Consider the following 70,987-nt stretch of genomic DNA (forward strand, 5'->3'; position numbering starts at 1 on the left):
CCGGCGTAGCGGGCGCCGGGGCTGCAGTTGCAGTCGGTCGGGCGCAGTGCGCGGTTTCGCTGCCGGCTAAGGAGCCGGCGGCGTCCGCGGCGACGGAGCGGGATCCAGCAGGCGCCTTTTGGCTCGGGCTGGGGCCGGCGGAAGCGCGAACGTGCGACGGCGGCAACCGCGGGCCTGTGGACGGCGGCCTCAGCGGCCAGCAGGTAAGGTCCGCGCGGGGCGAGCGTGGGTCGTGCAGGCCCGTGAGGGGGTGCGGGTTGCGAGCGGGCCAGGGGTGCGGCGGCCTGGCCGGGGGCGCAGGTGAGTGCGGCTTGCGCGGCGCCCGGCGGAGCATTGTTTTTCCAGCGGCGCCCGCACCGCGCCCACTGCCGGCCGGGCCGCGGCGGGGACCCGGGCGGGGCGGGCCTGGGTCTCGGGGCGGGCGCGCGCTCCTTTTTCGCCGGCCCATACTCCTCCATCCCCCCATCTCCGCCGCCCCCCGCCAACGTAGCCGCCACCCTCCTGTCCCCACTTTCCTGGCCGCTTTCGGCCCGTTAGCTCGCGCTTTGTTTGAAGCAGAGCTGGGAGGCCCGCGGGCTGGGGGCGGCGGCGCTGTGCAGTCGGGCGCGGGGACGGGGAGCGTTGCAGAATCCCGGGGCGGGGGGAGGGGCGGGTAGGGTCACCCTGGGGACTCGGGCCTGCCCTCGGGCCACCCTTCCTAGGCCCGGGGGATGGCCGTGGTCCTTGCAAGCTGTAGGTTGCCGGAACGCCCACCGGCCAGTCCTCGCGCCGGCGCAGCCCCCTTCCGGATGCGCGGGGCGAAACTTGCATGCTCTAGAGAGCCAGGCACTTTTCTTCTTCTTAGTGAGTGACCTTGGATGTATTCGTCTAGGAATGAATGTGTTGACATTTGCAATGCGGGACTGCGCGGCCCCTCTGGTTTGGCTTTCTCCAGCATCTTATTGCTTTGATTGTGCGTTCTCGATTTTACAGAGGTTTCTTTTGAGTAATGGCTTCAGTAATGTCAACCCATAGGCATTTCCAAGTTTGTTTATGCAATTGTTTTTACATTTCTCTTTTTTTTTTTTAAATTGCATTTTAGGTTTTGGGGTACATGTGAAAATCATGCAAGGCTGTTGCACAGGTGCATACGTGGCAGTGTGATTTGCTGCCTTCCTCCCCTTCACCTATATCTGGCATTTCTCCCCATGCTATCACTCCCCAACTCCCCACCCCTCCACTGTCCCCCCCCCACTCCCCCGCAACAGACCCCAGTGTATAGTGCTCCCCTCCCTGTGTCCATGTGTTCCCTTTGTTCAACACCCGTCTGTGAGTGAGAACATGCGATGTTTGATTTTGTGTTCTTGTGTCAGTTTGCTGAGAATGATGGTTTCCAGGTTCATCCATGTCCCTACAAAGGACGCGAACTCATCGTTTTTGATGGCTGCGTAATATTCCATGGTGCATATGTGCCACATTTTTCCTGTCCATTCTATCATCGATGGGCATTTGGGTTGGTTCCAGGTCTTTGCTATTGTAAACTGTGCTGCAGTGAACATTCGTGTGCATGTGTCCTTATAGTAGAACGATTTATAATCCTTTGGATAGATGCCCAGTAATGGGATTGCTGGGTCAAATGGAATTTCTATTTCTAGGTCCTTGAGGAATCGCCACACTGTCTTCCACAACGGTTGAACTAATTTACACTCCCACCAACGGTGTAAAAGTGTTCCTATTTCTCCACATCCTCTCCAGCATCTGTTTTCTCCAGATTTTTTAATGATCGCCATTCTAACTGGCGTGAGATGGTATCTCAATGTAGTTTTGATTTGCATTTCTCTAATGACCAGTGATGATGAGCATTTTTCATATGCTTGTTGGCCTCATGTATGTCTTCTTTTGTAAAGTATCTGTTCGTATCCTTCGCCCATTTTTGAATGGGCTTGTTTGTTTTTTTCTTGTAAATCTGTTTCAGCTCATTGTAAATTCTGAATATCAGCCCTTTGTCAGACGGGTAGGCTGCAAAAATTTTTTCCCATTCTGTTGGTTGCCGATTCACTCTATTGACTGTTTCTTTCGCCGTGCAGAAGCTGTGGAGTTTGATTAGGTCCCGTTTGTCTATTTTGGCTTCTGTTGCCAATGCTTTTGGTGTTTTGGTCATAAAGTCCTTGCCTACGCCTATGTCCTGAATGGTTTTGCCTAGGTTTCCTTCTAGGGTTTTTATGGTGTTAGGTCTTATGCTTAACTCTTTAATCCATCTGGAGTCAATTTTAGTGTAAGGTGTCAGGAAGGGGTCGAGTTTCTGCTTTCTGCATATGGCTAGCCAGTTTTCCCAACACCACTTCTTGAACAGGGAATCCTTTCCCCATTGCTTGTTTTTATCAGGTTTGTCAAAGATCAGATGGTTGTAGATATGTTGTGTTGCCTCTGACGCCTCTGTTCTGTTCCATTGGTCTATATCTCTGTTTCGGTACCAGTACCATGCTGTTTCGATTACTGTAGCCTTGCAGTAGAGTTTGATGTCCGGTAGTGTGATGCCTCCCGCTTTGTCCTTTTTGCTTAGAATTGACTTGGCTATGCGGGCTCTCTTTTGGTTCCATATGAAGTTTAAGGTGGTTTTTTCCAGTTCTGCGAAGAAGGTCATTGGTAGCTTGATGGGGATAGCGTTGAATCTGTAAATTACTTTGGGCAGTATGGCCATTTTCACGATAGTGATTCTTCCTAAGCATGAACATGGAATGTTTCTCCATCTGTTTGTGTCCTCTCTTATTTCGTTGAGCAGTGGTTTGTAGTTCTCCTTGAAGAGGTCCTTTACATTCCTTGTTAGTTGTATTCCTAGGTATTTTATTCTCTTTGTAGCAATTGTGAATGGCAGTTCGTTCTTGATTTGGCTCTCTTTAAGTCTGTTATTGGTGTATAGGAATGCCTGTGATTTTTGCACATTGATTTTGTATCCTGAGACTTTGCTGAAGTTGCTTATCAGTTTCAGGAGATTTTGGGCTGAGATGACGGGGTCTTCTAGGTATACAATCACGTCGTCTGCAAATAGAGACAATTTGACTTCCTCCTTTCCTAATTGAATACCCTTTATTTCTTTTTCTTGCCTGATTGCTCTGGCTAGAACTTCCTGTACTATATTGAATAGGAGTGGTGAGAGAGGGCATCCTTTTCCAGTGCCAGACTTCAAGGGGAATGCTTCCAGTTTTTGCCCATTCAGTATGATATTGGCTGTTGGTTTGTCGTAAATAGCTTTTATTATTTTGAGATACGTTCCGTCGATACCTAGTTAATTGAGAGTTTTTAGCATGAAGGGCTGTTGAATTTTGTCGAAGGCCTTCTCTGCCTCAATTGAGATAATCATGTGGTTTTTGTCTTTGGTTCTGTTTATGTGGTGAATTACATTTATAGACTTGCGTATATTAAACCAGCCTTGCATCCCCGGGATGAAGCCTGCTTGATCATGGTGGATAAGCTTTTTGATGTGCTGTTGCAATCGGCTTGCCAGTATTTTATTGAAGATTTTTGCATCTATGTTCATCATGGATATTGGCCTGTAGTTTCCTTTTCTTGTTGAGTCTCTGCCGGGTTTTGGTATCAGGATGATGTTGGTCTCATAAAATGATTTGGGAAGGATTCCCTCTTTTTGGATTATTTGGAATCGTTTCAGTAGGAATGGTACCAGTTCCTCTTTGTATGTCTGGTAGAATTCGGCTGTGAACCCATCTGGACCTGGGCGTTTTTTGGGTGGTAGGCTCTTAATTGCTGCCTCGACTTCAGACGACCTTGTTATTGGTCTATTCAGGGTTTCGACTTCTTCCTGGTTTAGGCTTGGGAGGAGGCAAGTGTCCAGGAATTTATCCATTTCTTCCAGGTTTTCTAGTTTATGTGCATAGAGTTGTTTGTGATAATCTCTGATGACGGTTTGAATTTCTGTGGCATCTGTGGTGATATCCCCTTTATCATTTTTTATTGCATCTATTTGGTTATTCTCTCTTTTCTTTTTTATTAGTCTGGCTAGTGGTCTGTCTATTTTGTTGATCTTTTCAAAAAACCAGCTCCTGGATTTATTGATTTTTTTTGTAGGGTTTTTCGTGTCTCTATCTCCATCAGTTCTGCTCTGATCTTATTTATTTCTTGTCTTCTGCTAGGTTTTGAGTTTTTTTGATCTTGCTCCTCTAGCTCTTTCAATTTTGACGATAGGGTGTCAATTTTAGATCTCTCCTTTCTTCTCATGTGGGCACTTATTGCTATATATTTTCCTCTAGAGACGGCTTTAAATGTGTCCCAGAGATTCTGGTATGTGGTGTCTTCGTTCTCGTTGGTTTCGAAGAGCATCTTTATTTCCGCCTTCATTTCATTGTTTATCCAGTCAACATTCAGGAGAAAGTTGTTGATTTTCCATGAGGCTGTGCGGTTCTGGGTTGGTTTCTGAATTCTGAGTTCTAACTTGATTGCACTGTGGTCCGAGAGACTGTTTGTTATGGTTTCCGTTCTTTTGTATTTGCTGAGGAGTGATTTACTTCCAATTATGTGGTCAGTTTTTGAGTAGGTGTGATGTGGTGCTGAGAAGAATGTATATTCTGTGGATTTGGGGTGGAGAGTTCTGTAAATGTCTATTAGGTTTGCTTGTTCCAGTCTGAGTTCAAGCCCTGGATGTCCTTGTTAATTTTCAGTCTCGTCGATCTGTCTAATATTGACAATTGTGTGTTGAAGTCTCCCACTATTATTGTGTGGGAGTCTAGATCTCTTTGTAAGTCTTGAAGAACTTGCCTTATGTATCTGGGTGCTCCTGTATTAGGTGCATATATATTTAGGATCGTTAGCTCTTCTTGTTGCATTGATCCTTTTACCATTATGTAATGTCCTTCTTTGTCTCTTTTGATCTTTGTTGCTTTCAAGTCTATTTTGTCAGAGGTGAGAATTGCAACTCCGGCTTTTTTTTTGCTCTCCATTTGCTTGGTGAATCTTCCTCCATCCCTTTATTTTGAGCCTTTGTGTATCCTTGCATGTGAGGTGGGTTTCCTGGATACAGCACACTGATGGGTTTTGGCTTTTTATGCAATTTGCCAGTCTGTGTCTTTTGATTGGGGCATTTAGTCCGTTTACATTTAGGGTTAATATTGTTAGGTGTGAATTTGATCCTGTCATTTTGATGCTAGCTGGCTGTTTTGCCCATTGGTTGATGCTCTTTACCATTTTGTGTGTTTTTGGAGTGGCTGGTACTGGTTGTTCTTTTCTATGTGTAGTGCCTCCTTGAGGAGCTCTTGTAAAGCTAGTCTGGTGGTGATGAAATCTCTGAGTACTTGCTTGTTCACAAAGGATTTTATTTTTCCTTCACTTAGGAAGCTTAGTTTGGCTGGATATGAAATTCTGGGTTGGAAGCTCTTTTCTTTAAGGATGTTGAATATCGGCCCCCACTCTCTTCTGGCCTGTAGGGTTTCTGCTGAGAGATGTGCTGTGAGTCTGATGGGCTTCCCTTTGTGGGTAACCCGACCTTTCTCTCTGGCTGCCCTTAGTATTGTCTCCTTCATTTCAACCCTGGTGAATCTGACGATTATGTGCCTTGGGGTTGCTCTTCTAGAAGAGTATGTATCTTTGTGGTGTTCTCTGTATTTCCTGGACTTGAATATTGGCCTGCCTTGCTAGGTTGGGGAAGTTTTCCTGGATAATATCCTGAAGAGTATTTTCCAGCTTGGATACATTCTCTTCGTCACATTCAGGTACACCTATCAAACGTAGATTAGGTCTTTTCACATAGTCCCATATTTCTTGTTGACTTTGTTCATTCCTTTTTACGCTGTTTTCTCTAATCTTGCCTTCTTGTTTTATTTCATCGAGTTGATCTTCGACCTCTGATATCCTTTCTTCTGCTTGGTCAATTCGCCTGTTGAAACTTGTGCATGCTTCGCGAAGTTCTCGTGTTGTGTTTTTCAGCTCCCATCAGTTCACTCCTATTCCTCTCTAAGTTGTCCATTCTCGTTAGCATTTCGTCAAGTCTTTTTTCAAGGTTCTTAGTTTCTTTGCATTGGGTTCGAACATGTTCTTTTAGCTCGCGGAAGTTTCTTATTATCCACTTTCTGAAAGCTGATTCTGTCATTTCATCACACTCATTCTCCATCCGGTCTTGTTCCCTTGCTGGTGAGGAGTTGTGCTCCCTTGGAGGAGGAGAGGTGTTCTGGTTTCTGGTGTTTTCATCCTTTTTGCACTGGTTTCTTCCCATCTTTGTGGATTTATCCACCTATCGACTTTGTAGTTGCTGTCTTTCTGATTTTGGTAATTTTAAGTCTGCGGCAGCAGAACTCATAAACCCCTTTTTTCTTTCCCCAGGTGTTCTGTCCCGGGGAGTTAGGGCTGTATGATTTTCCGCTGTCTTGCTGCCGTTTTTCCTGCCCACAAGGTGGCAGCCTAGTCACACTCAGCCTGCAGAGGCTTCGCTGAGCTGCTGTGGGCTCCGCCCAGCTTCCGTGTGAACTTCCCTGCAGTCCTGTTTATATGGGTGTAGTTAGAACTGCTTCCGCTATGTTGGCCCGCCCCTGTAGTGACGGAGTCTCTGTAGTGGCGGGTTGCCTTGGTTGCTGCAAATTGCCCTGGGAAGTGCAGGGTGTTTCCGTAATGGAGGACGCCCCTCCTCCACAGAGCTGGACCATCCCGGGTTCAGTTGTGTTTCCCGTGGCGCGTTTTTGCCCGGGAATCTCCTGGCTTGACTCCCCGTTTCAGCTCCCCTTGCTGGCTTAGAGGGGACTCAGTCTCACTCACTCTGCACATGGAGCCGCTGCCCCGGGGAGCAGGTCAAGCGGCCGCGCCGGTCAAACCAGCGGCGCTGGCGACCCGTGGGGCTCCTCCGCCTGTGAATCCCCTGGTCTGTGGGCAGTAAAAATCCATCTGGAAATGCGGCATCCACTCACCCTCTGCACTTTCTCTTGGAGCTGCAATCCTGAGTTCCTCCTAACCGGCCATCTTGGATCGATCCCTCTCTTTTTAGTTATAAATTTTGAATTAGATTCTGTGTTTTTGGAGAGATTTTCCATACGTGGTGGAAGTGTTTTTAATCTTGGTAAATATGGATTATTTGTCTATTTTATCACGTTCGTCGGAAAGCTATACCGAGAACATTTCAATGTTTTAAAGGCTTTCACTCTCCGATGACTTGTGTGAAAGACGACGTACATACTAAAACGGGAATACCTGTCTTTTTTTCTATTGGAATTTTCAGGAGGGAATTCTGTGCAATCTGAAAAGATTGACGGAGGTTACAGTAATTGCTTTCTACATCGCTTTTGTTAAGCAGTGAAAATTAGACCCACTTGGAGATTTATACCTGGACACACTGAGTTTTTGAACACTCTCAAAAGGTGCAATTTGGGAAAGGGCAGGTGAAATGAGGCTTCTTCCAACCTCCCCCTTCCCTCCTCAGCTTGGTTAACAGGCAAACACCAAAATATGGTTATAGCTGGTAATTTACAGAACGTTGGTTATCACATTTGATAATTATATGTTAAGGTTGCACAATATGTGTATGTCAGAGTTAGGGGTAGTAGGTCATAGAGTCTCATGAAAAATACAACTTCTATATAATCTTCTGAGTAGCGAGATGGTAACTGTTACGACGGTTATGAATTGTCCAGGCAGTAGGGCCGGTATATGTCTTCAGTCATGTTTTTACGCCTGCAATCCAGGAAACAGTGTAAATGGATGTTTCCTGAAACAGCCATAGTCGCCTGCCAACATGCCCAGCTAATTTTTGTATTTTTAGTGGAGACCGGGTTTCACCATCTTGGCCAGGCTGATCTTGAACTCCTGACCTCGTGATCCACCTGCCTCAGTTTCCCAAAGTGCTGGGATTACAGGCGTGAGCTACCGTGCCTGGCCGAGATTTATCATCTCTGTGTGCTGGTAACAATTCTAGCCTTCTCTTTTAGCTACTTTGAAATATACAATACGTATTTGCTAACATATTGCAAATACGTCGCACCATTGCACTCCAAGCCTGAGCTAACTATGGTGACCGTACTCTGCTATAGAATGTTAGAACTTACTGTTTCTTACTGTATGTTTGTACCCGTTAACCAACCTCTCTTCCTCACCCCCATCCCTTCCCAGCCTCTGATACCTGTCATTGTATTCTTTGTTTCCATGAGGTCAACTTTTTTTTTGTTGTCGTTGTTGTTTTTAGCTCCCACATGTTTGTGAGAATGTGTGATGGTTTTCTTCCTATGGCTGGCCTGGCTTATTTCACTTAACATAATGACCTGCAGCTTCATCCATGTTGCTGCAAACAACGTGATTTCATGTTTTTTTCTGGCTGAATAGCATTCCATCGTGTATATATGCCACGCTTTCCTTGTCTGCTCATTGTTGGATACTTGGGTTGATTCCATATCTTTGCTGTTGTCAATAGCGCTGTGATAAACATGTGAGTGTATACTGATTTGATATACCGATTTCTTTTATGTTGGTTAAATAGCCAGTAGTGGGATGGCTGGATCAAGTAGTGGTTTTGTTTTTAGTATTTTGAGAAATCTCCATACTGGTTTTCATAACGACGTTACTAATTTCCAGTCCCGCCTCAGTGTGTAAGAGTTCCCTTTCCTCCGCATCATGTCAGCATCCGCTGTTTGTATTTTTAAGAATAGTTATCCTAGCTGTGGTGAGGTGGTAGGTATCTCGTTGTAGTTTTGATTGGCACTTACCTGGTGATTACTGATGTGATCATTTTTTCATATATCAGTTGGCCATTTGTATGTTTTTTGATGTCCTTTGCCCGTTTTTTAGTGGGATTATTTGTTGTTTTTCATCGTTGGTTATTTGAGCTCGTTATGTATTCTGGATTTTAGTCCTTTGTCGTGAACAGTTTGCACACGTCGTTTCCCATTCAGCAGGTTGTCTCTTTGCTCTGTCGTTTGTTTCCTTTGCTGTGGAGAAGCTTATTGAAAGAGATGGATGGAGCATGGTGGCTCACGCCTGTAATCCCAGCACTTTGGGAGGCTGAAGCGGGTGGATTACCCGAGATCGGGAGTTTGAGACCAGCCCGGCCAACGTAGTGAAACCCCATGTTTACAAATAATAGCGAAAAATTAGCTGGGTGGGATGGTGGGCGTCTCCCGGGTTCAAGCAATTCTCCTGCCTCAGCCTCCCAAGTAGCTGGGACTACAGGAGCATGCCACTATGCCTGGATAATTATTTTTTTTCTTTTTGTTTTTTTGGTAGGAGCTTTGCTCTTGCCGCCCAGGCTGGAGTGCAATGGCGCCATCTGGGCTCACTGCAACCTCTGCCTCCCAGGTTCAAGTGATTATCCTGCCTCAGGCTCTCGAGCAGCTGGGATTAGCCCAGCTAATTTATTTTTATTTTTATTTTTGAGGTGGAGTTTTGCCGTTGTTGCCCAGGCTTGAGTACAATGGTGCTATCCCGGCTCACTGCAACATCCACCTCTTGGGTTCAAATCTGTGTCTGCATCAATTCTACACAAGAGTTCCATCATCATATGGGAAGGGAATCATAGGTGTGGGGACCTCCATGCAGGACCCCGCGTGCCCCGAGGCCAGTCCCTGTGACAGCCACAGCAAGGAGCGTCTGCTTCCGCCAGTTGGACAAGATTCTTTCCTGACCAGAAACCAGCAGAAGGACTTCCCCTGCTCCCCACACACCGTCGTATCCCAAACACACCTGTGTGGATGGATGCCTCGACATCTCCCCTCAGCCCAGGGCCTGAGCTCTTCCTGATGAGGGTTAAGCAGGAGTGACCGCCTCTCCTCGTGTCCATGTTGCGGGCAGCTGCCTTCTCCTCAGCTCCCACGGGGCAGAACAAGAGCCAGCCAGCTCTCAACATCCCAGGATTTTCCAGGGATGCTGATAACTAAAGCAGTCGGGGCCTTGTGAGTGGTTGGTGGGAGGGATCAGGGTCTCCTCAGCATCCGTCAGTTCCTGGAGCATCTGAAGGGGCAGCCTATGCCTGGAGGAACGTGTGGGGCTGGCCCCGTGGGTACCCAGTGCCTGGCATCTCCCAGGCCCTCTGTACTCCCTCACAGACCCCCTCCACTGAGCAGCACAGCCCTGAGGACAGAGGCAGCAGCCCGGAGAGCATTTCCAACACAACTGTGTTTATTCAGATTTACACATGAGACCTCCAAGGTATTGCTCCCCACCCCCTACTCCTAGACCCTCCCTTCCGGTTCAGCCACCCTCTCCCTCCCCTCCCTCCTGCCCCTTCCTTCCCCCACCCTCCCCCGTCAAGCTAAGGCCCAGCAAGATCAGCACTGGGGGAGAAGTCTTTGCTTTGAGGCACCTGATGGCCTGAGGGTCCGAGAGTTGAGAGCCCCACCCTTGGGGATTGGCACCAGAGAGCCTGCCCTGTCCCTCTACTAGCTACAATGCTGCATTCTCTTCCTCTTAGAGAGCAAGGGGTCACCCTTTCTCTTTTTAGACTGCAAGGGGCCACCCAGCCCCCAAGCCAGGGACTGCGCCCCAGAGATGCTGAGTCCAGGCCTTAAATGGGGCATCTGAACAGGGGATGGGCCTCTTGAAGAGAGCTCGCTTCTTGGACTTGGTGGCAGGAGCGGATGCTGGGCTGAGGTCTCTTCTCTTCGCAGATTGGGACTGAAGAGCTCCCTGGGGTTCCCGCCCTTCTAGGCTGAGAAGGCCCGAGGCAGGTACAGGGCTCTGGGACAGCTTCCAGGCCCGCAGCCTGTAGTTGGTACCCACGGCAGAAACTATGCCAGGGATTTCCCTCTCCTCGTCACTTGACCCCTCAGACAGCCTGCGTGATTCCTTGACAGGAGAGGCTCCAGGGAGACCCCAGGTGCCCTTGGTCCCCACGCCTGGGCAGGTGGGTCTATGGTCCTGGGGAGGAGAGTCTGGCCGGGCAGCCCTCAGCCAGCGGGAGTCCAGTCTCTCCAAAACCACAACAGGGTTTATGGACCTGACCATCCCAGTGCGCACCCTGCCTCATCCCTGAGGGTCCCGGGAAGCCCTCTGGGGGTTGGGTCTGTGATCCTGGGAAGGAGAGTTTGGCCGGGCAGCCCTCGGCCTGTGAGAATCCAGCCTCTCCAAAAGCACAACAGGGTTTTTGGACCAGGCCATCCCAGTGCACACGCTGCCTTGTCTCTGAGCATCCCGGGCAGCCGTCTGGGGTGGGCAGGTTTCCATGCTGACCCCTTGCTGGGGGCCAGGCACATCTCTCTCTGCTCCTTGGCCCGCTGCAGACTTAGAAGAGATTGAGTCCAGCTGGGTGGTGCCATGACTAGGGACTGCCCTCTCACACGGTTCCTCCTTCAAGGATAGGAGGCGCTTCTCTGCTACCTGCGGGAGTAAAGGGGGCACTTACTGGCTCTGCCTCAAGTGTGAACAGGGCCCAGGGTGATGAAGACCAAGGCGCTTGGGTGGCAGGCAGGGAAGCCTGAGGCAGCTGGGCTTTCTGTCAAAGACAGAGGGTGTGGCTCCGCTGGGCATCCCGCTGGGCCTCACTGCAGTTTGCATCCTGACTCCCCTCCCTGGCTCCTCTCCATCCCGTCCCATCTGAACCTGCACCTCCCCGCCTCGGAGTGGCTCCCCAAGAAGCCGAGCATCCCCCGCAGGGTGGGGTGGACAATCAGGTGGGGCTTCTGTGCCGGGTCCCTCCTGCCCCCAGGGTACCTGGGTTCCCCTCCCTCCCTGCTCTACCTGGGCAAGGGTGAGTCCTTCCTCCTGCTCCAGCTCCTGGCTTAGGGCCAAGAAATCCATGTGTGGATCTGGGGAAAGCAATTCTTCCGGGAATCGGGGGTGAATGACGGCCTCCACCTGGAAACAGAAGGAAGACGGTGTGAGCTTCCTGGGCAGGGAGTAACCTGGAGCCAAGGACACCTGGAGGAGATGCAGAAAGCAGTGAGCGCCCCGTCCCCACCCTTCTGGAGCTGTCTCATATCATGGCGACCACAGCTACACACACAGACCACAGACCTGGTAGCGTACACACATGCAGACAGAGACACACAAACCACACACAGACACACAAAGAGACCCACATATGACACAGGAAAATGGACACAAGTAATTTCCACACTCCACACTCACACCCACACAGACACAGAGTAACCGATCACAGACACAAAGACACAGACACAATCACATGCACAGACAGTCAAATCGATGGCAACACACACACCCCTTCACTGCGGAGGAGCTAAGGAACAGAGCTTAATTCCAAGGACCTGCGAGTGCCACCCCCTGGAATTCTGCAGACCCCAGCACTTGAGGCTAGCCCACCTTGGTGACAAAGTCTTTCTGGGAACCCAGATTGTCAGCGTAGCTCAGGACGCCTGGGTCTAGAAGCATCCCGTCCCCTTCCTGCTCCACTTCGCCCTCTTCCCATTGTCCCTCGATCTCCCTCATGGCCCCAGCGGGAGGCCCCAGCAGCTCCTCCATGATGTCCATATACTCCTGTACCACTTCAGGGGGAATCTCCTCGGGGGCCTTGGTCTCCGCTGGCCGCTGGGGCCTGGGTGGTGGCAGGCAGGCAGGTGGGGCCTTGGGGCCAGCCTTGCTGGGAAGGTACACTGAGGCAGGGAGGGAGGAGGATGGGTATGGTGAGGGCTGCTCCTCCTGCCTGCATCACACAGGGGAGGGCAGGACTCAGGGACCTGAAGTGGGTCCCAGCTGGGTCAGACCACCTGAACCACAGCGCCCCTGGAAGAGACGCCGCAGGAGGGGCACATGCGGGACAGCATCCTTTTGGAGGAAGCTTGGAGTCACTGATATATGCTGAGTACTCCACCCGCTCATCCCTGCTTCCTGGGCAGATTGTTGAGTTTTGGAATGGCGAGGGGAGAGAGTAGCTAGGAAACCTGACCAGGTGAATACCCACTTCGTGACCACGAGCCGCCCAGCCCCCCAGCTCCCCTGAGCTGTCTGTTGGAAGGAACAAATCCCTCTCTTGAAGGGAGGCATGGGGTGTGGGGACAGTGGCCTCCCTCGGCCTCTCTGGGCTTTGCCGTGGCTCCTGTGGGAATGTGGGAAGCCATACCTGGCTGCTTGACCACCTCAGGGGCCGACGGTCCCTGAGGTTCAAGCCTCGGCAGGGCTGGAGGAGGCAGGCACTGGGGCCCCTTCATCCACTGTGACTTCTGAATCTGCATCTCCTCCTCAGCCTCAGACTGTAGGAACCTAGGGTGAAGAAGGTGTAGACCGTGCTGAGAGGGTCCAGGCCCTCTGCCCCCAGGACCAGGCAGCAGCCGATGGCAGGGAATGGGAAGGCATGCCTCAGGCAGGCTGTCCAGGCCCTCCGTGGGGCCCGTCCCCCAGTCCCAGAGGGAACTACTCCCAGAGTTCTGGGCTCTCCCTCCCTCACCCGGCCCCTGCAGAGCCCATGGCATCAACAGGGCTTTCTGACTTAAGTCAGGGCCACGAGGCCCAGGAGGGCATCAGGGGTGGGGTTTATGGCAGAAGGCGTCCATGATGTTGCCCAGTTGCATGAGTCCTGAGGTTGGGACTGTGGGTCCCTGAAGGATAACCCAGGAAGATGAAGCATGGGAGACCCCGGTCGGGAGGAAGCAAAAGCTGGGTGCAAAAGACAGGACCCCTTTCCCCTGAGGCTGCCGTCTTTCTGTCTTAAAGGAAGGGACTACGAGGAGCAAAGGCAGGCAGGCCAGAGATGGGTCTCATGGTGTCCTGGACGCAGGTCTCCCCTGACCCAGCGCAGGTTTCTCCAATCCTGGCCAGGCTGGGATGGGCGAAAACCGACTTCTGGCCACTGCTGTGAAGAGAGTGCACCCCGCTCTGTCTATAGTCCCCAGCGCCCCTTCTCCCCATCCTCACAACTGGCGGTGATCTCCTTTGGGCTGTGATGCTGGCTGCTCGCTCCCTGACCCTTAGTGTCAGGCAGGGGTTGGCCCGAGGCCAAGCAGGGCGTGGCTTCCCACCAGGGCAGGATAGAGACCCCAGAGCACTCTAGGAGGGAGGAGCAGCTTCCTGAGGGAGCCAGGGGCCCGGGAGGGCCTGCGTTTGTCCACACCCTCCTCATGCTCCACACTGAGAAGCCACCATGGCCATCCGGCTTCTGTCACCCTCTGTCACCCTGCCATGTGGGCTCTGCCCCTGCACCCCAGACTCACTTACCCGCCATCTCGTAGTAGATCATCCGGTCAAAGTTGCTCGTGTGCTGCCATTCCCGCACGGCCCACCACAGTCCCCCCTCCAGGGTCATGGTGGGCTTCTGCCGGGCCAGGGATCTGAGAACTGGGCTGTAAGGCGGTGCAGTCAGTCCCAGTCCATAAGCCCACCCTCCATCCTAAGCCCACCAGTCCCAACACCCGGCCCCTGTCACCCCCACACATGTCCTGTCATCTGTCCCTGTCCTGTTCTCCCCCACGTGGGCAGGATATGTCCCCAAGATCAGTCATCAACACAAGCCACCGGCTGGCCTCTCCAACTGCCCCTCGAGTCCTCAGTGTTACAGTGTTGACAAATGAACTCAGTACTATGGGTGGAATGTGAGTGTCCCCAGCATTCCTGTGCTGAAGCCCTCAGCCCCGGTGTGTCAGTTCTTGGAGTTAATCAGGGTTAGAGCAGGTCATGAGGGTGGGTTCCCATCATGGCATCCGAGCCCCGATAAGGGCAGGAGGAGACACCAGGGCTCTCCCTCTCAGCCGCAAGAGGACACAGCCAGAGGCAGCCCTCTCCAGCCAGGACACCAGTCGGCCGTCACCTTGATCTGGGACTTCCGACCTCTGGAAGTGGGAGACGTGAATGTGTCCTGATAAAGCACCCAGTCTATAGGATTTGTTATGGCAGAGCCCGAGCTGACTGAGACAGCGCACACACAGAATGCCCGGGGAGCGAGGGTTAACGTGCAGGTTCCAGGGCCCCAGGACTGAGCATTTAATCAGCTTCCTGGGGACACTGGAGCAAGGCGGCCCCTGGGGACACAGCCTCGGGGTCCTGGAGATGAGTAGAAACCAGAACCAAAGCAGAGCGGTGTCGAAGCCCACTCCACGCCAAGCCTGTGAGCCTGGGGCGACTCCACTCCAAGAATCAGGGTCCCCAGTGCACCGGGACTCAGCTCCAAGGGAGAATGCAACCAGTTCCAAGATGCAGGGGCAGCAAGATTTTTTGGGACAAAGATGGGGCCTCCTTACACCTACACCCTGGGCAGGGGACTTGCCTACGGGAGTGGCCAGTGTGTTGCCGGGTGGATGTGCTCAAGCTCCCGTGGAGTACGGGTTTGCTCATCAGCGGGGGACACAGGGTCACAGAGGCACTGCAGGATGGAGAGAGGCACGACTGGGACTGAATCGACAAACTCTCAGATGCTGGCATTGCTGCCTCAGTCACCACAGTCCGTGGCCCTGGGCTGCTGGGCTCGTGGTGCACTCAGAGCCATCACTGGAGCCCGTGGCTTTGGGGAACACTGTCCTAGATAGCCTAGTTCTGATAACGATAGCAGTAGGGACAGTAATCATAACAGTTATCATGTAATGTGTCCCAGCATGTGCCGGGCACTGTGCTGTGTGCCTCATGTGTGAGCTCAAGTCACCTCTTCACCATCCTCTGAATGAAGCAACGTCGTCCCTTTTTCTAGAAGGGATCGAGGGCAAAGCTGCAAACACCTGCCCAGTAAGGATTGGCTGGACTCACGGGACAGTGAGGGGCAGGTGAGATGAGGCCCCTGAGAGTCTGTCCTGAGCGGCAGCCAGATGAATGTTCCTGAAAATGTGCCCTTCCATAGCTCGACCCGTCGCCTTCAAGACCACCCTGCAAGCTCCCCCGAACAGCGTGACCTCCCGTCCATCCAGCAGCCTCTTTATGGGTGAGCTTCAGGGTGAGCTCCGGTGCCCCGAGGACACTCACGTGAAGAAACAGGAAAGCGCTTCCATGTCCGGACTCTGGGGAAGGTGCCTCCGGGCCAGGGGCTTGTAGTGCTGCCAGAGTCGGAAGTTCTCATACACGCTCTGGGGGTTGCAGGAGTCGTCCGGGGGAGTCTTGGCCTGGGAGGGAGCCAGGCTGCCCTCTCCATGAGCCCCTTGTGACAATGGACAAGCATTCCTTGGGGCCACGATGGGGCCCGGCTGGGGAGCAGGTGGTGGTGCTGGAGGAGGAAGGCCCTGGAACCAGCCTCCGTCACAGGCCTGGGTGACCCCAATGATGTGGGCAGCCATAGCGGGCACCACAGGGGCAGCTGCCAGGGGTCGGGGAGGTGGACATGCGACTCCCTCACAGAGGGCACCTGGAGCCCGCCAGACGAGGGGGTCCTGAGGTAGGGCCAAGGTCTGTGCCTGAGGAGCCTTCACAGGCCCCACTTCTGTCTTCATCTGGACAAGGACGTTGGAAGCCCCGGCCCAATTCAGGCCTTGGCCATCGTGTCCTGCCACCAGAGGGGTCCTGGGGAAGGCAGACAGCACCGGAGGGCCGCCTGGGGGAACCACTGCAGTCACGAGGGGCGGCCCATCTGCTGGGCCAGGAGCAGGTGTGGCGAAGGACAGAGCCGTGAACACTGGCATGGAGGCGCCAGGGTTCTCGGTCACACCCGTTTCCAGCTCTGGGCATGCTGTGGAGACAAAGGAAAGAGGTGAATGAGCTGGGGTCTCCAGGTCCACCCTGGTCACTGGGGAATCAGGGGTGTCCTACAGCTGAGGGCATGTGACAGGGAAACTGCAGCTTGCAAATGTCCCTGATTGTGCATCGCATGCTCTGTTCCTCCATAGGAGGGTCCCTTCACTAGAGAGCCTGGCAGTTAACCCAGATTGCACCACTGCGTTCTAGCCTGGGTGACAGAGCAAGACTCCATCTTGAAAAAGAAACAATGGAAGACAAGCACCGGATGGAAATCTCTCCCAAGCCAGCACCCCGTGAACCCTGAAGAGAACCCATATGCATCACACCCAGTGTGCAAGTGATTGTTCTGGCACCATGCCCAGCAAGTGCTAAACATGGGTCAGAGTCAGGCGACACTTTCCTCAGTGCTCGGTGGTCCTGGCTGCCACTCAGGAAGCTCTGTTCCCAGGGAGCAGGTCTGAGAAGCAGTGGTGGAGTTCCCTGAGATACTGTCATTGCGCAGCCAGCAAGAGCGGCACACGATTAGAGCACAGCCAGCAAGCGGTGAGCAGTGGGGCTGTCGGAGGGGGGGCGGGGGAGAGCTGTCTGGGGATTTTCACAGCTGCTGGTCATGTTACAGTAGGTCGTGGGACAACAAGCCCATCTCTGGTCCTTTTCCTTTGAGCTCCCAATAACTGAATAGAGTGACCAACCAAGAACCAGAGGTTCTTGGGCCACAGGCCAGGTGTGGCAAAGTTGTCTGGAGCTCATCCCTGTTCGCTAGGACTTCATGCAGTCTCCAGTCAAGGGGAACAGGGATACAGCACATGCACCTCATCAGTCAGGACACACATCCTAACTTGAATAATAATAATAATAAGAGGACCATCTTCCTCTTTGTGTGCTACTCTCCTTCCTCTACTGAAAAGGAAAGCAGTCTTTCCAGACCTTTCCACTGAGAACCAGCAAGAGTCCACACCTGTCCCCTGTTCATGAGGTAGTAGACATGGAATAGAGGCAAATTGTTCATCTCCACAGAAACACAAAGTGCAGAGGACAGGCCGTGAGCTAGCAGACAAGAGGAAGTGGGTCTGAAGACCTGCGCTTCCATAAAAGGACGAACAATTCAGAACAACCTGGGAAGCCCAGGCCGTGTTGCCTGAACTTCCCCACTGCCCCCACCCGTGTTAAAGCCAACAGCTACCTGAACTGACTGAGAAGCCACCTCTGGGGAGCGAGCTGAGAGGCTGCGGCAGTTACAGTAGCCCCAGGCTCGCCCACCCAGAGGCTGTCACTGCATGCTCTGTCCCAGCCATCACACCCAACAGTCGTCTCTGGCTGAGACGACTTCTCCTCACTCCTCCCTAAGATCTAGAAAAGTCCAGTCCAAATCCCTCTGAACACTATGGAAGGGCACCGTCCAGCTGCCCGAAGACATAACACAGGGCTCAGGCTTGCCCGCCATCTTCATTGGGCCACCGGCACAACACGATCCCACCACTCCCTACAAACACACGGTGACGTGACCCGTCCCCCTCTAGAAAGAATCAGTACATCCACTCCATCCTTTCCCCTACACGGTGTATTCCCCCAGGCATCTTGGTCCACCTCCAAGGAGCCGTCCTCCCTAACCACAGACTCAGGGTGCCATGGCCCTCTCCAGGTGTGATGTCTTTGGGGACATCCAGTGCTCCCTCCCTCCTCGACACTAGCCCTATCAACTGTCCCTGGGGCGGTGTCAAATTTGAATTCCCAAGGATTTGAAACGCGACAGAGACTTGCATAATGCCCCTGTCCCTACAGACTCACCTCCATTTGAAGCCATCCCCTCAGGCTGGGTGCTGATCACCGCTGTCTGACAGTTTCCACAGTGAGAAAAGTCAAGAGCAGGACCCAGAGAGTGACCTGCCTCAACAGATTCTCCTGAGTTCAGGTAGGTCCGGTAAAATTTGAAAGTAAAGCAGTTTAGAACATAGGACCCCAGACATTCTGCAGAGGGGGAGGGGCAGTGCAGCAGGTACTGGAAGGGGTGGGGGACATTCTGTGAAGGGCTCCAGCCAATAGGAAAGAACTGAGGTTCCCTTCCAGCTGGAGGGCAGCAGGGCAGACTGTGTGCACCTCTTTAGGCAACTTTTTTTTTTTTTTTTTTTTTTTTTTTTTGAGATGGAGTTTCGCTCTTGTTACCCAGGCTGGAGTGCAATGGCATGATCTCGGCTCAGCGCAACCTCCGCCTCCTGGGTTCAGGCAATTCTCCTGCCTCAGCCTCCTGAGTAGCTGGGATTACAGGCACGTGCCACCATGCCCAGCTAATTTTCTTTTTGTATTTTTAGTAGAGACGGGGTTTCACCATGTTGACCAGGATGGTCTCGATCTCTTGACCTCGTGATCCACCCACCTCGGCCTCCCAAAGTGCTGGGATTACAGGCCTGAGCCATCACACCCAGCCCCTCTTTCACCTTTTTATGTTAATAATTTTGCCACTCCTAGCCATGCATGGAGGTTCATGTCTGTAATCCCAGCATTTTGGGAGGCCGAGGCAGGTGGATCACCTGAGGTCAGAATTTCGAGACCAGCCTGACCAACACGGTGAAACCCCGTCTCTATTAAAAATAGAAAAATTAGCCAGGCATGGTGGCAGGTGCCTGTAAGCCCAGCTACTCAGGAGGGTGAGGCAGGAGAATCGCTTGAACCTGGAGGGTGGAGGCTGCAGGGAGCCGAGATCATGCCACTGCAATCCAGCCTGGATGAGAGAACGAGACTCCATCTGAAGAAAATAAAAGAAACCAGCCTGTGCAATATGAGCTTTGAAGCCACGGCAACCAGCAGGGAGACGTGACAGCCCCTCTGCCCGCAGGTGCTGGACATCACGGAGCAGCTGGATGCCGGCGTGCGGTACTTACACCTGCAGATTGCCCTCATGCTGGACGGCTCTTGAGAAGAACCTGCACTTTGTTCACATGGTATACACCATGGCACTGGTGGAGGTACGACCAGGCTGGGGGGATGCCCGGGGAGCGCTCAGGAGGCGGCCGGCCTCCCATGGGGAACCAGACTGCCATGGGGACAGGAGGTTCCTGACCTTTAGTGGGATGACGATGTCAGCTTCAGGGCCAGACAAGAGACCAGGAGTTGCTGACCTCTGCTGATCTGTTAGGAGCACTTACATTTTTTTCTTTTGGAGATGGAGTGTCGCTCTGTCACCCAACCTGGAGTGCAGTGGCTCAATCTCGGCTCACTACAACCTCCGCCCACCAGGTTCAAACGATTCTCCTGCTTCACCCTCCCAAGTACCCGGGATTACAGGCACCCACCACCACACCCGGCTAATTTTCATATTTTTAATAGAGACGGGGTTTCACCAGGTTGGCCAGGCTGGTCTCGAACTCTTGACCTCAGGTGATCCGCCCGCCTCAGCCTATCAAAATGCTGGGATTACAGGCGTGAGCCACCATACCTGGCATTCGGGGGGTTCTTGACCGATGTGAATTTCTTCGTTTCTTTTTTTCTTTCTGTTTTCTTTCTATTTTTTTGAGACAGAGTCTTGCTCTGTCACCCAGGCTGGAGTGCAGTGGCGCAATCTCAGCTCACTGCAACGTCTTCCTTCCTGTTCAAGCGATTCTCCTGCCTCAGCCTCTGGAGTAGCCGGGATTATAAGCATGCACCACCATGCCCGGCTAATTTTTGTATTTTCAGTGGAGACAGGGTTTCACCATGTTGGCCAGGCTGGTCTCGAACTCCTGACCTCAGGTGATTGGCCTGCCTCGGCCTCCCAAAGTGCTGGGATGACAGGCGTGAGCCACTGAGCCGGGCTGAGTTGGCTCACTGCAGCCTCCTGTCTGCCGGAGGATCCACCTGTCTAAGCTTACCAACTACCTCTAGCTTGGACTAGAGGTGTGAACCACCACACCTAATTCTTTAATTCTTCTCTTTTGTAGCCATGTTGCCCAGGCTCTTTTCAAACTCTTGGACTGAAGCCAATTCTCTGGGATCAGCCTCAGCCTCCTCGCAAAGCACTGGGACTGCCACTGTTCTGGCCTCATCTTTTCTCTTTTTTTGAGACAGAGTTTTGCTCTTTTGCCCAGGCTGGAGTGCAGTGGCTTGATCTCGGCTCACTGCAACCTCCGCCTCGTGGGTTCAAGCGATTCTCCTGCCTCGGCCTGCTGAGTAGCTGGGATTACAGGTGCATACCACCATGCCTGGCTAATTTTTGTATTTTTAGTAGAGACAGAGGTTTTGCCGTGTTGGCCAGGATGGTCTTGAACTCCTGACCTTAGGTGATCTGTCCCCGCTCGGCCTCCTGAAGTGCTGGGATTACAGCTATGAGCCAACGTGCCTGGCCGACATGGCTGGCTGCAGCCTCCACCTCCCAGGTTCAAGCAATTCTCTTGACTCAGCCTCCCAAGTAGCTGGGATTACAGGCGCCCACCACCACACCCAGCTAATTTTTTTGCATGTTTTTAGCATAGACGGGGTTTCGCCATGTTGGCCAGGCTGGTCTTGAACTCCTGACCTCAGGGGATCTGCCCGCCTTGGCCTCCCAAAGCGCTGGAATGACAGGTGTGACCCACGGAGCCCAGCCTTCCCCGAGCTGTGGGACTCATGAAGGACTCTGCCCCGCCCCCTCCCTCCCCCCAGGACACGCTCCCGGAGATCTCAGAGTGGCTGGAGCGGCACCCTCGTGAGGTGGTCATCCTGGCCTGCAGGAACTTCGAGGGGCTGAGTGAGGACCTGCACGACTACCTGATCTCCTGCATCAAGACCATCTTTGGGGAGATGCTGTGTCCCCGCGGGGTGAGTGACGAGGGAGAAGGATGGCCACAGGTCTCTCCCAGGGCTGGGGGATCCTCACCCTCACCCTGCATTTGCTTACCTGGTACCCCCGGGTGTGGCTGCTGTCGTGATCCCTGCAGCAGGTGGAGTTTGGAACAACAGCAGCTCCCGGCTCTCCTGCAGGCCGACCTGGAGCTGGGAGTGGCTCCTAGTGAGAACTGCTTCCTGTGATGGGTTTAGAAATCTGCATAGCAGAGCCGGACGTGGGGGCTCACACCTGTAATCCCAGCACTTTGGGAGGCCGAGGCGGGCGGATCACAAGGTCAGGAGTTCGAGACCAGCCTGGTCAATACGGTGAAACCCTGTCTCTAAAAATACAAAAATTAGCCGGGCATGGTGGCGGGCGCCTGTAATCCCAGCTACTTGGGAGGCTGAGGCAGGAGAATTGCTTGAACCCGGGAGGCAGAGGTTGCAGTGAGCTGAGATTGTGCCACTGCACTCCAGCCTGGGCGACAGAGTGAGACTCCGTCTCAAGAAAAATCAACAAAAAATTAGGCTGGGCGCAGTGGGTCACGCCTGTCATCCCAGCACTTTGGGAGGCTGAGGCAGGTGGATCACCTGAAGTCTGGAGTTCGAGACCAGCCTGGCCAATGTGGTGAAACTCTGCCTCTTCTAAAAATACAACAATTAGTCTGGCGTGGTGGCGAGTGCCTGTAGTCCCAGCTACTTGGGAGGCTGAGGCAGGAGAATGGCTTGAACCCGGGAGGCAGAGGTTGCAGTGAGCTGAGATTGTGCCACTGCGCTCCAGCTTGGGTGACAGAGCGAGACTCCATCTCAAAATACAACAAAACAGGGGGTTAGGGGAGGGATAACAGGGGGTGGGGGGATTGGGGAGGGATAGCATTAGGAGGTACCACGCCATGTGTATACCTATGTAACAATCCTGCAAGTTGTGCACATGTATCCCAGAACTTAAAATAAAATTAAAAACAAAAAGGAACAATGGCCGGGTGCGGCGAAAAAGGATATGTGAGCAGCATCTTCCTGGCTCCATGGGCACCCCCATCAGGGTCTGTGTTATTTTACCGGGGTTGCAGGCACGCGGGAGCCCAGACAGCAGCCTCAGAAGGGCTGAGACGTGAGCTGACCAGCCCCCCGCTCTGCAGGCTGCAGGCCACGGTCAAGGCATCCTGAAGGCACCCAGAGAGGGTGCCCCGGCCTCCCCACAGGTCTGTTCCTGGCTACATGTGTTCCCCCAACCCCCTTGTAAAAAGGTTTTAAATTTTTTATTTATTTATTTATTTATTTAATTATATATATATATATTTTTGAGACGGTGTTTCCCTCTGTCACCCAGGCTGGAGTGCAGTGGCGCAATCTCGGCTCACCGCAACCTCTGCCTCCCAGATTCAAGCGATTCTCCTGCCTCAGCCTCCACAGTAACTGGGATTACGGGCACCTGACGCTGGGCCTGACTAGTTTTTTGTATTTTTAGTAGAGACGAGCTTTCATCATTTTGGCCACGCTGGTCTTGACCTCCTGACCTTGTGACCCACCTGCCTCAGCCTCCTAAAGTGCTGGGATTACAGGTGTGAGCCACTGCACCCGGCCATAAATTGACTTTTTGAGACCGAGTCTTCCTCTGTCACCCAGGGTGGAGTGCAGTGGTGTGATCTGGGCTCACTGCACCCTCCGCCTCCCAGGTGCAAGCTATTCTCCTTCCTCAGCCTCCTGAGTAGCTGGGACCACAGGCACCTAACACCAATGCCGGGCTAGTTTTTTTTTTTTTTTTTTTCATTTTTAGTAGAGACGAGGTTTTCATCGCGTTCGTCAGGTGGGTGTGGAACTCTTGAAGTGGGGCCTGTCCTCCCACTGTGTCATGCTGTGAGATTCACACCTGGACCCAGGGCCTGTCCTCCCATTGTGTCCTGGTGTGATGTGGGACCCTGGACACAGGTCCTGTCCTTCCTCTGAGTCTTGGTGTGACATTCACACCTGGAAACAGGGCCTGTCCTCCCTCTGTGTCCCGATGTGATGTAGACGTGTGCACACAGGGCCCAGACTTCCTCCCTCTATATCCTGGTGTGTCGTGAAACCCTGGACATGGGGCCTGCCCTCCCTCTGTCTTGGTGTAATGTGGACCCCTGGACATGGGGCCTGTCCTCCCTCTTTGTCCTGGTGTGATGTGGGCGTGTGGACACATGGCCCAGCCTTCCTCCCTCTATGTCCTGGTGTGACGTGAACCCGTGGACATGGGGCCTGTCCTCCCTCTGTGTCCTCGTGTGACGTGGATCCCTGGACATGGGGCCTGTCCTCCCTGTGTGACCTGGTGTGATGTGGACATGTAGAAACAGGGCCCAGCCTTCCCCTTCTATGTCCTGGTGTGATGTGGACCTCTCGACATGGGGCTTGTCCTCCCTCTGTGTCCTGTTTTGATGTCGACCCCTGGTGTGATGTCAACCCCTGGATACGGGGCCTGTCCTCCGTCTATATCCTGGTGTGATGTGGACCCCTGGACATGGGGCCTCTCCCCCCACTGTGTCCTGGTGTGATGTGAAACCGTGGACACAGGTCCTGTCCTCCCTCTATGTCCTGGTGGGACGTGGAACCCTGGACACGGGTCCTGTCCTTTCTCTGTGTCCTGGTGTGACATCACACCAGGACACAGGGCCTGTCCTCACTCTGTGTCCCAGTGTGATGTCGACGTGTGGACACAGGGCCCAGCGTTCCTTCCTCTATGTCCTGGTGTCACGTGAACCTGTGGACATGGGACCTGTCCTCCCTCTGCGTCCTCGTGTGATGTCGATCCCTGGTCATGGGGCCTCTCATCCCTCTGTGTCCTGGTGTGATGTGGACATGTGGAAACAGGGCCCAGCCTTCCCTTTCTATGTCCTGGTGTGATGTGGACCTCTCGACGTGGGGCTTGTCCTCCCTCTCTGTCCTAGTGTGACGTGGACCCCTCGATATGGGGCTTGTCCTCCCTCTATGTCCTGGTGTGACGTGGACCCCTGGATACAAGGCCTGTCTGCCCTCTATATCCTGGTGTGACGTGGACCCCTGGACATGGGGCCTATCCTCCCTGTGTGTCCTGGTGTGATGTGGACATGTGGACATAGGGCCCACCCTTTCTCCCTCTATGTCCTGGTGTGATGTGGACCCCTGAACACCTGGCCTGTCCTCCGTCTGTGTCCTGGTGTGAGGTGGACCCCTGGACACGGGGCCTGTACTTCCTCTGTGTACTGGTGTGACATTCACAACTGGACACAGGGCCTGTCCTCCCTCTGTGTCCCCATGTGATATGGACATTTGAACAGAGGGCTCAGCCTTCCTCCCTCTATGTCCTGGTGTGACGTCAACCCGTGGACATGGGGCCTGTCCTCCCTCTGTGTCCTGGTGTGATGTGAACCAGTGGACACAGGGCCCAGCCTTCCTCCCTCTATGTCTTCGTGTCACGAGGACCGCTGGACATGGGGTCTGTCCTCCCTCTATGTCCTGGTGTGACGTGGACCCCTGGACATGGGGCCTGTCCTCACTGTGTGTCTTGCTGTGATGTGGACGTCTGGACACGGTGCAGCGGTCCTCCCTCTATTTCCTGGTGTGACGTGCACCCCTCTACATGGAGCTTCTCCTCCCTCGTGTCCTGGTGTGACGTGGACTCCTGGATACAGGGCCAGTCCTCCCTCTATGTCGTGGTGTGACGTGAACCTGTGGACATGGGGCCTGTCCTCCCTCTGTGTCCTGGTGTGATGTGTACATGTGGAAACAGGGCCCAGCCTTCCCTTTCTATGTCCTGGTGTGATGTGGACCTCTCGACATGGGGCTTGTCCTCCCTCTGTGTCCTGGGGTGACGTGGAACCCTCGATATGGGACTTGTCCTCCCTCTGTGTCCTGGTGTGACATGGACCCCTGCATACAAGGCCTCTCCTCCTTCTATATCCTGGTGTGACTTGGACCACTGGACATGGCGCCTCTCCTCCCTCTGTGTCCTGGTGTCATGTGGACATGTGGACATAGGGCACACCCTTCCTCCCTCTATGTCCTGGTGTGATGTGGACCCCTGAAGACCTGGCCTGTCCTCCGTCTGTGTCCTGGTGTGATGTGGACCCCTGAAGACCTGGCCTATCCTCCGTCTGTGTCCTCGTGTGATGTGGACCCCTGGACACGGGGCCTGTACTTCCTCTGTGTACTGGTGTGACTTGTACCCCTGGACACAGGGTCTGTCCTTCCTCTGTGTCCTGGTGTGACATTCACACCAGGACACAGGGCCTGTCCTCCCTCTGTATCCTGGTGTGATGTGGACATGTGGACACAGGGCCCAGCCTTCCTCCCTCTATGTCATCGTGTCACGAGGACTGCTGGACATGGGGTCTGTCCTCCCTCTATGTCCTGGTGTGACGTGGACCCCTGGACATGGGGGTCTGTCCTCACTGTGTGTCTTGCTGTGATGTGGACATCTGGACACAGCGCCGCAGTCCTCCCTCTATTTCCTGGTGTGACGAGCACCCCTCTACATGGGGCTTCTCCTCCCTCTGTGTCCTGGTGTGATGTGGTACCCTGGACACAGGGCCTGTCCTCCCTCTATGTCCTGGTGTGACGTGGACCCCTGGACACAAGTCCTGGCCTTTCTCTATCTCCTGGTGTGACATTCACATGTGGACACAGGGCCTGTCCTCCCTCTGTGTCCCCGTGTGATGTGGACGTGTGGACACAGGGCCCAGCGTTCCTCCCTCTATGTCCTGGTGTGACGTGAACGCGTGGACATGGGGCCTGTCCTCCCCCTGTGTCCTGGTGTGATGTGGACATGTGGAAACAGGGCCCAGCCTTCCCTTTCTATGTCCTGGTGTGATGTGGACCTCTCGACATGGGGCTCGTCCTCCCTCTGTGTCCTGGGGTGACGTGGAACCCTCGATATGGGACTTGTCCTCCCTCTGTGTCCTGGTGTGACGTGGACCCCTGCATACAAGGCCTGTCCTCCTTCTATATCCTGGTGTGACTTGGACCCCTGGACATGGCACCTCTCCTCCCTCTGTGTCCTGGTGTCATGTGGACATGTGGACATAGGGCACACCCTTCCTCCCTCTATGTCCTGGTGTGATGTGGACCCCTGAAGACCTGGCCTGTCCTCCGTCTGTGTCCTGGTGTGATGTGGACCCCTGAAGACCTGGCCTGTCCTCCGTCTGTCATCGTGTGATGTGGGCCCCTGGACACGGGGCCTGTACTTCCTCTGTGTACTGGTGTGACGTGTACCCCTGAACATGGGGCCTGTCCTCCCTCTGTGTCCTGGTGTGATGTGGACCCCTGGACACGGGGCCTGTTGTACCTCTGTGTCCTGGTGTGAGGTGGACCCCTGAACACGGGGCCTGTACGTCCTCTGTGTACTGGTGTGACATTCACACCTGGAGACAGGGCCTGTATTCCCTCTGTGTCCCCGTGTGATGTGGACGTTTGGACACAGGGCCCAGCCTTCCTCCCTCTATGTCCTGGTGTGACATGAACCCGTGGACATGGGGCCTGTCCTCCCTCTGTGTCCTGATGTGATGTGGCCCCTGGACACGGGGCCTTCCCTTCCTCTGTATCCCGGTGTGACACTCACGCCTGGACACAGGGCCCAGCGTTCCTCCCTCTGTGTCCTGGTGTGACGTCAACGCGTAGATATGGGGCTTGTCCTCCCTCTGTGTCCTGGTCTGATGTGGACGTGTGGACACAGGGCCCAGCTTTCCTGCATATCTGTCCTGGTGTGACGTGCACCACTGGATATGGGGCCTTTCCTCCCTCTGTGTCCTGGTGTGATGTGGACGTGTGGACACAGGACCCAGCCTTCCTCCCTCTGTCATGGTGTGACGTGGACCCCTGGACACAGGGCCTGTCCTTCCTCGGTCTCCAGGTCTAACAATCACCCCTGGACACAGGGCCTGTCCTCCCTCTGTGTCCTGGTGTGATGTGGTCCCCTGGACACGGGGCCTGTCCTCCCCCTATGTCCTGGTGTGACTTGGACCCCTGGATATGGGGCCTGTCCTCACTGTGTGTCTTGCTGTGATGTGGACGTGTGGACACAGGGCTCTGCCTTCCTCCGTCTCTTTCCTCGTCTGGCGTGGACCCCTGGACATGGGGCCTGTCCTCCCACTGTGTCCTGGTGTGATGTGGAACCCTAAACACAGATGCTGTGCTTCCTCTGTGTCCTGGTGTGACATTCACACCTGGAAACAGGGCCTGTCCTCCCTCTGTGTCCCGGTGTGATGTGGACGTGTGCACACAGGGCCCAGACTTCCTCCCTCTATATCCTGGTGTGTCGTGAAACCCTGGACATGGGGCCTGCCCTCCCTCTGTGTCTTGGTGTGATGTGGACCCCTGGACACGGGGCCTGTCCTCCTTCTATGTCCTGGTTTGACGTGGATGCCTGGACATGGGGCCTTTCCTCCCTCTGTGTCCTGGTGTGATGTGGACGTGTGGACACATGGCCCAGTGTTCCTCCCTCTATGTCCTGGTGTGACGTGAACCCGTGGACATGGGGCCTTTCCTCCCTCTCTGTCCTTGTGTGATGTGGTCCCCTGGACATGGGGCCTGTCCTTCCTCTGACTCCTGGTGTAACAATCACCCCAGGACACAGGGCCTGTCCTCCTTCTGTGTCCAGGTGTGATGTGGACGTGTGGACACAGGGCCCAGCCTTCCTGCCCCTATGTCCTGGTGTGACCTGGTCCCCTCGACATGGGGCCTGTTCTTCCTCTGTGTCCTGATGTGAGGTGAACCCCTGGACACGGTGCCTGTCCTCCCTCTATGTCCTAGTGTCGTGTGGCCCCCTGGACATGGGGCCTGTCCTCCCTCTTTGTCCTGGTGTGATGTCGACATGTGGAAACAGGGCCCAGCCTTCCCTTTCTATGTCCTGGTGTGATGTGGACCCCTCGACATGGGGCTTGTCCTCCGTCTGTGTCCTGGTGTGATGTGGACCCCTGGATACGGGGCCTGTCCTCCCTCTATATCCTGGTGTGACGTGGACCCCTGGACATTGGGCCTATCCTCCCTCTGTGTCCTGGTGTGATGTGCACATGTGGAAAGAGGGCCCACCCTTCCTCCCTCTATGTCCTGGTGTGATGTGGACCCCTGGACACCTGGCCTGTCCTCCGTCTGTGTCCTGGTGTCATGTGGACCCCTGAACACGGGGCCTGTTCTCCCTCTGTGTCCTGGTGTGACGTGAACCCATGGACATGGGGCCGGTCCTCCCTCTGTGTCCTGGTGTGATGTGGACCTGTGGACACAGGGCCCAGCCTTCCTCCCTCTATGTCATCATGTGACGAGGACCGCTGGACATGGGGCCTGTCCTCCCTCTGTGTCCTGGTGTGATGTGGACCCCTGGACACGGGGCCTTTCCTCCCTCTATGTCCTGGTGTGACGTGGACTCCTAGACATGGGGCCTGTCCTCACTGTGTGTGTTCCTGTGATGTGGACGTCTGGACACGGCGCAGCCGTCCTCCCTCTATTTGCTGGTGTGACGTGGACCCCTCGACATGGGGCTTGTCCTCCCTCTGTGTCCTGCTGTGACGTGGACTCCTGTTTACATGGCCAGTCCTCCCTCTATATCCTGGTGTGGTGTGGACCCCTTCACATGGGGCCTCTCCTCCCTCTGTGTCCTGGTGTGATGTTGACATGTGGACAGAGGGCCCACCCTTCTTCCCTCTATGTCCTGGTGTGATGTGGACCCCTGAAACCTGGCCTGTCCTGTGTCTGTGTCCTGGTGTGATGTGGACCCCTGGACATGGGGCCTGTCCGCCCTCTGTGTCCTGGTGTGAGGTGGACCCCTGGACACGGGGCCTGTACTTCCTCTGTGTACTGGTTTGACGTGTACCCCTGGACACAGGGCCTGTCCTTCCTCTGTGTCCTGGTGTGACATTCACACCAGGACACAGGGCCTGTCCTCCCTCTGTGTCCCCGTGTGATGTGGATGTGTGGACACAGGGCCCAGCCTCCCTCCCTCTATGTCCTGGTGTGACGTGAACCCGTGGACATGGGGCCTGTGCTCCCTCTGTGTCCTGGTGTGATGTGGACGTGTGGACACGGCCCAGCGTTCCTCCCTCTATGTCCTGTTGTGACGGGGACTCGTGGACAACTGGCGTGTCCTCCATCTGTGTCCTGATGTCATGTGGACACCTAGACATGGGGCCACTCCTCCCTCCGTGTCCTCCTGTGATGTGGTCCGCTGGACATCGGGCCAGTCTTTCCTCTGTGTCCTGGTTTGAAAAGGAACCCTTGGACACGGGGCCTGTCCTTCCTCTGTCTCCTGGTGTAACAATCACCCCTGGACACAGGGCCTGTCCTCGCTCTGTGTCCAGGTGTGATGTGGACGTGTGGACACAGGGCCCAGCATTCCTCCCCCTATGTCCTGGTGTGACCTGATCCCCTCGACAAGGGGCCTGTTCTCCCTCTGTGTCCTGGTGTGATGTGGACCCCTGGACACGGTGGCTGTCCTCCCTGAATGTCCTAGTGTGATGTGGACCCTTCGGACATGGGGCCTGTCCTCCCTCTGTGTCCTGGTGTGATGTGGACCCCTGGATATGGGGCCAGTACTCCCTCTATATCCTGGTGTGACGTGGACCCCTGGACATGGGGTCTCACCTCCCTCTGTGTCCTGGTGTGATGTGCACATGTGGAAAGAGGGCCCACCCTTCCTCCCTCTATGTCCTGGTGTGATGTGGACCCCTGGACACGGGCCTGTTCTCCCTCTGTGTCCTGGTGTGATGTAGACCCCTGGACACCTGGTCTGTCCTCATTCTATGTCCTGGTTTGACGTGGACGCCTGAACATGGGGCCTGTCCTCACTGTGTGTCTTGCTGTGATGTGGACGTCTGGATACGGCGCAGCCGTCCTCCCTCTATTTCCTGGTGTGACGTGGACCTCTCGACATGGGGTTTGTCCTCCCTCTGTGTCCTGGTGTGATGTCGACCCCTGGATACGGGGCCTGTCCTCCGTCTATATCCTGGTGTGATGTGGAACCCTGGACATGGGGACTGTACTCTCACTGTGTCCTGGTGTGACGTGGAACCCTGGACACAGGGCCTGTCCTCCCTCTATGCCCTGGTGTGACGTGAACCCGTGGACATGGGGCCTGTCCTCCCTCTGTGTCCTCGTGGGACGTGGATCCCTGGACATGGGGCCTCTCCTCCCTCTGTGTCCTGGTGTGATGGGGACGTGTGGACACAGGGCCCAGCCTTCCTCCCTCTATGTCCTGGTGTGACGTGGACTCCTGGACACCTGGACTGTCCTCCGTCTGTGTCCTGGTGTGATGTGCACCCCTGGACATGGGGCCTCTCCTCCCTCAGTGTCCTCGTGTGATGTGGACCCCTGGACATGGGACCTGTCCTTTCTCTGTTTCCTGGTGTAACAAGGACCCCTGGACACGGGGCCTGTCCTTCCTCTGTCTCCTGGTATAACAATCACCCCTGGACACTGGGCCTTTCCTTGCTCTGTGTCCTGTTGTGTTGTGGAGGTGTGGACACAGGGCCGAGACTTCCTCCCTCTATATCCTGTTGTGTCATGAAACCCTGGACATGGGGCCTGTCCTCCCTCTGTTTCCTGGTGTGATGTGGACCCCTGGAAACGGGGCCTGTCCTCCCTCTAAGTCCTGGTGTGATGTGGAACGCTGCACACAGGGCCTGTCCTCCCTCCATTTCCCGGTGTGACATGGACCTCTGGACATGGGGCCTGTCCTCCCACTGTGTTCTGTTGTGATGTGGAAGCCTGGACACAGGTCCTGTCCTTCCTCTGTGTCCTGGTGTGACATTCACAACTGCACACAGGACCTGTCCTCCCTCCGTGTCCCCGTGTGATGTGGACGTGTGGACACATGGAGCAGCCTTCCTCCCTCTATGTCCTGGTGTGACGTGAACCCGTGGACATGGGGCCTGTCCTCTCTCTGTGTCCTCGTGTGATGTGGATCCCTGGACATGGGGCCTGTCCTCCCTCTGTGTCCTGCTGTGATGTCGAACCCTGGACACGGGGCCTGTCCTCCCTCTAAGTCCTGGTGTGACGTGGACCTTTGGTAATGGGGTCTGTCCTCCGTCTGTGTCCTGGTGTGATGTGGACATGTGGACACAGGGCCCAGTCTTCCTCCCATTGTGTGCTGGTGTGATGTGGACCCCTGAACACCTGGCCTGCCCTCCGTCTGTGTCCTGGTGTGATGTGGACCCCTGGACACGGGACCTGTCCTCCCTTTGTGTCCGAGTGTCATGTGGACACCTGTACATGTATCCTGTCGTCCCTCTGTGTCCTGGTGTGATGTGGACCACTGGACATGAGGCCTTTAGTACCTCTGGGTCCTGGTGAGATGTAGACCCCTGGACATGGGGCCTGTCCTCCCTCTGTGTCCTGGTGTGATGCGGACGTGTGGAAAGAGGCCCCAGCCTTTCTCCCTCTATATCCTGGTGTGACCTGGACCCTGGGACACGGGGCCTGTGCTTCCTCTGTGTCCTGGTGTGCCATGAACCCCTGGACTAATGGCCTCTCCTCCCTCACTGTCCTGGTGTGATGTGGACGTGTGGACACACGGCCTAGGCTTTCTCCCTCTGTGTCCTGGTGTTACGTGTTCCCTTGGACATGGGGCTTGTCCTCCCTCTGTGTCCTGGTGTGACGTGGATCCCTGGACATGGGGCCTCTCCTCCCTCTGTGTTCTGCTGTGATGTGGACATGTGGTCCGAGGGCCCACCCTTCATCCCTCTATGTCCTGGTGTGGTCTGGACGCCTGAACAGCTGGCCTGTCCTCCGTCTGTGTCCTAGCGTGAGGTGGACCCCTGGACACGGGGCCTGTCCTTCCTCTGTGTCCCGGTGTGACATTCACACCGGGACACAGGACCTGTCCTCCCTCTGTGTCCTGGTGTGACGTGGACCCCTGGACACGGGGCCTGCCCTCCCTGTATGTCCTGCTGTGACGTGGACCCCGGGACGGGGAACCTGTCCCCTCTCTGTTTCGTGGTCTGATGTGGACCTCTGGACACAGGGCCCAGCCATCGTCCATCTCTGTCCTGGTGTGACGTGAATCCCCGGACACGTAGCCTGTCCTCCCTCTGGGTCCTGGTGTGATGTGGACGTGTGCACACAGGACCCAGCCTTCCTCCGTCTATGTCATGGTGTGACATGGACACCTGGAAGCGAGGCCTGTCCATCCTCTGTGTCCTGGTGTGACATGGCCTGTCCTCCCTCTGTGCCCTGGTGTGATATGACAGTGTGCACACACAGCCCAGCCGTCCTCCCACTGTGTCCTGGTGTGGTGTCAAGCCCTGGACACGGAGCTTGTCCGCCCTCTGTGTTCTGGTGTCATGTGGACCCGTGGACATGGGGCCTCTCCTCCCTCTTTGTCCTGGTGTGATGTGGACCTGTGGACACAGGGCCCAGCCTTCCTCCCTCTATGTCCTGGTGTGTCGTGAAACCCTGGACATGGGGCCTGTCCTCCCTCTGTATCCTGGTGTGATGTGGATGCCTGGACATGGGGTCTGTCCTCCCTCTTTGTCCTGGTGTGATGTGGACATGTGGACACAAGGCCCAGCCTTCCTCTCTCTATGTCATAGTGTGAAAAGGACCCCGGACATGGGGTCGGTCCTCCCTCTGTGTCCTGGTGTTATGTGGACCCCTGGACACGGTGCCTGTTCTCGCTCTGTGTCTTGGTGTCACGTGGACTGCTGTACATGGGGCCTGTCATCTATCTGTGTCCTGCTGTGATGTGGACGTGTGGACACAGAGCCCAGCCTTCCTCCGTCTGTGTCCTGGTGTGTCCTGAAACCCTGGACATCGGGCCTGTCCTCCCTCTGTGTCCTGGTGTGATGTGGGCCCCTGGACACGGGGCCTATCCTCCCTCTATGTCCTGGTTTGATGTGGACCCCTGGACATGGGGCCTCTCCTCCCTCTGTGTCCTGGTGTATGTGGACGTGTGGACACAGGGCCCAGCCTTCATCACTCTCTGTCCTGCTGTGACGTGGACCCGTGGACATGGGGCCTGTCCTCGCTCTGTGTGGTGGTGTGATGTGGACGTGTGGACACAGTACCCAGACGTCCTCCCTCTATGTCATGGTGTGATGTGGACCCCTGGACATGGGGCCTGTCCGTCCTCTGTGTCCTGGTGTGACATGGACCCCTGGACACATGGCCTATCCTTCCTCTGCGTCCTGATGTGATGTGGCAGTGTGGACCCACGTCCCAGCCTTCCTCCCACTGTGTCCTGGTGTGATTTGGCCCCCTGGACATGTGGCTTCTCCTCCCTCTGTGTCCTGGTGTGATGTGGACCCCTGGACATGGGGCCTGTCCTCCCTCTGTATCCTGGTGTGATGTGGACGTGTCGACACAGGGCCCAGCCTTCCTCCCTCTTTGTCCTGGTGTGATATGGACTCCTGGACACCTGGCCTGTTCTCCGTCTGTATCCTGGTGCAATGTGGACCCCTGGACACGGGGCCTGTGATTCCTCTATCTCCCGGGATAATTATCAACCCTGAATACAGGACCTGTCCTCCCTCTGTGTCCTGGTGTGATGTCGACGTGTGGACATAGGGCCTAGCCTTCCTCCCTCTATGTCCTGGTGTGTCCTGAAACCCTGGACATGGGGCTTGTCCTCCTTCTGTGTCCTGGTGTGATGTGGACCCCTGGAGATCGGGCCTGCCCTACCTCTGTGTCTTTCTGTTACGTGGACCGCTGGACACGGGGCCTGTTCTCCCTCTGTGTCCTGGTCTAACGTGGACCCCTGGACACCGGGTCCGACCTCCTTCTATGTACTGGTGTGACCTGGACGCCTGGACATGGAGCCTATCTTCCCTCTGTGTCCTGGTGTGACCTCGACCCCTCGACATGGGGCTTGTCCTCCCTTTGTGTCCTGGTGTGATGTAGACCCCTGGACACGGGGTCTCTCCTCCCTCTATGTCCTGGTGTGAGGTGGTCCCCCGGACACGAGGCCTGTACTTTGATGTGTACCCCTGGAAACAGGGCCTGTCCTTCCTCTGTGCCATGGTGTGACATTCACACCTGGACACAGGGCCTGTCCTCGCTCTGTGTCCCCGTGTGATATGGACGTATGGACACAGGGCCCAGCCTTCCTCCCTATGTGTCCTGGTGTGATGTGGACGTGTGGTAACAGGGCCCAGCATTCCTCTCTTTATGTCCTGATGTGACCTGGACCCCTGGACATGGGGTCTGTCCTCCCTCTGTGTCCTGGTGTGATGTGATCCTGTCGACATGGGGCTTGTCCTCCCTCTGGGTCCTGGTGTGACGTCAACCCCTGGATACAGGGCCAGTCCTCCCTCTATATCCTGGTGTGACGTGGACCCCTGGACATGCGGCCTCTCCTCCCTCTATGTCCTGGTGTGATGTGGAGAGAGGGCCCACCATTCCTCTCTCTATGTCCTAGTGTGATGTGGAACCCTGAACACCTGGCCTGTCCTCCGTCTGTGTCCTGGTGTGATGTGGACACCTGCACATGGGGCCTGTCCTCCCTCTGTGTCCTGGTTGAGGTGGACCCCTGGACACGGGGCCTGTACTTCCTCTGTGTACTGGTGTGATGTGTACCCCTGGAAACCGGGCCTGTCCTTTCTCTGTGTCCTGGTGTGACATTCACACCAGGACACAGGGCCTGTCCTCCCTCTGTGTCCCCGTGTGATGTGGACATGTGGACATAGGGCCCAGCCTTCCTCCCTCTATGTCCTGGTGTGACGTGAAACTCTGGACATGGACCCTGTCCTCCCGTGATGTGGATGTGTGGACACAGGACCCAGCCTTCCTCCCTCTATGTCATGCTGTGACATGGACACCTGGACACGGGGCCTGTCCTTCCACTGTGTCCTGGACCCCTAGACATATGGCCTGTCCTCCCTCTGTGTCCTGGTGTGATGTGACAGTGTGCACACACGGCCCAGCCCTCCTCCCACTGTGTCCTGGTGTGATGTGGACCCTTGGACATGGGGCCTCTCCTCTCTCTGTGTCCTGGTGTGATGGGGACGTGTGGACACAGGGCCCAGCCTTCCTCCCTCTATGTCCTGGTGTGATGTGGACTCCTGGACACCTGGCCTGTCCTCCGTTTGTGTCCTGGTGTGATGTGGACCCCTGGACATGGGGCCAGTCCTCCCTCAGTGTCCTCGTGTGATGTGGACCCCTGGACATGGGGCCTGTCCTTCCTCAGTGTCCTGGTGTGACATGGACCCCTGGACACGGGGCCTGTCCTTCCTCTGTCTACTGGTGTAACAATCACCCCTGGACACAGGGCCTGTCCTTCCTCTGTGTCCTGGTGTGATGTGGACGTGTGGACACAGGGCCCAGACTTCCTCCCTCTATATCCTGTTCTGTCATTAAACCCTGGACATGGGGCCTGTCCTCCCTCTGTGTCCTGGTGTGATGTGGACCCCTGGACACGGGGCCTGTCCTACCTCGGTGTCCTGGTGTGATGTAGACCCCTGGACACATGGTCTGTCCTCCTTCTATGTCCTGGTTTGACGTGGACGCCTGGACATGGGGCCTGTCCTCCCTCTGTGTTTTGCTCTGATGTGGAGGTGTGGACACAGGGCGCAGCCTTCCTCCCTTTATTTCCTGGTGGGACGTGAACCTCTGGACATGGGGCCTGTCCTCCCACTGTGTCCTGGTGTGATGTGGAACCCTGGACACAGGTCCTGTGCTTCCTCTGTGTCATGGTGTAACATTCACACGTGGACACAGGGCCTGTCCTCCCTCTGTGTCCCGGTGTGAAGTGGACGTGTGGACACACGGCCCAGCATTCCTCCCTCTATGTCCTGGTGTGACGTGAACCCGTGGATATGGGGCCTGTCCTCCCTCTATGTCCTGGTGTGACGTGAACCCGTGGACACGGGGCCTGTCCTCCCTCTGTGTCCTGGTGTGATGTGGACCCTTGGACACAGGTTCTGTCCTCCCTCTGTGTCCTGGTGTTATGTGGAGCCTTAGACACGGGGCTTTTCCTCCCTCTGTATCCTGGTGTGACGGGGACCCCTGGACATGGGGCCTGTCCTCCCTCTGTGTCCTGGTGTGATGTGGAAATGTGGACACAGGGCCCAGTCTTCTTCCCACTGTGTCCTGGTGTGATTTGGTCTCCTGAACACCTGGCCTGTCCTCCGTCTTTGTGCTGGTGTGATGTGGACCCCAGGACACGGGGCCTGTCCTCCGTCTCTGTCCTGTTGTGATATGTATGTGTGGACACAGCGACCAGCCTTCCTCCCTCTATGTCCTGGTTTGACGTGAACCCGAGGACATGGAGCTTCTCCTCTCTCTGTGTCCTGGTGTGATGTGGAACCCTGGACATGGGGCTCATCTTCCCTCTGTGTCCTGGTGTGATGTGGACCCCTGGACATGGGGGGCTTGTCCTCCCTCTGTGTCCTGGTGTGATGTAGACGTGTGGACACAGGGCCCAGCCTTCCTTCCTCTATGTCCTGGTGTGACGTGGACTCCTGGACACCTGGCCTGCCCTCCATCTGTGTCCTGGTGTGATGTGGACCCCTGGACATGGGGCCAGTCCTCCCTCAGTGTCCTCATGTGATGTGGACCCCTGGACACGGGGCCTGTCCTTCCTCTGTCTCCTGGTGTAGCAATCACCCCTGGACACAGGGCCTGTCCTCGCTCTGTGTTCTGGTGTGATGTGGGCGTGTGGACACAGGGCCCAGACTTCCACCCTCTATGTCCTGGTGTGCCGTGAAACCGTGGACATGGGGCCTGTCCTCCCTCTGTGTCCTGGTGTGATGTGGACCCCTGGACACGGGGCCGGTCCTACCTCTGTGTCCTGGTGTGATGTGGACCCCTGGACATGGGGCCTGTCCTCCCTCTGTGTCATGGTGTGATGTGGACCCCTGGACACCGGGTCTGTCCTCCTTCTATGTCCTGGTGTGACGTGGACATCTCGACATGGGCCCTGTCCTCCCTCTGTGTCCTGGTGTGATGTGGACATGTGGACACAGTGCCCAGCCTTCCTCCCTGTATGTCATGGTGTGACGAGGATCCCTGGACATGGGGCCTGTCCTCCCTCTGTGTCCTGGTGTGATGTGAAACCCTGGACACGGGGTCTGTCCTCCCTGTATGTCCTGGTGTGACGTGGACCGCTGGACATGGGGCCTGTCCTCACTGTGTGTCTGCTGTGATGTGGACATGTGGACACAGGGCCCAGCCTTCCTCCCTCTATGTCATGGTGTGATGTGGACCTCTGGACATGGGGCCTGTCCTCCCTCTGTGTCCTGGTGTGATGTGGAAACCTGGAAATGGGGCCTGTTCTCCCTCTCTGTCCTGGTGTGATATGGACGTGTGGACAAAGAGCCCAGCCTTCCTCCCTCTATGTCCTGGTGTGACGTGTACGCCTGGACATGGGACCTGTCCTCCCTCTGTATCCTGTTGTGATGTGGACCCCTGGACACAACGCCTGTTCTCCCTCTATATCCTGGTGTGACGTGGACCCCTGGACATGGGGCCGGTCCTCCCTCTGTGTCCTGGTCTGATGTGGAGGTGTGGACACAGGACCCAGCCGTCCTCCCTCGATATCCTGGTGTGTCGTGAACCTCTGGAAATGAGGCCTGTCCTCCCTCTGTGTCCTGGTGTGATGTGGACGTGTGGACACAGGGCCCAGCCTTCCTCCCTCTGTGTCCTGGTGTGATGTGGACCCCGGACATGGAGCCTGTCCTCCCTCGGCGTCCTCGTGTGACATGGACCCCTGGACATGGAGCCTGTCCTCCCTCTGTGTCCTTGTCTGATGTGGAGGTGTGGACACAGGGCGCAACCGTCGTCCATCTCTGTCCTGGTGTGACGTGAACCCATAGACATGGAGCCTGTCCTCCCTCTGTGTCCTGGTGTGATGTGGATGTGTGGACACAGGACCCAGTCTTCCTCCATTTCATGGTGTGACATGGACACCTGGACACGGGGTCTGTCCTTCCTCTGTCTCCTGATGTAACAATCACCCCTGGACACAGGGCCTGTCCTTGCTCTGTGTCCTGTTGTGATGTGGACGTGTGGACACTGGACCCAGGCTTCCTCCCTGTATGTCCTGGTGTGACGTGGACCCCGGGACGGGGAACCTGTCCCCTCTCTGTTTCGTGGTCTGATGTGGACCTCTGGACACAGGGCCCAGCCATCGTCCATCTCTGTCCTGGTGTGACGTGAATCCCCGGACACGTAGCCTGTCCTCCCTCTGGGTCCTGGTGTGATGTGGACGTGTGCACACAGGACCTAGCCTTCCTCCGTCTATGTCATGGTGTGACATGGACACCTGGAAGCGAGGCCTGTCCATCCTCTGTGTCCTGGTGTGACATGGCCTGTCCTCCCTCTGTGCCCTGGTGTGATATGACAGTGTGCACACACAGCCCAGCCGTCCTCCCACTGTGTCCTGGTGTGGTGTCAAGCCCTGGACACGGAGCTTGTCCGCCCTCTGTGTTCTGGTGTCATGTGGACCCGTGAACATGGGGCCTCTCCTCCCTCTTTGTCCTGGTGTGATGTGGACCTGTGGACACGGCCCAGCCTTCCTCCCTCTATGTCCTGGTGTGTCGTGAAACCCTGGACATGGGGCCTGTCCTCCCTCTGTATCCTGGTGTGATGTGGATGCCTGGACATGGGGTCTGTCCTCCCTCTTTGTCCTGGTGTGATGTGGACATGTGGACACAAGGCCCAGCCTTCCTCTCTCTATGTCATAGTGTGAAAAGGACCCCGGACATGGGGTCGGTCCTCCCTCTGTGTCCTGGTGTTATGTGGACCCCTGGACACGGTGCCTGTTCTCGCTCTGTGTCTTGGTGTCACGTGGACTGCTGTACATGGGGCCTGCCATCTATCTGTGTCCTGCTGTGATGTGGACGTGTGGACACAGAGCCCAGCCTTCCTCCCTGTATGTCCTGGTGTGACATGGACACATGGTCATGGGGCCTGTCCTCCCTCTGTCGACTGGTGTGATATGGACCTCTGGACACAGTTCCTGTCCTCCTTCTATGTCCTGGTGTGACGTGGACCCCTGGACATGGGGCCTCTCCTCCCTCTGTGTCCTGGTGTGATGTGGACCCCTGGACATGGGGCCTCTCCTCCCTCTGTGTCCTGGTGTGATGTGGACGTGTGGACAAAGGGCCCAGCCTTCCTCCCCCTATGTCCTGGTGTGACATGGACTCCTGGACACCTGACCTGTCCTCCGTCTGTGTCCTTTTTTGATGTGGACCCCTGGACATAGGCCCAGTCCTCCCTCAGTGTCCTCGAGTGATGTCGACCCCTGGACATCGGGCCTCTCCTTCCTCTGTGTCCTGGTGTGACATAGTCCCCTGGACACGGGGCCTGTCCTCCCTCTGTGTCATGGTGTGATGTGGACCCCTGGACACGGGGCCTGTCCTCCCTCTATGTCCTGGTGTGACGTGGACCCCTGGATATGGGGCCTGTCCTCACTGTGTGTCTTGCTGTGATGTGGACGTCTGGACACAGGGCGCAACCTTCCTCCCTGTATTTCCTGGTGTGACGTGCACCCAAGGACATGGGGCCTGTCATCCCACTGTGTCCTGGTATGATGTGGAACCCTGGTCACGTGTCCTGTCCTTCCTCTGTGTCCTGGTGTGACATTCAAAGCAGGACACGGGGCCTGTCCTCCTTGTAAGTCCTGGTGTGACGTGGAAACCTGGACATGGGGCCTGTCCTCCCTCTGTGTCCTGGTGTGAGGTGGACCCCTGGACACGGGTCCTGTACTTCCTCTGTGTACTGGTTTGACGTGTACCCCTGGACACGGGGCCTGTCCTTCCTCTGTGTCCTGGTGTGACATTCACATGAGGACACAGGGCCTGTCCTCACTCTGTGTCCCCGTGTGATGTGGATGCGTGGACACAGGGCCCAGCCTTCCTCCCTCTATGTCCTAGTGTGACGTGAACCCGTGGACATGGGGCCTGTGCTCCCTCTGTGTCCTGGTGTGATGTGGACGTGTGGACACAGGGCCCAGCCTTCCTCCCTCCATGTCCTGGTGTGACGTGGACCCGTGGACATGGGGCCTGTCCTCCCTCTGTGTCCTGGTCTGTTGTGGACGTGTGGACACAGGGCCCAGCCTTCCTGCATCTCTGTCCTGGTGTAACGTGCACCACTGGACATGGAGCCTTTCCTGCCTCTGTGTCCTAGCGTTATGTGGACGTGTGGACACTGGACCCAGCCTTCCTCCCTCTGTCATGGTGTGACGTCGGCCCTTGTACATGGGGCCCCTCCTTCCTCTGTCTCCTGGTGTGATGTGGACCCCTGGACACAGGGCGTGTCCTCCCTGTATGTCCTGGTGTGACCTTCACACCTGGAAACAGGGCCTATCCTCCCTCTATGTCCTGGTGTGACGTGGACCCCTGGATATGGGGCCTGTCCTCACTGTGTGTCTTGCTGTGATGTGGTCATGTGGACACAGGGCGCTGCCTTCCTCCATCTATTTCCTCTTGTGACGTGGACCCCTGGACATGGGGCCTGTCCTCCCACTGTGTCCTGGTGTGATGTGGAACGCTGGACACATGTCCTGTCCTTCCTATGTGTCCTGGTGTGACCTTCACACCTGGAAACAGGGCCTGTCCTCCCTCTGTGTCCTGGTGTGACATGGACCCCTGGATATGGGGCCTGTCCTCACTTTGAGTCTTGCTGTGATGTGGACGTGTGGACACAGGGCGTTGCCTTTCTCTGTCCATTTCCTCGTGTGACGTGGACCCCTTGACATGGGGCCTGTCCTCCCACTGTGTCCTGGTGTGATGTGGAACCCTGGACACAGGTCCTGTCCTTCCTCTGTGTCCTGGTGTGACCTTCACACCTGGAAACAGGGCCTGTCCTCCCTCTGTGTCCCGGTGTGATGTGGACGTGTGGACACAGGGACCAAAGTTCCTCCCTCTATATCCTGGTGTGTCGTGAAAACCTGGCCATGGGGCCTGTCCTCCATCTGTGTCCCGGTGTGATATGGACGTGTGGACGTGGCCCTGCGTTCCTCCCTCTGTGTCCTGTTGTGACGTGGACTCGTGGTCAACTGGCGTGTCCTCCATCTGTGTCCTGATGTCATGTGGACCCCTGGATATGGGGCCACTCCTCCTCTGTGTCCTGGTTTGAAAAGGAACCCTTGGACACGGGGCCTGTTCTCACTCTGTCTCCTGGTGTAATGTAGACCCCTGGACACCTGGTCTGTCCTCCTTTTATGTCCTGGTTTGACGTGGATGCCTGAACATGGGGCCTGTCCTCCATGTCCTGGTGTGATTTGGACCCCTGGACACGGGGCCTGTCCTCCCTCTGTGTCCTGCTGTGATGTGGACGTGTGGACACAGGGCCCAGCCTTCCTCCCTCTATGTCCTCGTGTGACGTGGTCTCCTGGACATGCGGCCTGTGCTCCCTCTGTGTCCTGGTGTGATATGAACATGTGGACACAGGACCCAGCCTTCCTCCCTTTGTGTCCTGGTGTTACGTGGACCCTTGGACACGGGGCTTGTCCTCCCTCTGTGTCCTGGTGTGACTTGGACCCCTAGACATGGGGCTTCTCCTCCCTCTGTGTCCTGGTGTGATGTGGACATGTGGACAGAGGGCCCACCCTTCCTCCCTCTATGTCCTGATGTGATGTGTATCCCTGAACACCTGGCCTGTCCTCTGTGTATGTCCAGTTGTGATGTGGACCCCTGGACACGGGGCCTGTCCTCCCTATGTGTCCTGGTGTGAGGTGGACCCCTAGACACAGGGCCTGTCCTTCCTCTGTGTCCTGCTGAGATGTGGCCCCTGGACACGAAGTCTGTCCTTCCTCTGTGTCCTGGTGTGACATTCACACCTGGACACAGGTCCTGTCCTCCCTCTGTGTCCCGGTGTGATATGGACGTGTGGACACAGGGCCCAGCCTTCCTTCCTCTATGTCATGGTGTGACGTGGACCCCGGGACAAGGGGCCTGTCCTTCCTCTGTGTCGTGCTGTGATGTGTACATGTGTACTCAGGGCCCAGCCTTCCTCCCTCTATGTCCTGTTGTGATGTGGACCCCTGAATACCTGGCCTGACCTCCGTCTGTGTCCTGGTGTGATGTGGACCCCTGTACATGGGGCCTGTCCTCCCTCTGTGTCCTGGTGTGACATTCACACCAGGACACAGGGCCTGTCCTCCCTCTGTGTCCTGGTGTTATGTGCACATGTGGACACAGGGCCCAGCCTTCCTCCCTCTATGTCCTGATGTGACGTGAACCCATGGACATGGGACCTGTCCTCCCTCTGTGTCCTGTTGTGATATGGACCCCTGGACACGGGGCATGTCCTACTTCTGTGTCCTGGTGTGATGTGGAACCCTGGACGTGGGGCCTGTTCTCCCTCTGTGTCCTGGTGTAATATTTACCCGTGAACACGGGGCCTGTCCTCCTCCTATGTCCTGGTGTGACATGGACAACTTGACATGGGACTTTTCCCTCCTCTGTGTCCTGGTGTGATGTGGACCCCTGGACACGGGGCCTGTCCTCCCTCTAAGTCCTGGTGTGACATGGACCCCTGGACATGGGGCCTGTACTCCCTGTGTCCTGGTGTGATGTGGACATGTGGACACAGGGCCCAGCTTTCCTCCCTCTATATCCTGGTGTGACGTGCACCCCTGAACACTTGGCCTGTCCTCCATCTGTGTCCTGGTGTGATGTGGACCGCTGGACACGGGGCCTGTCCTCCCTCTGTGTCCTGGTGTGACATTCACCCCTGGACACAGGGCCTTTACTCCCTCTGTGTCCCGGTGTGATGTGCACATGTGGACACAGGGCCCAGCCTTCCTCCCTGTATGTCCTGGTGTGACATGGACACATGGTCATGGGGCCTGTCCTCCCTCTGTCGACTGGTGTGATATGGACCTCTGGACACGCTTCCTGTCCTCCCTCTAAGTCCTGGTGTGACATGGACCCCTGGACATGAGGCCTGTCCTCCCTCTGTGTTCTGGTGTGATGTAGACCCCTGGGCATGGAGCCTGTCCTCCCTCTATGTCCTGGTGTGACGTGGACCCCTGGACATGGCGCCTGTCCTCCGTGTCCTGGTGTGATGTGGACGGGTGGACACAGGGCCCTGCCTTCCTCCATCTCTGTCCTGGTGTGTCGTGGACCACTGGACATGGGGCCTGTCCTCCCTCTGTGTCCTCGTCTGATGTGGATGTGTGGACACAGGGCCCTGCCTTCCTCCATCTCTGTCCTGGTGTGACGGGGACCCCTGGACATGGGCTTTGTCCTCCCTCTGTGTTCTGTTGTGATGTGGACTTGTGGACACAGGACCCGGCCTTCCTTCCTCTATGTTAGTGTGTGACATGGACCCCTGGACACAGGGCCGGTCCTTCCTCTGTGTCCTGGTGTGACATGGACCCCTGAACACATGGCCTGTCCTCCCTCTGTGTCCTGGTGTGATGTGGCAGTGTGTACACACGGCCCAACCTTCATCCCACTGTGTCCTGGTGTGACGTGGAGCTGTCAACACAGGGCTTGTTCTCCCTCTGTGTCCTGGTGTGATGTGGACATGTGGACACAGGTCCCAGCCTTCCTCCATCTATGTCCTGGTGTGACGTGGACTGCTGGTCACCTGGCCTGTCCTTCATCTGTGTCCTGCTGTAACGTGGACCCCGGACATGGGGCCAGTCCTCCCTCTGAATCTTCGTGTGATGTGGAACCCTGGATATCGGGCATGTCCTTCTTCTGTCTTCTGGTGTGATATGGACCCCTGGACATGGGGCCTATCCTTCCTCTGTCTCCTGGTGTAACAATCACCCCTAGACACAGGGCCTGTCCTCGCTCTGTGTCCTGGTGTGATGTGGACCTGTGGACACAGAGCCCAGCCTTCCTCCATCTGTGTCCTGGTGTGTCGTGAAACCCTGGACATGGGGCCTGTCCTCCCTCTGTGTCCTGGTGTGATGTAGGCCCCTTGACACAGAGCCTATCCTCCCTCTATGTCCTGGTTTGACGTGGACCCCTGGACATTGGGCCTCTCGTCCCTCTGTGTCCTGGTGTGATGTGGACGTGTGGACACAGTACCCAGACTTTCTCCCTCTATGTCATGGTGTGACGTGGACCCCTGGACATGTGGCTTCTCGTCCCTCTGTGTCCTGGTGTGATGTGGACCCCTGGAAATGGGGCCTGTCCTCCCATCTCTATCCTGGTGTGATGTGGACGTGTCGACACAGGGCCCAGCCTTCCTCCCTCTTTGTCCTCGTGTGACATGGACTCCTGGACACCTGGCCTGTTCTCCCTCTGTATCCTGGTGCGATGTGGACCCCTGTACACGGGGCATGTTCTTCCTCTGTGTCCTGGTGTGATGTGGACCCCTGTACATGGGGCATGTTCTCCCTCTGTGTCCTGGTGTGATGTGGACCCGTGGACACGGGGCCTGTCCTCCCTTTGTTTTCTGGTGTGATATGGATGTGTGGACACAGGGCCCAGCCTACCTCCCTCTATGTCATGGTATAACGAGGACCCCTGGACATGGTGCCTGTCCTCCCTCTGTGTCCTGTTGTGATGTGGACCCCTGGACACGGGGCCTGTCCTCCCTCTAAGTCCTGGTGTGACGTTGATCCCTGGACATGGAGCCTGTCCTGCCTCTGTGTCCTGGTCAGATGTGGACATGTAGAGACACGGCCGAGCCTTCCTCCCTCTATGTCCTGGTGTGACGTGGACCTCTGGATATTGGACCTGTCCTCCCTCTGTGTCCTGGTGTGATGTGGACCCTTGGACACAGTGCCTGTCCTCCCTCTGTGTCCTGGTGTCACGTGGAACCCTGTCCATGAGGCCTGTTGTCCCTCTGTGTCCTGGTGTGATGTGGACCCCTGGACATGGGGTCTATTCTACCTCTTTGTGCTGGTGTGACGTGGACCCCTGGACACGGGGCCTGTCCTCCCTCTGTGTCCTGAGGTGATGTGGATCCCTTAACATAGGACCAGTTCACCCTCTATGTCCTGGTGTGACGTGGTCCACTGGACATAGGGCCTATCTGGCCTCTGTGTCTTGGTGTGATGTGGACCTGTGGACACGGGGCCCAGCCTTCCTATCTCTATGTCCTGATGTGACGTGGACCCCTGGACATGGGGCCTGTCCTCCATCTGTGTCCTGGTGTTATGTGGACATGTTAACACAGGGCCCAGCCTTCCTCCCTCTATGTCCTGCTGTGACGTTGACCCCTGGACATGGGGCCTGTACTCCATTTGTGGCCTGGTGTGCCGTGAACCCCAAGACACAGGGCCTGTCCTCCCTCTGTGTCCTGGTGTGATGTGGACCCCTGGACACAACGTTTTCTCCCTCTGTGTCCTGGTATAATGGGAACCCCTGGACATAGGGCCTGTCTTCTTACTGTGTCCTGGTGTGATGTGAACGAGTGGAAAGAAGTCCCAACCTTCCTCCCTCTGTGTCCTGGTGTGATGTGGAGCCCTGGACATGCGGCCTGTACTCGCTCTATGTCCTGGTGTTACCTGGACTCCTGGGCATGGGGCCTGTCCTCCCTCTGTGTCCTAGTGTGATGTGGATCCCTGGACATGGAGCGTGTCCTTCCTCTATGTCTTCGTGTGACATGGACCCCTGGACACAGGGCCTGTCCTCTGTCTGTGTCCTGGTGTGATGTGGACGTTTGGAGATAATGCTCAGCCTTCGTTCCTCTAGGTCCTCTTGTGATGTGGACCGTTGGTCACGGGGCCTGTCCTCCCTCTGTGTCCTGGGGTGATGTGGACCCCTGTACACGGGGCCTATCCTCCCTCTTTGTCCTGGTGTGATGTTGACACATGGACACAGGTCACAGCCTTCCTCCCTCTATGTCCCGGTGTGACGTGGAACCCTGGACACAGGGCCTGTCCTCCGTCTTTGTCCTGGTGTGATGTGGACCTGTGGTCACGGCACCCAGCCCCTCCTCCCCCTCTGTGTCCTGGGTCGCCGGGTGTGGGCCGTAATGCGGGCGGGGACCTCCAGTGGGCTGAGGTATGTCTCGTCCATGCCTTGGGGCCCCCTTTCTTGTGTGAGCCGAGGGTTGTGAAAGGTGCTTGAGTTAAGTGGGCTGAGTGTGGGGCCCTGGAAATGCTGGGACTTCCCGGTTGACAGTGCCCTTGTGTGCTGCAAGGTGTGCTTGCCAACCCCTCCCGATGCCCGGAACGGAAGCTTTTGGTCGGGGCACTACCTTTGATGCAAAGCCCTCTTCTCCACTGGAACATTCCTTCAGCCCATGATTGAGTTTCAAATACTGAGGATGGGGAGCACCCCCTCCAATAGCAAGAAGGGACACCAGGTGGAGATAAATGTTTATTTTATTTTATTTTATTTATTTATTTATTTATTTATTTATTTATTTATTTATTTTGATTTGGAGTCTTGCTCTGTCGCCCAGGCTGGAGGGCAGTGGTGTGATCTCGGCTCACTGCAAACTTTGCCTCCCAAGCTCAAGAGATTCTCCTGCCTCAGGCTCCCAAGTATCTGGGATCACAACACCCACCACCACTCCTGTCTAAGTTTTTGTATTTTTAGTAGAGATGGGGTTTCACCATGTTGGCCAGGCTGGTCTCAAACTCCTGATCTCATGTGATCTGCCTGCCTCAGCCTCCCAAAGTGCTGGGATTACAGGTATCAGCTACTGTGCCCGGCCTGAGCTGGCTTCTTTTAAACCATCACCAATTCCATTCCCCCTTTCCTTCCTGAGAAGCAAAAAGGACCTAGAAATAGAAATTCCATTTAACCCAGCAATCCCATTACTGGGTATATATGCAGAGGATTATAAATCGTTCTACTATAAGGACACATGCACATGAATGTTCATTGCAGCACAGTTTACAATAGCAAAGACCTGGAACCAACCCAAATGCCCATCGATGATAGACCGGACAGGAAAAATGTGGCACGTATACACCATGGAATATTATGCAGCCATCAAAAACGATGAATTCGCGTGGATGAACCTGGAAACCATCATTCTCAGGAAACTGACACAAGAACACAAAATCAAACATTGCATGTTTTCACTCATAGACGGGTGTTGAACAAAGGGAACACATGGACACAGGGAGGGGAGCACTATACACTGTGGTCTGTTGGGGGGGGAATGGGAGGGACCGTGGCGGGTGGGGAGTTGGGGAGAGATAGCATGGGGAGAAATGCCACATATAGGTGAAGGGGAGGAAGGCAGCAAATCACACTGCCACATATGCACCTATGCAACAATCTTGCATGTTTTTCACATGTACCCCAAAACCTAAAATGCAATTAAAAAAAAAAAGGAAAGGAAAAAAGGCCAGGCATGGTGGCTCACACCTGTAATTCCAGCACTTTGGGAGGCCGAGGTAGGCGGATCACATGAGGTCAGGAGTTCGAAACCAGCCTGACCAACATGGTGAAACCCCATCTCTACTGAAAACACAAAAATTATCCGGGTGTGGTGGCGGGCACCTGTAGTCCCAACTTCTCGGGAGCCTGAGGCAGGAGAGTCGCTTCAACCCGGGAGTGGGAGGCTGCAGTGAGGTGAGATCGCACCACTGCACTCCAGCCTGGGTGATGGAGGAAGATTCCATCTCAAAAAGAAAAAAACAAGTAACTTCTATTTCCAATATTTACGGTTCCTGAAATTGCCTCCTGACATATTTTCAGTTCGGCATAAAGGTTTCTCTGTACACAGTGAACTGTGAGGTAACAGAAAGTGTAAACAGACCAGAACCTACTCTTCTGCCGACCGCTGAGTTTCAGCCAAAGGCAGCCAAATGTTGAAACCGGGTTCAAATAAGGTAAACGCCAAGCTGCCACCAATGCGGCTGTTTCTGTGCCTGGCTTCTGCCTCCCCTCCCTCCCTCCCTCCCTCCCTTTTTTCCTTTCTCCCTTCTTCCTTCTTCCTTTTTCCTTTCCCTTCCCTTCCCTTCTTCCCTTCCCTCCCCTCCCATCCCCTCCCTTTCCCTCTCCCCCTTCCCTTCCCGGTTTCCCTTCCCTCCCATCCCCTCCCCCTCCCCTCCCCTCCCCTTCCCCCTTCCCTTCCCCCTTTCCCCTTCCCTTCCCCCTTCCCTCCCCTCCCCTCTTCCCTCTCCTCCCCTTCCTTCTCCTCCCCTTTCCTCACCTCCGCTCTCCTCCACTCTCCTTCCCTCCATTTCCCTACCCTTCCCTACCCTCCACTCTCCTTCCCCCTTCCCTCCCCTCCCCTCCCTTTCCCCCTTCCCTCCCCTTCCCCCTTCCCTCCCCTCCCCTTCTCCCCTTCCCACCCCTCCCCTTCCTTCCCCTTCCCCTTACCCTCCCCTTGCCCTTCCCTTCCCTCTTCTTCTCCCCTTCCCTCCATTTCCCCCTTCCCACCCCTCCTCTCCCCTCCCCTTCCCTCCCTTCCCCTCCCTTCCCCCTTCCGCCTTCCCCTCCCCTTCCCTTCCCCCTCCCCTTCCCTCCCCTCCCCCCTTCCCTCCCCTCCCCTCTACTCACCTTTCCTTTCACCCTTCCCTTCCCTGTTCCCTTCTTTCCTTCCCTGCTTCCCTCCCCTCCCCTCCCCTCCCCTCCCCTCCCCCTTCCCTCCCCTCCTCTCCCCTCTGCTCCCCTTTCTTTCCCCCTTCACTTCCCCGTTCCCTTCTTTCCTTTGCTTCTTTCCTTCCCTTGTTCCCCTCCCTTCCCTTCCCCTTCCATTTCTCCCTTCCCCGCTTCCCTCCCCGCTCCCCTTCCCTTATCCCCCCAACTTCCTTTCCTTTCCTGAGATGGAGATTCTCTCGTCACCCAGGCTGGAGTGCAGTGGCACAATGTCAGCTCACGGCAACCTCCACCTCCTGGATTCGAGGAATTCTCCTGCCTCAGCCTCCCGAGTAGCTGGGATCACAGGCACGTGCCACCACACCCGGCTAATTTTTGTATTTTTAGTAGAGATGGGGTTTCATGATAATGGTCAGTCTGGTCTCGCAGTCCTGACCTCAGGTGATCCGCCTACCTCAGCCTCCCAAAGTGCTCGGATGACAAGTGTGAATCAGACCTTGCCCAGCCTCAGAGCAAGCTTTTATCCAGGTAGCCAGCTTCAGAGAGGATAGATGGGAAAGATTTCTTATCAGACTTCAGGTCTGTGTTGATGTGAGTGCTGTGTTTTTCATATAATGTGCTTGCTGGACCTACAGAATGACGCTCGGCCCCTACCCCACTTCCCACCATGGCGGGAACCAGTCTTTCAGGCTGTAGAGTGCCCTGCTCAAGGAGGCAGTCCATTCAGATGGTTGGGGAGCCTTTCAATTTTAATTTTGGTTTACAGGTTCTGTAGATTATGCAAAAGGTAGATTAAGGAGAGCAAAACAGGCCAGGTGCGGTGGCTCACGCCTGTAATCCCAGCACTTTGGGAGGCTGAGGCAGGCGGGTCACCTGAGGTCAGCAGCTCAAGACCCATCTGACCAACATGGTGAAGCCCCGTGTCTACTAAAAAATACAAAAATTGGGCCAGACGTGGTGGCTCACACCTGTCATCCAAGCACTTTGCAGGCCAAAGCGGGTGGATCACCTGAGGTTGTGAGTTCAAGATCAGCCTGACCGACATGGTGAAACCCCGTCTTCAAAGACAAAAAAAAAATACAAAAATTGACACGGCGTCGTGGCTCACTCCTGTAATCCCATCACTTTGGGAGGTTGAGGCATGTGGATCACCTGAGGTCAGGAGTTTGAGACCAGCCTGGCCAAGATGATGAAACCCCGTCTCTACTGAAAACACAAAAATCAGCCGGGCATGGTGGCGGGCACCTGTAGTCCCAGCTACTCAGGAGGCTGAGGCAGGAGAATCGCTTGAACCCGGGAGGCGGAGGCTGTGGTGAGCCGAGACTGTGCCACTGCGCTCCAGCCTGGGCGACAAGAGCAAAAGTCTGTCTCAAAAAAAAGGAAAAAAATGAGCAAGGTTTGGCACGGTGGCTCACGCCTGTAATCCCAGCAATCTGGGAGGCCAAGGCGGGTGGATCACTTGAGGTCAGGAGTTTGAGACCAGCCTGGCCAATATGGCAAAACCCCGTCTCTACTAAAAATACAAACTTAGCCGGGCGTGGTGCCGGGCCCCTGTATTCCCAGCTACTCAGGAGGCTGAGGCAGGAGAATCACTTGGACCCAGGAGCCAGAGGATGCAGCGAGCCAAGATCGTGCCAATGCACTCCAGCCTGGGCTACAGAGTAAAACTCTGTCTTAAAAAAACAAGAAACAAAAAACCCCAGCTCACAGGTTGGGCAAAGGAGCAGGCTTTTGTCAACCTGGTCTCTTGCCCTTACCCAGGAATAAGGTTACACAGTTTAGAAATGCGGTGTTTTTTGTTTGTTTGTTTTTGTTTTTTTTTGAGACGGAGTTTCAGTCTTGTCGCCCAGGCTGGAGTGCAATGCCGCAATCTCAGCTCACTGCATCCTCTGCCTCCCAGGTTTAAGCGATTCAGTTCTCCTGCCTCAGCCTCCCGAGTAGCTGGGATTACAGGCATGTGCCACCACACCCAACTAATTTTTTGTATTTTTGCCAGAGACGGGGTTTCACCATGTTGGTCAGGCTGGTCTCAAACTCCTGACCTCAGATGGTCCGCCCGCCTCAGCCTCCCAAGGTGCTGGGATGACAGGCATGAGCCACCGTGCCCGGCCTAGAAATAAGTCTTAAAAGCCACTGAGAGAACTTGGCCTTAACCTTCTGCTGACTTTGCTGTCTTCTGGTCTTGGAGTGAGCTCAGCTGGCCAACACAGGGGCACGGGAACCTACCTACCCCTGGGGGAGCTCCTTCAAGCACAGCCTGCAGCCCCCTTCGCCCTGCCCCCACAGAGATTCTGGCTCAGCATATCTACATGGACCCTCAAAATTTGCATTTCTAATTATGCAGCGACCCAATTTTCACAATGGACCCTCAAAATTTTCATTTCTAATTATGCAGCGACCCAATTTTCACAATCACTGGTCAGTGTCAACACTCTCTATAAGCCTCATAACAAATGTCACAGACTTTGTGCCGAACACAACAGCATTCTTCTCTGTCTCCCACATGGGGATTCGGACATGGGCATCTTTGGGGCCATTATTCTGTCTCCCACATGGGGATTAGGATGAGGACATCTTGGGGGCCATTATTCTCTCTCCTTCATGGGGATTAGGATGTGGACATCTTTGGGGACATTATTCTGTCTCCCACATGGGGATTAGGACGTGGACGTCTTTGTGCAATCATTCTGTCTCCCACATGGGATTAGGACGTGGACATCTTTGGGGTCATTATTCTGTCTCCCACATGGGGATTAGGACGTGGACATCTGGGGCCATTATTCTGTCTCCCACATGGGGATTAGGACTTGGACATCTCTGGGGCCATTATTTTGTCCCCACATGGGGATTAGGATGTGGCTATCTTTGGGGCCATTATTCTGTCTTTCACATGGGGATTAGGATGTGGCCATCTTTGGGGCCATTATTCCTGAGATCTGAGCCTCTAACCATGTGAATAAGAGGGGTAAACGGGCGGGTGGAGGCAGGTGGTTGTGTGATGTCTCCACCTACTCACTGTTCCAGGAGGGCTGTTTGTGGGCGGCATCAACCTCACCGAGAACCTGCAGTACATCCTGGTGCACCCATCAGAGTCCCCGGAGAAGATGATGATGCCCAACCTGCTGTTCCTGCGTTTGTGGGTCTGGGAGCAGTGCCTGAGGCCGGGGTCCCACTGCACCAACGTCATCACGGGAGACTTCATCGGCGAGGACAGCTTTGTCAGCGATGTCATCACACTCGACCAGAAGCTGCTGTGGTGCTGACAGGGACCCTTCCTAAGTCTGGGACACGGCGGCTGCAGGTTCACCCCCGACGTCCCAAGTATTGTGCCTTATGTGCGGGCCAGATATCGGTGATCAGGGGACCCATCCTATGCCTTCTTTTTCTTTTTGTTAAGAAATAGAGATGGGATCTTGCTGTGCTGGCCAGGCTGGTCTCTATGGGGTCTTGACCTCCTAGCCTAAAGTAATCCTCCCAGCTCAGCCTCCCAAAGTGATGGGATGACTTTTTTCTGTATTCTACCTGCTGTGGTGACTGCAGCCCTCACAGACGCCGAGAAAGATGGCCCTCCCACAAGTCACTAATTGCTAAACCCAATAACAATGCCCTTGGGAGCTGGCCTCCCCCGTGCAAGCCAGCATCCCCTCGGCTAGCTCCCACACACCAAGCCAGTATTTCCTTTTTTGAGACAGAGTCTCTGTCGCCCACGCTGGAGTGCGGTGGCACGATCTCAGCTCACCGAAACCTCCACCTCCTGGGTTCAAGTGATTCTCCCCCCGCAGCCTCCCAAGTAGCTGGCATTACAGGCACCTGCCACCACCACACCTGGCTAATTTTTGTATTTTTCACCACGTTGGCCAGGCTGGTTTTGAACTCCTCACATCAGGTGATCCGCTTGCCTCAGCCTCCCAAATGTTGGGATTAGAGGCGTGAGCGACCGCGCCCAGCTTGATATTTCTTGCAATTATTTTTAGGGACAGGGTCTTGCTCTGTTGCCCAGGCTGGAGTGCAGTGGTGCAGTGATAGCTCGCTTCGCCTCAACCTCCTGGGGTCAAGTGATCCTCTCCCCTCAGCCTCCCGAGTAGCTGGGACTACAGGTGCACACCCCCACACCCAGCAGATGTTTGTAATTTTGGTAGAGATGGGGTTTCACCATGTTGCAGAGTCTGGTTTCAAATTCCTGGGCTCCAGGGAACCTGCTGTCTTACCTTTCAGAGTTGCTAGGACCACAGGTGTGCACCACCACGCCCAGCTTATTTTATTTTTCTGTAGAGACATGGTCTGGCTATGTTGTCCAGGTTGGTCTCAAACTCCTAGGCTCAGGTAATCCTCTCACCTCAACCTCCCATGGAAGCCAGGACCTCAGGTGTCAGCCAGCAAGCCCAGCTAATTATATTTTTTTTTTGTAGAGACGGGGTCTGGCTCTGTTGCTCAGCCTGGAGTGCAGTGACACAATCACAGCTCCGTGTAACCTTCAACTCCTGAGCTAGCAATCCCCCCACCTCAGCTTCCCAAGTAGCTGGGACTGTAGGTGTAAACCACCATGCCCAGGTAATTATTACTATTATTATGTTTGAGATGGAGTCTTATCCTGTTGCCCAGGCTGGAGTGCAGTGGTGCAATCTCGGCTCACTGCAACCCCCGCCTCCTGGGTTCAAGCGATTCTGGTGCGTCAGGCTCCCAAGCAGCTGGGATTACAGGTGCCCACAATCATGCCCGGAGTACTTTTTGTGTTTTTAGTAGAGATGGCATTTCTTTTTAAAATTTATTTATTTTTCAGACGGAGTCTTGCTCTGTCGCCCAGGCTGGAGTGCAATGGCATGATCTCCACTCAACAACCTCCGCCTTCCGGGTTCAAGCAATTCTCCTGCCTCAGCTACTCCAGAGTAGCTGTAATCACAGGTGTGCACCACCATGCCCAGCTAATTTTTTTGTTTAGTAGAGATGAGATTTCACTATATTGGCCAGGCTGGTCTCTAACTCCTGACCTTGTTATCCACCCGCCTCGGCCTCCCAAAGTGCTGGGATTACAGGTGTGAGCCACCGCACCCGGTGAAATGCAGTTTCACCATGTTGCGTCAGCTGGTCTCGAACTGACCTCAGGGGATCCACCCGCGTCAGCCTCCCAAAGTGATGGGTTCACAGTCATGAGTCACCACACCTGGCCTCAACCCAATTATTTTCCTGGCCTGAAATCATTCCTTGTTGGGTATGAGGCTACTGAAGCCTGCCCCGTAGAGCAGAGTGCACAGAACTGTTCGTAGGCACGAACCCCGAGCTGTGACCCAGCCTTGCTTCCGCATCATGTGGAAATCCCTTGAAGGCTGTTTCTGTGCTGATGTCTGCCTCCCTGGCCAGACCCAGGCTCCCCTCATGCCCTGTGTGGGTGGCAGCCTCTTCTCTCGGGAATGGTCTGGAAGAATTTGTTCTTTTTACGGCCCCTCTGTGCTGGCCATAGGCACCTCTGTGAATTAAAGTCCTATGCATACCCGCTTTCACACACAGATCCTGGAAATACCTCATTTTGTTTTCTTCTGTTTTTTGAGATGGAGTTTCACTTTTGTTGCCCAGGCTGAAGTACAGTGGCGCGATCTCAGCTCACTGCAGCCTCCGCCTCCCGGGTTCAAGTGATTCTCCTGCCTCAGCCTCCCGAGTAGCTGAGATTACAGTCACACGTCACTATGCCTGGTTAACTTTTTCTTTGTATTTTTATTTATGTTCTGAGATGGAATTTCACTCTTGTTGCCCAGGCTGGAGTGCCGTGGCATGATCTCAGCTAACTGCAACGTCCGCCTCCCAGGTTCTAGCAATTCTCTTGCCTCGGCCTCTGGAGTAGCTGGGATTGCAGGCATCTGCCGCTGCACAGCTAATTTTTAAAATTTTTAATAGAGATGGGGTTTCACTACGTTGGCCGGGCTGGTCTCGAACTCCTGACTTCAAGTGATCTGCTCGCCTCAGTCTCCCAAAGTGCTGGGATGATGGGCGTGAGCTTCTGCATCCTGCCTAGACCTCATTTTCTACCTGTCGCCTGTCAGAGCTGGTGGCTCAAGGTCTCGGGCAGTCAATGGGTACCCGCCGCCATTTTTATTCCCGCTTCCCGGGGAAGTGTGGCATTTCTTTCACAGTATAACCACAGACATCAGAGCTTCTCAGGATGGTCTTCATAATGGTGATTTAGCCCACGTTGGAATAGGTTCTCTTTGGGACCTCATGATTCATTTTCCAAAAGAAGTCTCGCTTCTGTTTTTGCTACCTGGTCGCCATGGAGAAATGGTGTCCAAAATCTAGAGAGATACACTTGTGGCCAGGTGTGGTGGCTCATACCTGTCATCCCAGCACTTTCGGAGGCCGAGGCGGGTGGATCACCTGAGATCGGGAGTTTGAGATCAGCCTGACCAACGTGGAGAAACCCCATCTCTACTAAACATACAAAAAAATTAGTTGGGTGTGGTGGCAGGTGCCTGTAATCCCAGCTACTTGGGAGGCTGAGGCAGGAGAATCACTTGAACCCGGGAGGCGGAGGTTGTGGTGAGCTGAGATTGCATCACTGGACTCCAGCCTGGGCAACAAGAGTAAAACTCCTTTAAAAAAATAAAAACACACACAAAGAAAGACGCACTCATCAGCTGTACCCACGGCTACCTCACCCCATGACTAGGCTGCACAGAGATGAATGAAGTTACAGGCAATTTCCCAGACTTCCATCGTCTCCGAATCCCTATCCTAAAACGCTGGGGTCTGTCTCAGCAGCTCTTCCACACAATCATGGAATTCATACAGATCATTTAAATAAATGAACGAGATTAAAGTCCAATGTGTGTATGAATTTTATTACCACATATGCAGCCAAGGAATATTTGGTTTTCATGACAGGACATGGGAGGCATCTTTAGAAAATGTTCATTCAGGCCGGCCGCAGTGGCTCATCCTTGTAATCCCAGCACTTTGGGAGGCTGAGGCGGGTGGATCATGAGGTCAGGAGTTCGAGGCCAGCCTGGCCAGCATGATGAAACCTCATCTTTACTAAAAATACAAAAGAATGAGCTGGGCATGGTGGCAGGCACTTGTAATCCCAGCTACTTGGGAGGCAGAGGCAGGAGAATCACTTGAACCCGGGAGGCGGAGGTTACGGTGAGCTGAGATTGCACCACTGCACTCCAGCCTGGATGACAGAATGAGACTCTGTCTTTAAAAAAAAAAAAAGAAAAAATCTAGGCGTTGTGGCTCATGCTTGTAATCCCAGCACTTTGGGAGGCCGAGGTGGGTGGATCGTCAGGTCCAGAATTCAAGACCAGCCTGGCCAACATGGTGAAACCCGTCTCTACTGAAAATAACAAAAATTAGCTGGGCATGGTGGTGGGTGCCTGTAATCCCAGCTACTGGGGAGGCTGAGTCAGACAATTGCTTGAACCCAGTAGGTGCAGCTTACAGTGAGCTGAGATCGTACCACCACACTCCAGCCTGGGAGACAGAGCGAGACTCTGTCAAAAAAAAAAAAGTTAATTCATTGGGCATCTTTTTCAGGTCATAGAGTTTTTTAAAAAAATTAAGGTATGAGGCTGGGCATGGTGGCTCATGCCTGTAATCCCAGCACTTTGGGAGGCCGAGGCAGGCGGATCACCTGAGGTCAGGAGTTCAAGACCAGCCTGGCCAACATGGTGAAACCCCATCGTTAGTATAAATACAAAAATTAGATGGGTGTGGTGGTGGGCACCTGTTATCCCAGCTACTCGGGAGGCTGAGGCAGGAGAATTGAATTGTTCAAACCCCAGAGGCAGAGGTTGCAGTGAGCTGAGATCGCACCACTGCACTCCAGCCTGGGTGACAGAGCCAGACTCTGCCCTCCCCACCAAAAAAAACAAAAAAACAAGAGAGCCAAGCATGGTGGCTCATCCCTATAATCCCAACACTTGAGCCGGGTGTGGTGGCTCACGCCTGTAATCTCAGCACTTTGGGAGGCTGAGGCAGGTGGATCAAGAGGTCAAGAGATCAAGACCATCCTGGCCAACATGGTGAAACCCCGTCTGTACTAAAAATACAAAAAAATTAGCTGTGCATGGTGGTGGATGCCTGTATTCCCAGCTACTCGGGAGGCTGAGGCAGAAGAATCGCTTGAACCCAGGAGGCAGAGGTTGCAGTGAGCTGAGATTGTGCCACTGCACGCCAGCCTGGGCGACAGAGCAAGACTCTGTCTTGAAGAAAAAAAAATCCCAGCACTCTGGGAGGCCGAGGTGGTAGGATCATGAGGTCGGGAGTGCGAGACCATCCTGGCCAACATGGTGAAACACCGTCTCTACTAAAAATAGAAAAATTAGCCAGGCATGGTGGCAGGCACCTGTAATCTCAGCTACTTGGGAGGCAGAGGTTGCAGTGTGCTGAGATTGCACCACTGCACTGCAGCCTGGGTGACAGAGCAAGACTCTGTCTAAAAAAAAAATTAAGAAAAAGTTAGGTGTATCATGAATGTGTGTGTATGTGGATGCTAGTTTATTTTCTCACTATGATAAAATTACAAAATAAAAAAAAAAAGCTTAGCGCAAACCATTCATTGATCAGAGCTGTTTTTGTTTTTTGAGACAGTCTTGCCCCAGGCTGGAGCGCAGTGGCGCGATCTCGGTTCACTGCAACCTCCACCTCCAGGACTCAAGCGATTCTCCCGCCTCAGCCTTCTGAGTAGCTGGGACTACAGGCACGAACCACCACAGGTGGCTAATTTTTTGTATTTTAGTAAAGAGGTTTCACGATATTGCCCAGGCTGGTCTCAAACTCCTGAGCTCAATCGATCCACCTGCCTCGGCCTCTCAAAATGTTGGGATTATATGTGTGAGCCACTGTGCCCGTGAGCCACAGCCCCTGGCCAGCTTTCTATCTTTCCTCCTGGTTTTTTTTTTTTTTTTTTTTTTTGTACATAGGGTCTTGCTCTGTTGCCCAGGCTGGAATGCAATGACTCAATCTCAGCTCACTGTTACCTCCACCTCCCAGGTTCCAGCCATTCTCCTGGGTCAGCCTCCTGAGTAGCTGGGATTAAAGACGCCCACCACCAGGCCTGGCTGATTTTTGTATTTGTCATGGAGATGGAGTTTCACCATGTTGGCCGGGCTGGTCTCGAACACCTGACCTCAAGCGATCCACCTGCCTCGGCCTCTCAAAATGTTGGATTACAGGCGTCAGCCATTGCGTGTGATGTAATTTTTTATTTTTTGTAGAGATGAGGATCCCACTCTGTTGCCCAGGCTGGCTTCAAAGTCCTGAGCTCAGGTGATCCTCCTGCCTCGGCCTCCCTAATTCTCGGGGTTACAGGTGTCAGCTTCTGTGTCCAGCTGGAGAATCACTTGAACCCCGGAGGTGGAGGTTGCAGTGAGCTGAGATCGGTCACTGCACTCCAGCCTGGACAACAAAGTGAGACTCCACCTCAAAAAAAAAAAAAAAAAAAAAAAAAGCTTACCCCAAAGCATTCATTGATCAGAGCTTTCTGTCGTTCAGGCTGGAGTGCAGTTCTGTGACCTCAGCTCATTACAACCTCCGCCTCCCAGGTTCAAGTGACTCTCCTGCCTCAGCCTCCAGAGTAGCTGGGATTACACGCATGCACCACCACGCCTGGCAAATTTTTATATTGTTAGTAGAGATGGGGTTTCACTGTGTTGGCCAGGCTGGTCTCGAACTCCTGACCTCAGGTTTTCTGCCCATGTCGGGGTTCCAAAGTCTTGGGATGACAGGCGTAAGCCACCGTATCCAGCTGGAGCCTGCTTTCTTATTGGTAGGGAGTCCTATAGCGTTTGAGCGTCGGTGAGTACAGATTAGGCGCCTGTTGTATGCACACTGACTCCACAGTACACATTTGCTGCGAACTCATTCAGAAATTTCTCACCTTGTCTCTGCATCGTAAAGCTTTTGGGGACTCCACAGGTCCTTCTGCACCCTAAAGGAGCCCTTTCTGAGCCAGAGACAGGCCACCAGAACACCATCCCCTCTCCCACGCCAGGAGGCTGCCGCTCACCTGAGCTGGGCCCCCGGCCAGCCGGACACGGAGGGGGAGGACCTGTCTCCCCGTGGCCTTCAACACTGCTGCATTGAGCTCAGCCTTCAGCTCCTGGAGTCCGTGCCCCAGCAGGGCAGACATGGGCACGACGTTCGGTTCCGTGGGGTGGTAGCTGCAAGGGTGGGGAGGCCACAGAGTCCGCTCAGCCTCAGGGCCACAGGCCGGCAGAAAGCAGGGGTCCCAGAGTCAGCCACCCGTGGCGCACAGCCTGGGGAAGCTCCTGCTGTCCTGAGTGTCACTGCTGAGGTTCAGATGAGGAGAGGGGGCATCTCCCCATGTGGCTTGAGCACATGCAGGGAAAGGAGATGTTTGTGGAAAGCAGGGTCACCAGGAGTGAGCTGCCCACGAGACACGGGCTGGGGCAGCAACCTCTGCCTCCTGGGTTCAACCATTCTCCCTGCGTCAGCCTGTGTGCCAGCGGTCAGCAGTTCACACGAGGGCAGGGGGTCAATGTTCCTTTTCAGGTTCGACCTGGCATGGGAACAGGAGGGGTTCACTCTGCAGGGAAGCTCTCTCCCTCCCAGCAGAGGTCGAGGTGAAGGTGAAGGAGGCTGCAAGCCCAGGACACCTGGAGACCCCAGAAGCTGGGAGAAGCAGGAAGGGTCCTCCCCGAGAGCTTCTGGAGGGAACTGGATGATTCCATTTTAATGGGTTAAATAGTGATGCCCAAAATAGAGGTTTATGTCTTGTTTCGCACGACCTGTGAATGGGACGTTATTTAGAAATAAGGTGTCTGCAAATGTAATTAGTTAAGGATCTTGAGATGAGGTCACCCTGGATTAGGGTAAGTCTTAAATCCAATGACAGGTGTCCTTCTAGGAGACAGAAGGGGAGGGCCGGGCGCAGTGGCACGCACCTGTAATCCCAGCACCTTGGGAGGCCAAGGCAGGTGGATCATGAGGTCAGGAGATCAAACCATCCTGGCCAAGGAGATCAAAATATCCTGGCCAACATGGTGAAACCTCGTCTCTACTAAAATATAAAAAAACTAGCTGGGCTTGGTTGTGGGCACCTGTAGTTCCAGCTACCTGGGAGGCTGAGGCAGGAGAATCGCTTGAATCTGGGAGGTGGAGGTTGTGCTGAGCTGAGATCCAGCCACTGCACTGCAGCCTGGGTGACTGGGCAAGACTCTGTCTCAAAAAAAAAAAAAATTGTAGACAGACACAGAGGAGAAGTCCACGTGGAGACGGAGGCAGAGACTGGCGTGATGTGGCCACAAGCCAGGGACACCTGGCACCCCCCGGAGCTGGGAGAGGCAGGAAGGATCCTCCCCGAGAGCTTCTGGAGGTAACTGGATGATTCCATTTTACTGGGTTAAATAGTGATGCCCCAAATAGATGTTTATGTCTTGTTCCCCAGGACCTGTGAATGGGACGTTATTTAGAAATAAGGTCTCTGCAAATGAAATTAGTTAAGGATCTTGAGATGAGGTCACGCTGGATTAGGGAAAGTCTTAAATCCAATGACAAATGTCCTTCTAGGAGACAGAAGGGGAGACTCAGACAAAGAGGAGGAGCCTACGTGGATTTGGAGGCGGACACTGGAGTGATGCGGCCACAAGCCAGGGACACCTGGCGCCCCCAGGAGCTGGGAGAGGCAGGAAGGAGCCTCCAGAGAGAAGTGGATACAACTGTAGTGGATTGTCAAGAGTAGCCCCCAGAAAGATCGGTCCACATCCTAAAGCCCAGAACCTGTGAATTAGTGGGGCCTCTGGGCAGAAGGGAGGAGCTGGTGTTGGGGTCCCACTGGGTGTGTAGCTCATGCATTGTGAGTGAGGAGTATCCCAGGCCGAGGGGACCTACCTAGTGGGGAGTGGGGTGGGGTGGGGAGAGAGTGCTCCCACAGTGCTTTTCTTACTCTCATATACCCCCAGAACCACCAAACACGTGAGTACAGAATGGAGGGGCTGCGGGGTGGGCGTGATGGTTGGCCTGGGCGTCCCGAGGTACCTGAGGAGTGGGATCTCTGCCAGGGCCATGTGCAGCCAGGCCTCCTTCATGCAGGCGTTGCAGCGGAAAATGTGCAGGATGATGGTAAAGCAGTCAAACACCTCCACGCCCGAGGCGGCTTCCAGTTCTTTCTAGAGAAGGAGAGAGTGAGCTGGGCCTGGCGACTCACACCTGCAACCCCAGCACTTTGGGAGGCCAAGGCAGGTGGATCACCTGAGGTCAGGACTTCGAGACCAGCCTGGCCAAAATACTGAAAACCTGTCTCTACTAAAAATACAAAAATTAGCTGGGTGTGTTGGTGGGCACCTGTCATCCCAACTACTCAGGAGGCTGAGGCAGCTGAATTGCTTGAACCTGGGAGGTAGAGGTTGAAGTGGGCCGAGATCATGGTGACACTGCCCTCCAGCTTGAGTGACAGAGTCAGATTCTGTCAAAAAAAAAAGAAAAGAAAAGAAAAGGAGAGCAAATGAGAAGCCAGAGGGGAAGGCCAGGCCCTAGTGGCCAGCCTCACAGGGAGGAGGACATTCCATCACGCCTTAAAGCCACTATCACCCCATCTGGCCCCTGCCTGGCGGGACGCTCTAGCATCCACTCGTTCACCGCGTGGAGCGTGGGAGCAAACAAAGCAAAGCCACATTCTGGGATACCTTGGTTGGGGCAGCCATCCTCTCCACATTCAGGAAGACGCATGTGATGTCCGGAGATTGTCAGATCCTCTCTAAAGGAAAGGGGGTCTCGTCAGTGGCCATCCGTCCAGACCTGTGGACTGCGGGATGAGCCACGAGGCCCTTTGTGGGGTGCGCCGTGGAGGGCACGGTTCACAGACATCCCTGACCTGAGCACCAGACCCAGGATCCAGGAAATCAGCATTGGAGGGATGTCTCTAGGGGTGTGTGTTTCATGTACACAGACGTGTACACGGTGAACACATCCTGGTGGAGACACACACACACAAGGTAAACACATCCCAACAGGGACACACACATCACACACGCACGCATGGTAAATGCATCCCAGTGGAGACACACACATACACACACACGGGGAACACATCGCAGTTGGGACACACACACACAGTGAACACATCGTGACATGGACAGACACAAACACATGGTGAACACATCCCAGTGTGGAGACTCACACACACACGGGGAACACATTCCAGTTGGGACACACACACATACATGGGGAACATATCCCAGTGGGGACACCCACACACCCCTCACACAGTGAACACATTGTGACATGGACAGAGACACATGGTGAACACATCCCAGTGGGGACACACACACAAGGTGAACACATCCCAGTTGGGACACACACACTCACACAGTGAACACATCCCCGTGGGGGAGACACCCCACACACACACACTGTGGACACATTGCAGTGGGGACGCGCACACACACACAGGGTGAACACATCCCTGTGGGGAGACACACACACGGAGGACACATTGCAGTGGGGGCACACACACATGGTGAACACCTCCCTGTGGGGAGACAGACACACACGGTGAACACATCCCTGTGGGGAGACACACACACACGGAGGACACATTGCAGTGAGGACACACACACATGGTGAACACCTCCCTGTGGGGACACACACACACACGGTGAACACATCCCGACAGGGACAGACACATGTATACACACGCATGCACACACACACACACACACAGAGTGAAAACATCGTGACAGGGACAGACACAGAGTCCCGGTGGACACATCCCAGTGGGGACACACATACACGGTGAACACATGGTGGGCCAGACACACACAGAAACATGGTGAACACATCCCAGCCCCGATGAGATGCCTCTGAGTCAGGCACGGAAGCAGACTCCCACCTCGGCTAGTTAGTAAGTTAGTTAGCAGTAGTAGTAGCAGTTAGTAGGGTCTTACCCACTCTGCACTGTAAGCCGGATGGTCAAAAACTTGGAAGCACAAGGGCCCCCACACAGGACCCCACGCTAAGAGAGTGCATGGAGGAGGGACACAGGTCCAGCCTCCCATCCCTCCAGCTCCTATTTATGTGGGCTCCCAGCTCACCTGGACCACCCACTCATGGGGCCGCTTCCCCTCTGGCCCAGCGAGACCCCTGTCCTTCCACGCGTCTGGGTTGAATGTTCTCGGGAGCAACAGATGGGAAAGGAGGTTTGGGGAGGGAGCAGGTGTGGACGGACTCACCTGTCAGGTGCTCAAAGTTCCCTCTGCCAAAGACAAGCTTCTTCTCTGGCGTTCTGGTGGACACGACCATCGTCTGCACCATGGACCAGCCGTCCAGAATGTGCACCAGTACTGTGGCCTTTGCTACCTGTCACTCAGCTCTGGGGACACAAGGGCCACCTTGAGGGACACTTCCTTTTGGGGTAGATCCAGGGCCCCAACCACACCTGCCCGGCGTGTCCTTCTCCTGGCCTTGACCGTAGGGCCTCTAAGTAGGAATCTGGCCAGGGAAGGATGCTGGAGCCACCATGGGACATGAGGACTCCCCAACCTGCCTTATATAGGATTTGGGGTCCAGGTGGACACAGCAGGGAACTAGGGAGCTAGGGGTGCTCAGGGATAACTCAGGAACCACAGGCAGGGTTAGGAGGAGGAAATGCAGGAGGTCTGGGTGCCGTTCTGAGCAGTTTGGGGCTTCCACTGTCCCAAGAGTTGCCCATTTTGGAAAACACCCTTGAAGGAGAACCGCTCTTCGGCTACAGGGGCTTCCAAGGGAGATGTCAACAGTCTTGAGACTCTGGCACCTGCAGTGACTTAGGGATTTGGATTTCCTCCTGGGGAGTGGGGCAGGGGACTGGACACAGATGGTCTGCTAGACACCCTCCCTTCCCTGACCCCAAAAACACTGTGCCTACCTTGAACCCAGGGCAAGCAAAACGGGGTCTCATCACCAAGACACGGCCCGGCCTGGCCCGGCCCACCCCACCCCACCCCACCTCACCCCAGGGGCTTCTCCCCATAAGCTCCGCCCCAGCCCTTTTCACCCCATAGGCTCCTCACCCCAAAGCCCCGCCCATGCACCTCCACCTACGAAATCCTCCCCTCAGAGCCCCGCCCCTTCAGAGCCATGCTCTTGCATCTCCACCCATCAGATCCTCTCCTCAGAGCATCGCCCCTTGAAGCCTCGCCCACTACACCACTTGTGATCTTCCCCTCAGAGCCCCCGCCCCTGCGTCTCCACCTGAGTGTCTTCCATCAGAGCCCCGCCCCTGAATCTCCACCTATGAGATTGTCCCCTCAGCGCCCAGCCCCTGAGTCTCCACCAATGAGACCCTCCCTGCAGGGGCCCTCCCGCAGAGTGCCAGCTCCTGTTTCTCCCCTGCAACCCCCGCTGTGTTCACCTCACTTCATGTGCAGCTTCCCAGGGCCCCACTTGACATCGGGGTGAACCAGACACAAGCGCTGGGTCCCCGCCGGCAGCAGAGGCTCCCTCTGCAGCAGATCCTCCTCTGCGTCCTCATCTGCGTCTTCCGGCTCCTCCTCGTCCTCTCCCGGGCAGCTTCGGCCTCCGTCCGCCCACAGGCCGCACCCTCGGCCCCATGGCCCCTCCAGATTCCCGGGGACCCCACGGCCGAAAGCAGCGAGACCATGGATCAGAGCTCTATGCAGAGGGGAGGTGGGTGCCCTGCCCGGGTCTCACAGGCTGCATCCTGCTGTCAGGCTGTCCTCTCATCTGTACTCCAGGTCTGCTTTCAGGCTCACTCGAGAGTGTTTGTGGAAGTCAGTTACTGAGGTTGTAGGACTGAGGTCCCCCAGGACACCTCCAAAGACAATTAGCAACCAGGGTCCCTCCTTCCCTCCATGCCGGCTGGGAGGCTCCCTCTTTGCACCACGGAGGAATCTTAAGTAACATTTTATAGTCATGGGAGTGACTCCCACACCATTTGCCACAGAACAGAACCTATCCATCATCCACACTCGAGGGAAAGGATTATACCGCAGAGTTAGGAGGGGAACTTGGAGGCCACCCTGAAACTCTGCCAACCACACTTCTCTTCTGCACTACCAGGACCTCCAGAGTGACCTGGCTTGGAGGCTGGTCTTGCACTGTTTGCTCTGCTGTTTGCACCCTGAGAATCCTCACCATGGAGGGCCAGGTACAGCTGGCCTACAGAGGGTAGACCCAGGCCGCACTCCTTCCCACAGAGTGTGAGGGACCCAGGCCACCCTCCTTCCCACAGAGGGTGAGGGACCCAGGCTGCCCTCCTTCCCACAGAGGGTAAGGAACCAGGCTGCCCTCCTTCCCGCAGAAGGTAAAGGACCCAGGCCACCCTCCTTCCTGCAGAGGGTGAGGGACCCAAGTCGCCCTCCTTCCCCTAGGACACACGCTACACATGGCCAGCCCTGGATCATGTGACAGCCATTGGCTAGCATCCTTTAAACGCGGGAGGTAGGGGTGGTTTCTGTAATTGTAAATGAAGATCTCAACCAAAGGTCATGCAATCGCTCCAACCATCTTCTACAACCAAATCCCCACCAGCAGCATTAGTGCTGTGGCCATAAACTTCCCTGACAAGGGCCTGAGACCTGATTCCCTCCCCTTCAGAGACACAATTTGTTCTCCTGTTCGTGCATGTGACCAAGTGAGGGAAGAGGAGGTTGTTCCTGCAGCCACAGTGAACAGTGTAGAGACTTCTTACAAAGCTAGGCACGGTCTCACCTAGTCTCCAGCAATCATGCCATGGCTATTTACCCAACTGATGTGAAAATGTATGTCCATACAAAAAAACTGCATCCAGATGTTGTGAGCAGCTTTATTTACACTCACCCAAAACTGGAAGCGACGAAGATGCCCTTTAGTAGGTGAGTGGCTAAAGAAACGAACACTTCATGTGATGGAATATGATTCAGCAATAAACAGAATAGTTATCAAGCTGCACAAAGACATGGATACATCCTACATGCATAGCACTAAGTGAAAGAAGTCCCTCAAAAGAAACTGGAGAAGAGTTGCTTCCGGCAGGAGTGTGGCTTAACAAATAGGAAGCCCCTATTTGTATATTCTGGAATCGCACAGTTAAGTGAGTGGACGCTGATGGTGGGAGCCTTTTTCTCAGTGCTAGAGAGGAAGTTCACAGATAAGCAAGAGGAGGAGGCTGGAAGGATCCATGTGGGCATGGGTTAGTGGAGGAGACGTTGGTAGGAACTCAGGTCTAGTTTAATGCAAACGTAGATGGATACACATAGAGATGTTTACATGTATCCATACGCGACTTCTTTGATGCACAGCCATTTCCTTGCTCTGTCGGCTGAGAGGGCCTAGAAGCAATGACACCCCAGTAGCCGTGAGCACACCTAGCACCCTGATCTTGGTTTCTGCCATTCTTCAACTCTAAAGGAGCCAGAGCTCCTGGGAGAAATGGCTGCGTCTTGGGCTGGGGCAGGAAATAGGCTAGATGAGGCTGGAGCATCTCCTTGTGCTGGAAAGTAAGGACGTGCCCCACAAATCCCGATGACAGGCTGTGTCCCAGGGGCACAGAAGCCAACTGAAAGCTCCCTGTGGCCAGAATGGAACCATTTCAGCAAACTGTAATAAATAATGTAGTAGTGGATTATAACCCAAAGTACAAAATAAATATGCATGAGTCCACACCGATGTAAATAAACTGTTGAATAAATGAAGAACAATAGGCAAGGCTCCCATGTCCCTAAATTCTAAATAATTTACATAGATATGCTACCTCAAGGAAATGGAGCATAACCCCCCACCCCTCAAGTGCTGGCTGCACATGGTGATTTCCTTCCAAGGAATATAAAATGGGAATGGGGTGGGGCAGCTTATAGGCAGAAACAACACGCAGACGCAACCTCATCCTGAGGACCAAATCCAACATCAGTCAGCCATCCATCATGTGGATAGCTCACCCCTGCCACTGTCCCAGTGTTTATGGCCCCCACAATTCACATATGCAGCCTAACCCCCATGGTGCTGATTTAGGAGGTGGGGACTTTGGAAGGCTGGAAGGTGATTCAGTCATGAGGGTGGAGCTCTTCTTAGTGGGATGAGGATGAGTGGCCTTGTAAAGGAGACCCCAGCAGGCCCCTCACCCCTCCACCCTGTGAGGACACAGCTGGACGGCACCAGCTCAGACAGCGTGTCCTCGGTCTTGACCTTCCAGCCTCCAAAACTCTGAGGAATAACTGGTTTATGAGCCTCCCAGCCTGTGGTATTTTGTCCCAGCAGCCCGAGGTAAGACTTGCTTGCCCGTGGTATGATGTGAGCGGAGGGCATTTGCCTCTGTGATCTCCTCCCCAAACCCACAACCCCAAACACGTTCCAATCCGGGGAGACTCTACAAAATACCCGATCAGTACCCCTCAAACTGTCAAGGTTCTCAAAACCGAGGAAAGTCTGAGAAACTGCCAGAGCCATGGGGGCCTGGAAACACATGGCAGCTGAATGTGATGTGGCGTCCGGGTGGGATTCTGGAACACAAAAGGACATTAGGGCAAAAACAGGGGAAATGTTAATAAAGCAGAGACTTCAGTTCATACGAGGGTATCCGTATCAGTCCACTAACTGCGACAGATACTCAATGCTAATGGCAGATGTAGGTAATAGGGATAGCCTAGTGTAGGGTGTGTGGGAACTCAGCAACCTTCTCCCAGCTTCTCTGTGTGTCTGACGGTATTCTAAGCATGAAGGTTTAGTGCACGCGTGCACACGCGCACACACACACGTGTATACATACCACCCCAAGACAGAGACAGAGTTGTGCTCTGTACCAGGCTGGCGTTTCCCTCAGTTGGTAATGACCCAGCTCCCCACCACCCCCGGGGAAATTCCAGGAGCAGCAAGCAGGTAGGACTAAAGTGACCATACACCTTCCCATGGCCCAGCAATCTCACCCACAGGTCACACCTGAGAGAAGAGAGGCCTGGAGAAGACCGCAGTATGAACTCATGTCCAGTTTAATGCAGGCCCACAAAAAACACATAGGCAGGGACATTCCAAGGAGCTTTATTCTGCCTCCCTCCCTCACTCCCCGCCAGCACCCTTGTGTCCAGGGGTATTGCACCACAAGATGTCTACTTGCTCGTGTAAGGCAGGCCTTGAGATGAGCCCACCCCCCAAACAGCAGGCCTGCATGTGGCAGCCATGGTCTGCCAGGTGGCTTGGTGTTAGCTGTATGAGGTGCAATGCACAGGAACCTTTGGCCTGCCCGTGCTTGGCCTAGCTCCCCAGGGAAGCAGGCACAGAGCATCTGGCCACAGCACCTCACTTTGTAGCTAGATTTTGTATAGGAAAATAAATAGAAATAAGGGTGAAAGGAGAGGATTTGTAATATTATGGAACATCTTAGCTGCCAGGCTGGGAGCTAATACTTTACTCCTGAGGCCCTGGAGGGATGAGGCCTGTGGGGAGGCTTACTCAGCCTGGGCAGAGCAGGAGACAGCATTAGGACAAGGTGAGGACTGAGGTTGAGGATGCTGGAGCTGGGATGGTGGGGGTCCAAAACTGAGCTGTCCCTTCCTGGCCCTGGGTGTGTTCCTTACCTCCAAATGTCTTACTTCCTTCTCTTGAAAGTGGAGGTGAGAATACTAGGACCTGCCGTATAGGGTGTTGGCAGGAGCGAGCAAGAGAATCCCATACAGCCTGGCACATAGTGAGCCCTAGAACACGTTGATGCTGGCCAGAGCAGAATCTGGGCTCCAGCTCAGTAGACACCAGAGGAGAACCTTTTTATGTGTTAGTGTAGAAAGACAACACTGTTCATGACCTTATAGAAGTAATCAAGCAACTTATAAACAAAGGGCTGCTGGGAAGTTGTTACTGAGCTTGTCTATAAGTCAAGCTCTCGATTAACAATGGTATGCACTTTGGGAGACTGAAGCGGGGGTATTGCTTGAGGCCAGGAGTTTGAGACCAGCCTGGCCAACATGGTGAAACCCCATCTTTACTCAAATTACAAAAATTAGCCTGGTGTGGTTCTGCACGCCTCTAATCCCAGCTACCCTGGCAGGCTGAGGCACGAGAATTGCTTGAATCCAGGAGGTAGAGGTTACAATGAGCTGAAGTCATGCCACTGCACTCCAGCCTGGACAACAGAGTGAGACTCAGTCTCAAAAAAAAAAAAAAAAAAAAAGATAGGTTGACTGGGCATGGTGGCTTACATCTGTGATCCCAAAACTGAGAGGCTGAGGCGGGAGGATTGCTTGAGCCCAGGAGTAGTAGACCAGCTTGGGCAACATAACAAGACCTTATCTATTGGGGGGAAAAAAAGGCCAAGCATGGTGGCTACCAGCTACTTGGGAGGCTGAGACAGGAGGATTGCTTGAGGCTGGTTGAGGCTTCAGTGAGCTGTGATCATACCACTCCACTCCTGGGTGAGGGAGTGACACCCTGTCTCAGAAAGAAAGAGAGAAAGGGAGACAGAGAGAAGAGAAAAGGGAGAGAGAGGAGAGAGAGAAAGAGAAAGGAGGGAGGGAGGGAAGGAAGGAAGGAAAGAAGGAAGGGAGTGAGGGAGGGAGGGAGAGAGGGAAGGAAGGAGTAAATATAAGGGCAGCACAAAAGAAAGTTTTGGTAAACCTGAGGCTTCTTTTCTTTTCTTTCTTTTTTGCCCATTTTGTAAAGGGTATTCTGCCTATACCCATTCTAAAATATCCACATTCCTTTACAGTTAGTATGGGGAAGCTATTACTGAATAACAGACAGCCTCTGCTTTTTGCTCATTTATGTGGATTCAGTATGAAGATTCTAACATTGTTGCTTTATGGTCAACCCCTTGGTGAATGTGCATCGTTGAGGCTATAGTCCCTGCCTTTATTTGTTTCTGATTTGATCTTACAGTGGAGATAAGTCAGGCATAAGGTGTGGCAGGGGCAGGAAGTGCTTGTAGCTTTCACTTCAGGAGCATGAAATCTTGTGTTTTCTCCTCTCCCTGCTGGTGGTGATGTTGGGTAGGTCTCTTTTACCTGGTAATAAGAGAATGAGCATCCTCCAAGCTTCTGGTAGGATCAAACTGAACAAATAGATCACCAACCTGAAAACATCCAAACATTGCATCTGTTTTGAGTAGACACATTACCAAATTTTAAATCATATCCAACCAAGGATGGGAGGCAAAGAGTTGATGTTGTTCCAGCAGCCTGGTGACACTTGTCATGTCCCTGTGCCCTGCATTCCAGGAAGGATTAGAGGAGCCAGGGGTTGCTTGCACCAATCATCATCCAATCTGGAATCCTAGCATCCCAAAAGTGTGGTAGCATCCCAAAAGTGTGGGTCCTTGTTGACTCAAACTTAGACTTCTTTGGTATCTTAAAGCTTAAGGAAAACTTGTTCTCAAAAGCTCACTGATTTTGATCCTGGGGATAAAAGTATTAACGTTTAGTAATATTCTTTCCATTTAGATCTACAGAGTTGGATTCTAACTGGTCATGGTTTCAGTTGCGATGCATGCAAGTTGGAGGAAATGCCAATGCAGTAAGTTCATCTCAAACTCATTATTTTCTTTCTTGTTTAAATATTTGTTATGCTATAATAGTAAAGAAGTTCAGGCTAGGCATGGCGGCTCATACCTGTAATCCCACCCCTTTGGGTGGCCAAGGTAGAGGATCACTGGAGCCCAGGAGTTCAAGACCACCCTAGGCAACGTGGCGAGACTCTCTATTTAGGAAAACCAAACAGGCCAGGTGCTGTGGCTCACGCCTGTAATCCCAGCACTTTGGGTGGCCAAGGCAGGCAGATCACTTGAGGTCAGGAGTTTGAGACCAGCCTGGCCAATGTGGTGGAACCCCATCTCTACTAAAAAAAACAAAAAACAAAAATTAGCTGGGCATGGTGCCACACACCTGTAATCCCAGCTACGTGAGAGGCTGAGGCAGGAGAATTGCTTGAACCTGAAAGGCAGAGGTTACAGTGAGCTGAGATCATATCACTGCACTCCAGCTGGGCGACAGAGTGAGACTCCATCCCCAAAAACAAGCAAACAAAAAGAGTTCAATACTTGCAAGTTTGGGAGGCCCTATGACATGAAGAAGAGAGCCTGATGGGTTTTGAAGTTAGACCCAGTTCACTTGTTTATTCAAAAATCTGTTAAACACCTAATAAATAGGAAACGTTGGCTAAGTGCTGGGGATATAGTGACAGACAAGACAAGTTCCCTTCTGGGTGCAGTGGCTCATGGTTGTAATCCTAGAACTTTGGGAGACTGAGTCAGGCAGATTGCCTTGAGCTTATGAATACAAGACCAGCCTGGACAACATGGCAAAACCCCATCTCTACAAAAAATACACAAATTAGCAAAGCATGGTAGTGCATACCTGCAGTCCAAGCTACTAGGGAGGCTGAGGTGGGAGGATCTCTTGAGCCTGGGAGGTAGAGGTTGAAGTGAGCTGAGACTGCACCATTGCTCTCCAGCCTGTGTGACA

General features: G+C 54.5%; 1 long non-coding RNA gene and 2 pseudogenes across 1 annotated transcript; 1 reads left to right on the forward strand and 2 right to left on the reverse strand.

The window, feature by feature from the left end:
* Positions 1-10,337: 10,337 nt before the first annotated feature.
* On the reverse strand, positions 10,338-18,458 carry LOC135273235 (NUT family member 2G-like; annotated as a pseudogene).
* Positions 18,459-18,972: 514 nt separating this feature from the next.
* LOC135273237 (PI-PLC X domain-containing protein 1-like) lies at positions 18,973-51,880 on the forward strand (annotated as a pseudogene).
* A 9,372-nt stretch (positions 51,881-61,252) lies between these two features.
* On the reverse strand, positions 61,253-63,004 carry LOC135273241 (uncharacterized). The gene is made up of 2 exons (XR_010341039.1): positions 62,798-63,004; positions 61,253-61,323 (listed from the first exon to the last, which is right to left on the reverse strand). It is a non-coding gene; the product is annotated as an uncharacterized LOC135273241 (long non-coding RNA).
* Between the last annotated feature and the right edge of the window lie 7,983 nt (positions 63,005-70,987).

This window comes from Aotus nancymaae, unplaced genomic scaffold (genome assembly GCF_030222135.1).
Source record: "Aotus nancymaae isolate 86718 unplaced genomic scaffold, 86718_ANA_hifiasm-v0.15.2.pri h1tg000540l, whole genome shotgun sequence".
NCBI lineage: Eukaryota > Metazoa > Chordata > Mammalia > Primates > Aotidae > Aotus > Aotus nancymaae.